Genomic DNA, 72,089 nt, shown 5'->3' with positions numbered 1-72,089 from the left:
CACAGTGGTGAACGTGCCCTTTCCCAACTACTTTGGCACGTGTTGCAGCCATGAAATTCTAAGTTATTTATTATTTGCAAAAAAGAAATGAAGTTTATGAGTTTGAACATCAAATATCTTATCTTTATAGTGCATTCAATTGAATATGGGTTGTAAAGGATTTGCAAATCCTTGTATTCCGTTTATATTTACATCTAACACAATGTCCCAACTTATATGGAAACGGGGTTTGTACAAGAAACATTTCAAAACAGGGTGGATGGAGGAAAGCCTAGGTCCAAGCACAAATGGATGGGGAAGATTCTAGAGAAGTTAAGGGGCCGGTCAGAATGGCAAGGCTAGTGAAAATGACAAAAACCCTCCAGGACCCAGCCGAAGAGGCAGGGCCAGAGGAATCGAGGGAAGGCCTCTGGGGGCCGGACTGGCTCAGCCCGACCAGGTGTAGTATATCCCAGAGATAGACGGAAGGAGGCTTGGAGGAGGGTTTGAGGTTCCTCCCACACTGGACAACTGGCTGAAATCAACTATGACTGGACAGCAGGTCGCCCTGGAGGCATGACTCCAGAGATCACAGGAGGATAGGGGCCATCAGTCTGCTGCTGTTGGGTCAATAAAGATTCACAAGGGAAGGGTGGTCCTATCTTGGGAGAAGCTACACTGCTGGACTTAGTAACAGGTCAACATACTTTCACTAAAGAAAAAGATGGTGAAGTGAAGTGAATTATATTTATATAGCGCTTTTTTCTCTAGTGACTCAAAGCGCTTTACAAAGTGAAACCCAATATCTAATTTTTACATTTAAACCAGTGTGGGTGGCACTGGAAGCAGGTGGGTAAAGTGACTTGCCCAAGGACACAATGGCAGTGACTAGGATGGTGGAAGCGGGATTCGACCCTGCAACCCTTAAGTTGGTGAGCTAGACATGCGCGACAGGCTGAGAGGTAAATAGGTCCATGAGTGGGAAGTCGTTAGCCACCACGTGGTGGGCCAGGGTAGTTGGCCAAACGCCCAAGTAAGGGTCACGGTTCAGCTCACGAGAAGAAAACGGAATGGGAGAACCATTGATTGTTTGAAGTGGTCAGGACACAATAATTATCTGACTCTAAAACCGAATCTATAGTTTAATTAGCTCATTCATGTACTCAACAGAGTCAGAAAGGTCAGAATCATCACAGAATGTGGAGGACAGAGGACTAGGACCTGCATTGGAAGTTGAACTAAGATAGAAAGGGTCATAATCAGAATCCAAAAGTATATTTTTGTGGTCACACTCAGGCTAATCCAGGTCCGCAGATCTAGAATCACACTTAAATTAGGGGGGGAAATAATGAAAAAAACAGGGTAATTAGACACCAAAGACACAAAAAGGGAGAACTAAGGAAAAGTGGGAAAACAACTGGCTGATTATCAGAAGGATGGCAGGCAGGCTGATGGCGTTTTGGGCCATGTGCTTCCTGCTGGGTCCAGCTCGAGTCTGATTGTACTTTCACAACTATCACGGTCCTGGATGTTGGGGCAAGGTGAGGTGGACCCAAATGCAGAAAAGCAAGGTGTAAGGCACAGGGAAGTGTTGCTCAAATGTTGAGTTCATTTCAATTCAGTTCAGATTCAGTTTATTTTGAACATGCATACAATACAATGTAATGCATCACACATTTCCAGTTGTTTCATTACAGCTCGTCCGAAAAGGAGTAAGAAGGAGCAGAGTTCATTTAATCCGACCCTTTTTCATACCATAGCAATTTTATCCAATGTCGTTGTTCTCTGTAACAGAGCAGTGAACAAATAAATAATAAATAAATAATATACCATAGTAAGCAAACAAAGATTACATACATAAATAATATTTGTCTCAAAAATAAAAAAAGGGTTTAAGTAGTTCATCATAATTCTTGTTCTGTGTACTTTGTGAACACTTGTAGTTTGAACGGTCTCTTAAACTGAATCATATTGTTGCTTTTTTATTTCTTTGGTCAATCCGTTCCATAATTTAATTCCACATCCGGATATACTAAAGGTTTTAAGTGTTGTACACGCACACATATGTTTTAAATTAGATTTTCCCCTTAGGTTATAAGTATTTCTCCTCTTTTGTTGAGAAGAATTGTTGTACATTCTTGGCTAGCAGCTTATTGTTTGTTTTATACATAATTTTACCTCTTCGCAAATTCACCAAATCGTTGAATTTCAATTATTGTGATTTAATAAATAACGGGTCTGTATGTTCTCTATATCCAACATTTTGTATTATTCTAATTGATCTTTTTTGTAACACAGTTAGTGAATGAAGCGGACATTTGTAGTTGTTTTCCCATATTTCTGCACAATACCTCAGATACGGTAACACAAGCAAGCAGTAGAGAATATGAAGTGAGTTTTGGTCTAGAACAGGGGTGGGCAAACCGCGGCTCTAGAGCCGCATGCGGATCTTTAGCACCACCCTAGTGGCTCTCTGGAGCTTTTTCAAAAATGTATGAAAAATGGAAAAAGATGAAGGGAAAAAATATATATATATTTTTAATATGGTTTCTTTAGGAGGACAAACATTACACAAACCACCCTAATTGTTATAAAGCACATGTCATGTCTTGTGATCATGTTTTGTTTGGTTATGTTCTGTTTTGCTTTAGACTCCAATGTTTCCCGTTTTTGCACTTCCTTGTTTGTTTTGTTTCCATGACTACCCATTAGTTTTCACCTGTCCTCATGTCACGCACCTGTCTCATGTTTTCCACTCGCACTCCTGTCACTAATCATATCTATTATTTAAAGCAAAAGTTGCCAGGAAGTCAGGCTGGAGACTTTACCTTTACTCACGCCATGCCATGCTACCTCCACTCTGCTTCATGCCATGTTTACGATTCACGCTGCTTGTTTCATAGTTCCATGCCAAGTAAGTTTTGGTTTATTGTTCATAGTTTCTGCCTTTGTGCAAGTTTTGTTTCATTGGTCAAGTTTGTTCTCCGCCATTGTGCGTGCCTTTTGTTTGCTTCTTTTTTTGTAGTTATAGTGTTAAAATAAAATATGTCATTACCTTCACGCCTTGCCCGCTCCAACTTCCCTTTGCATTCCAGAAAAAACAAGCCTCACGGTCCACGTTCTGATAGCACACTGTTTGTATTAAACATGCTTCACTGATTCAAGTATTTGGCGAGCGCCGTTTTGTCCTACTAATTTTGACGGTCGTTGAACTCACCATGGTTTGTTTACATGTACAACTTTCTCTGACTTTCTAGGACATGTTTTATGCCACATCTTTTTCTGTCTCATTTTGTCAACCAAACGTTTGATGTTGTGCGTGAATGCACAAAGGTGAGTTTTGTTGATGTTATTGACTTGTGTGGAATGCTTCTCGGGCATATTTGGTCCCTGCATGACTGCAAGCTATATGTACACATTGCATCATTGTGCCTCATTTGTAGCTATATTTGAGCTCATTTAGTTTCCTTTAAGTCCTCTTAATTCAATTTATATATCTCATGACACACTATCTGTTTGTAATATGGCTTTTAAATTTGTTTTTGCGGCTCCAGACAGATTTGTTTTTGTATTTTTGGTCCAATATGGCTATTTCGACATTTGCCGACCCCTGGTCTAGAACATTTTGCTTAATTCATTAATGACGTGGTTTACATTTTTTTACATGAGATTTCCAATTAATTTTGTCATCTATTATTACACACAAAAATTTGTTTTCTTTTACCCTTTCAGTGTCTACTCCGTCTATTTGTATTTGTGTTTGACTTTCTCTTCTACTGTTACCAAATAGCATTATATTAGTTTTACTGGGATTCAAAGATAGTCTGTTTTTGTCAAACATCTTTTTAATTTGTTCATTTCTTCTGTTAATAAAAGTCTTATTCCAATACATAAAAATTAGAAGTGTCCAAAACGTACAAAACAAAGAGTCAAGCTAAGGTCACGTTCTCAAACACCAGCTTGAAGAGTAACTGACCACATAAAGACAACAAAGTAAATACACGGACTAATTAGACAACTGAAGACACCTGGACTAGACTGAAAGGGAAAGAGTGAGCTGATTGGAGGAAACCACAACAAGACACAAGTGCAACTAATGAGACAAACGAGCACATAGGGAACAAAACACAGCACAGGAAACATTTCCTTCATGACAAATTTCCTTCACATTGGTGATAAAAAAATATCTCTTTCCACACAAATGTAGTTCACCTACTCTTAGGCACATTTTGTCAGAGTCAGGAAAAAAACGACCACAGATGACTGGCACATTACACGTTTGTTCGTTAAAGGGGAACTTTATCACAATTTCAAAAGGGTTAAAAACAATAAAAATCAGTTCCCACTGGCATGTTGTATTTTTTGAAGTTTTTTTCAAAATTTTACCGGTCTCCGAATATCCCTAAAAAAAGCTTTAAAGTGCTTGATTTTCGCTATTTGCGATGCGACTATCCATTTCCCTGTGACGTCATACAGTGCTGCCAATGTACACAAACAATGGCGAATAGCACAGCAAGATATAGCGACATTAGCTCGGATTCAGACTCGGATTTCAGCGGCTTAAGCGATTCAACAGATTACGCATGTATTGAAACGGATGGTTGGAGTATGAAAGTATTGAAGAAGAAACTAAAGCTATTGAGCAAACAGCTATTGACGCTATTCATAGCCATAGCATGGCCGAATAGCTGCGTTAGCATCGCCGGTAAAATGTGCGAACCAAACGATTAGGACTTCGCATTTTGTGACACTGGAGCAACTTAAATCCGTCGATTGGCAAGTGTTTTTTTCGCATTAAATGTGGGTGGAAGGAAACATAATATAGTTGCAAATGCATCTGCAGGTTATCTATACATCTCTGTGCCATGTCTGCTTTAGCACCGCCGGTAAATAGCATGTTAGCATCGATTAGCATGGCATGTTAGCATCGATTAGCCGGCAGTCAACATCAACAAAACTCACCTTTGTGATTTCTGTGACTTTATCGTTGCAAATGCATCTGCAGGTTATCCATACATCTCTGTGCCATGTCTGCTTTAGCACCGCCGGTAAATAGCATGTTAGCGTCGATTAGCATAGCATGTTAGCATCGATTAGCTGGCAGTCACGCCGCGACCAAATATGTCTGATTAGCACATAAGTGAACATCAACAAAACTCACTTTTGTGATTTTGTTGACTTTATCGTTGCAAATGCATCTGCAGGTTATCCATACATCTCTGTGCCATGTCTGTCATCGCCGGTAAAATGTGGAGACACTCTGGCACATTCAATGGGGGTCTGGCGGCAGACACTTTCGCATTTTCGGGCCAGTGGTGCAACTTGAATCCCTCCCTGTTAGTGTTGTTACACCCTCCGACAACACACCGACGAGGCATGATGTCTCCAAGGTTCCAAAAAATAGTCGAAAAAACGGAAAATAACAGAGCTGAGACCCAATGTTTACAATGTGTTGAAAATGAAAATGGCGGCTGTATTACCTCGGCGACGTCACATTCTGGCGTCATCGCCTCCTGAGCGATAAACAGAAAGGCGTTTGATTCGCCAAAATTCACCCATTTAGAGTTCGGAAATCGGTTAAAAAAATTCTTGGCCATTTTTCTGCACCATCAAGGTATATATTGACGCTTACATAGGTCTGGTGATAATGTTCCCCTTTAATATAGTGATATATTAGATCAGGGGTCGGGAAACTTTTTGGCTGAGAGAACCATGAAAGCCAAATATTTGAAAATGTATTTCCGTGAGAACCATATAATATTTTTTAACAATGATTACAACTAAATTCATGCATCCCTAAAAGGGTTGTACAGTATACCGGTATTAGTATAGTACCGCGATACTAATTAATAATTTTGGTTACTATACAGTCTCTGAAACGTACAGGTCCCGCACACTCCCCAGTCATGTCGTGTCATTGCTGGTTTACGAGCAGACGAGCATGTTCGGCGGCACACAATCACTGAGTACTTACAAGCAGACACAGTGTGTAGTCAGAAAAGGGAGAACAGACGCATTTTGGCTTAAAAACTAACGATAGAGGTGAAGTTATAACACTAAAACGCGCTCAGGAAGGGGTGCTTTAAGACATTTAAGACTGCTCCTTCTAAATCAATAATCCTGGTCTCCATGGCGACAAATAAAGTACATTTCTTACAAGTATCATCCCTGCAGGATGAGGAATATTTAAACATGTTTTACTACACACCGTAGTACCATGAATTGATTAACGTGGACCCCGACTTAAACAAGGTAAAAAACTTATTTGGGTGTTACCATTTAGTAGTCATTTGTACGGAATATGTACTAAACTGTGCAATCAACTAATACAAGTATCAATCAATCAATCAATCAGTAGCTCACCGGCATCAAAAGGTAAACTAACGCCATTGGTGGATCTGCACCTGGCATCCACTGCAATGATATGAAGTACATGCACGTTTCTAGTCGATACTACTATGATTACATCAATAATTTTTGGCATCACAACATCTTCTTTTGTTTTTTTTTTTAAATGTATATTATGTTTATAAATTTAGAAAATATGTCCCTGGATAAATGAGGACTTTGAATATGACCAATGTATGATCCTGTAATGACTTGGTATCGGATTGATACCCAAATTTGTGGTATCAATCAAAACTCATGTAAAGTATCAAACAGATGAAAAAATGATTAGTACATTTCAAAAGAAGTGTAGATAGAACATGTTAAAATGAGAAAATAAGCAAATATTAACAGTAAATGAAAAAATACAATAATAATACATTTTCTACCACTTGTCCTTAATAATTTAAACAAAATAATAGAATGATACCTAACAAAATATATTACTGCTTAAATCAGGAGACTAATTAATACTTGCCAACCTTGAGACCTCCGATTTCGGGAGGCTGGGGGTAGGGGGCATGGTCGGGTTGTTGGGCGGGGCGTGGTTGTGGGCGTGGTTAAGATATATATATATATATATATATATATATATATATATATATATATATATCCATCCATTTTCTACCGCTTATTCCCTTTTGGGGTCGCGGGGGGCGCTGGCGCCTATCTTAGCTACAATCGGGCGGAAGTCGCGGTACACCCTGGACAATTTGTCACCTCATCGCAGGGCCAACACAGATAGACAGACAACAGTCACACTCACATTCACACACTACGGCCAATTTAGTCTTGCCAATCAACCTATCCCCGGGTGCATGTCTTTGGAAGTGGGAGGAAGCCGGAGTACCCGGAGGGAACCCACGCATTCACGGGGAGAACATGCAAATTCCACACAGAAAGATCCCGAGTCTGGGATTGAACCCAGGACTGCAGGACCTTCGTCTTGTGAGGCAGACGCACTAACGCACTAACCCCTCTGCCCCATATATATATATATATATATATATATATATATGTATATATATATATATATATATATATATATATTGTTGCGATCCGTGTCTCGGATCTTCAAATATTATTGTTTATTTTTCCATCTTTGTTCTCATTCTCCGTCTGATCCGTTTATTTCCCGTTTAGTCCATCACCATGGTAACTTATTAATTTCAGCTGTTACTCCCGGTTCCTGCACACCTGTTCTCTGCTAATTACCTTTCCTTTATAAGCCAGCCTCTTCTGTTTATTCTTTCTGGAACTCTAATTTGCTCACATGCAACAAGTAACGTCTGGTATGTTTTTCTCGCTAGCTCATTAGCTAAGCCATTTTGTAGTCATCTTTAGCTCACATGCTAATCATCTTTGTTTTCATTTTTTGTGCCATCGTGCCAAATCTTAGTTCTTTATATTTCCTAGCTTTCACGCTAGCGTCTTTTGTTTCCCTTTTTATTAGCTCCAGTGTTTTTGTTCAGAGCTCACTTTTTGTTAATAAATTTGTTAGATCTTACCTTTGTTGTGTTCTTCGTTTGACGCATCCTGAAGGGAATCAAACCCGGTACCACGATGCCGAACCGGCGTTACAGTAGAGTCCCAGCAAAAAAGAATTCCCTCGCGGTCGAACCAAGGAAAGGAACCCTTCGACTTGGGTTTGTGGTTGGAGCTCATGGCTTGGGAGCAGGAAAGACTTTACTGTGGGTCTGAAGTCCCCTCCGAAGCCGTTCGCGCTGCCCCGAAGAGGCGGGGGGTCCAGTGGAGAGGTCCCCCGCACGGCAGTAATTATCCAGCACCACTTCATCCTTCCTACGAACACAGCAAACTTCCCCCCGACCAGGATTCACCTTCCACTACCGGTAATCCAGCTGTTTTTTTTTCCCCTGACTCTAGCAGTGACGACATTTGGGGTACGCCCACCGGTGACGCAACACCGCCCCCTGTTGTCGATATTTTTGATGAAGATTTTTATATTGTTGACTCTCATTCTCCACCAGTTCCTATTAACAATAAGAATTTTGATAAAGTACATAATCATCAGGAATTTTTTTCTTTTTATTCTACTCAGTCTCATTCAACTGTTTCTTCTATCCCACCTTATAAGCCTCATTCCCTGCCCAAGCCTAGTGTTTTTTCGCCTTCGAATTATAAACCTGCACAATTTAAAGGAGAGGAATCTGCCCGCCTCCAGACCTCCCACCACCCTCCCTTAAGGTCAGTCCCTGACCGCAGGGAACCGGTCTGGAATCCCCTTCTGGAGGAGGGGGCTATTGCCTATAATGGTGCTGCGGAGGTAGCACAAACGCTATCTGTTAAACATAAACCTCCATGTAGACCACCTTTACCGGTTCGTAAACCCGTGAAGCCACTAGCTCCTCCCAGACCACCTTTACCGGTTCTCAAAACTGTAAAACCGCAACCTCCTATGAGGCCACCATTACCTGCATGTCTGTCCAGTAAACCAATAGTTCCCTGTAGACCTCCTCCACCTGTGTTTCCCCCGGCCAAGTTTCTACGGCCGAGTAGACCTCCTCCACCGGTGTTTAGTATTGCTAGGTCATTACCTCCAGCACATCCTCCACCACCGGTGTTCAGCATTTCTCCCATCCTGGTTCTCAAACCAGCATATGACACTAACATGGTTCACACACCAGCAGTTTTTTCGGGCCTGGTTCTCACACCAGTTTTGGACTCTCGTCTGGTTCTCGCACCAGAAACTGACTCTAAGCTGGTTCTCACGCCAGCACCAACTCCAGTTCCTAAGCTGGAGCCCACTCCAGTACCAGCTCCACGCCGCCAAGCGCCGGTACCAGCTCCACGCCGCCAAGCACCGACGACGGGGCTGCAACCCACACCAGCGTCGACGACGGGGCTGGAACCCACACCAGCGTCGACGACGGGGCTGGAGCCCACACCAGCGTCGACGACGGGGCTGGAGCCCACACCAGCGTCGACGACAGGGCTGGAGCCCACACCAGCGCCGACGACGGGGCTGGAGCCAACACCAGCGCCGACAACGGGGCTGGAGCCCACATCAGCGCAGACGTTGGGGCTGGAGCCCACGCCAGCACCTCCGACGACGACTGCGGCTTCCACGCCGCCTCCGACGACGACTGCGGCTTCCACGCCGCCCACGACGACTGCGGTTTCCACGCCGCCAATGACGCCTTCTTCAGCTGCAGAAACCGCACCTGTCTCCACGATGACGAGGACGCCGTCTGCTGCGGCTGCAGCAACTGCATCATGCTTGCCTGCTGCACTCGGGCCTGCTTTGGCTGCAGTCCCCGCACCCTCGTCTGCTGCTTCCAAGCCTGCTAGGACTTCGGTGCTGAAGCGTCATCCACCACGTCGGCCACGGGTGTGGCCTTTGCGAGGTCGTCCTCCTCGCAGGACACTACGTCCTCCATGTCAGCCACTGATGTGGCCAAGCCCGGGTCGTCCGCTTCACCGGGCACCTCATCCTACAAGGCGGCCACTGAGGTGGCCTTTTCAAGGTCGCCCGCCAAAACTTTTTCGGCAGCGGCGTTCCACTCGCCGCCGCCACATGATGTGTCCTCGGTGGATTCGGGGACATGCGACCTGGCGGCCCTCCACCATGGCCTCCCTCCTCCCTCCCTTTGTCTGTGGACTTTTTTCTTGTTGTGGGGAGGGGATTCTAGTTCTTCTTTGCATTTTTTTGTTTGTTTTTGAGACATCTGGTATCTGTCTTTTGTTGGGGGGGAATACTGTTGCGATCCGTGTCTCGGATCTTCAAATATTATTGTTTATTTTTCCATCTTTGTTCTCATTCTCCGTCTGATCCGTTTATTTCCCGTTTAGTCCATCACCATGGTAACTTATTAGTTTCAGCTGTTACTCCCGGTTCCTGCACACCTGTTCTCTGCTAATTACCTTTCCTTTATAAGCCAGCCTCTTCTGTTTATTCTTTCTGGGACTCTAATTTGCTCACATGCAACAAGTAACGTCTGGTATGTTTTTCTCGCTAGCTCATTAGCTAAGCCACTTTGTTGTCATCTTTAGCTCACATGCTAATCATCTTTGTTTTCATTTTTTGTGCCATCGTGCCAAATCTTAGTTCTTTATATTTCCTAGCTTTCACGCTAGCGTCTTTTGTTTCCCTTTTTATTAGCTCCAGTGTTTTTGTTCAGAGCTCACTTTTTGTTAATAAATTTGTTAGATCTTACTTTTGTTGTGTTCTTCGTTTGACGCATCCTCGAGGGAATCGAACCCGGTACCACGATGCAGAACCGGCGTTACATATATATATATATATATATATATATATATATATATGTATGTATATGTATATGTATATGTATATATATGTATATATATATATATATATGTATGTATATGTATATGTATATGTATATATATATATATATGTATATATATATCAATCAATCAATCAATGTTTACTTATATAGCCCTAAATCACTAGTGTCTCAAAGGGCTGCACAAACCACTACGACATCCTCGGTAGGCCCACATAAGGGCAAGGAAAACTCACACCCAGTGGGACATCGGTGACAATAATGACCCAGTGGGACGTCGGTGACAATGATGACTATGAGAACATGATACTGTGATACTGATGATACTGATGACTATGAGAACATATGAGAACATGATACTGTGAAAGATCAATCCATAATGGATCCAACACAGTCGCGAGAGTCCAGTCCAAGGCGGATCCAACACAGCAGCGAGAGTCCCGTTCACAGCGGAGCCAGCAGGAAACCATCCCAAGCGGAGGCTGATCAGCAGCGCAGAGATGTCCCCAGCCGATACACAGGCGAGCAGTACATGGCCACCGGATCGGACCGGACTCCCTCCACAAAGGAGAGTGGGACATAGAAGAAAAAGAAAATAAACGGCAGATCAACTGGTCTAAAAAGGGAGTCTATTTAAAGGCTAGAGTATACAAATGAGTTTTAAGGTGAGACTTAAATGCTTCTACTGAGGTGGCATCTCGAACTGTTACCGGGAGGGCATTCCAGAGTACTGGAGCCCGAAATGAAAAAGCTCTACAGCCCGCAGACTTTTTTTGGGCTTTGGGGATCACTAATAAGCCGGAGTCCTTTGAACGCAGATTTCTTGCCGGGACATACGGTACAATACAATCGGCAAGATAGGCTGGAGCTAGACCGTGTAGTATTTTATACGTAAGTAGTAAAACCTTAAAGTCACATCTTAAGTGCACAGGAAGCCAGTGCAGGTGAGCCAGTACAGGCGTAATGTGATCAAACTTTCTTGTTCTTGTCAAAAGTCTAGCAGCCGCATTTTGTACCAACTGTAATCTTTTAATGCTAGACATGGGGAGACCCGAAAATAATACGTTACAGTAGTCGAGGCGAGACGTAACAAACGCATGGATAATGATCTCAGCGTCTTTAGTGGACAGAATGGAGCGAATTTTAGCGATATTGCGGAGATGAAAGAAGGCCGTTTTAGTAACGCTTTTAATGTGTGCCTCGAAGGAGAGAGTTGGGTCGAAGGTAATACCCAGATTCTTTACCGTGTCGCCTTGTTTAATTGTTTGGTTGTCAAATGTTAGAGTTGTATTATTAAATAGAGTTCGGTGTCTAGCAGGACCGATAATCAGCATTTCCGTTTTTTTGGCGTGGAGTTGCAAAAAGTTAGCGGACATCCATTTTTTAATTTCATTAAGACACGCCTCCAGCTGACTACAATCCGGCATGTTGGTCAGCTTTAGGGGCATGTAGAGTTGGGTGTCATCAGCATAACAGTGAAAGCTAACACCGTATTTGCGTATGATTTCACCTAGCGGCAGCATGTAGATGCTGAAGAGTGCAGGGCCAAGGACCGAACCCTGGGGAACTCCACACGTTACCTTAACGTAGTCCGAGGTCACATTGTTATGGGAGACACACTGCATCCTATCAGTAAGATAAGAGTTTAACCAAGACAGGGCTAAGTCTGACATACCAATTCGTGTTTTGATACGTTCTAATAAAATATTATGATCGACAGTATCGAAAGCAGCGCTAAGATCGAGGAGCAGCAACATAGATGACGCATCAGAATCCATCGTTAGCAATAGATCATTAGTCATTTTTGCGAGGGCTGTCTCCGTCGAGTGATTTGCCCTGAAACCGGATTGAAAGGTTTCACATAGATTGTTAGACGCTAAGTGTTCATTTAACTGCTCCGCAACAATTTTTTCGAGGATTTTTGAAATAAAGGGAAGGTGAGACACCGGTCGGTAGTTTACCATGAGGTCAGGATCGAGGTTAGGTCTTTTAAGAAGAGGATGAATAACCGCTTTTTTGAATGCTAGGGGAACAGTGCCCGAGGAAAGTGATAAGTTTATAATATTTAGCACTGATGGACCTAATAATACAAAGAGCTCCTTGATCAGTTTCCCAGGAAGAGGGTCAAGTAAACATGTTGTTTGTTTTATTCCATTTACACGTTGTAACAATTCCTCTAATGTTATTTCCTCAAAACGAGAGAAACTATTTTGGAGGGCAGTATCCGCCGTATATACAATCGTGTCAGTGTTAATAGAACCCCGTTGTAGCTGGGACGCATTGTCTTTAATCTCCTTTCTAATGACTTCAATTTTCTTACTAAAGAATTGCATAAAGTCATCAGCTGAGTGGGTGGAGCTACTGGAAGGAGTCCCTTGTTGGGTTAGCGATGCTACCGTACTAAACAAAAATTTAGGATCGTTTTTATTACGGTGGATGAGATTTGAGTAATAATTAGCTTTAGCTAAGGTAAGCATGCGTTTATAAGTTATTAAACCATCACTCCATGCTTGATGGTGCACCTCAAGTTTAGTCGTGCGCCATTTGCGTTCCAGCTTTCTGCATAATAATTTCTGAGCTCTAGTTTCTTCTGTAAACCACGGGGTGCGCTTTTTTGGAGCCTTTTTTAACTTTAGCGGTGCTATGTTATCAATGGTTTCGCGCAGGGCGACGTTAAAGTTGTTAGTGAGGTTATCAATAGAGCCCACATATTTTGGGAATGGTGCCATTACCGAGGGCAGTAGGTCAGCAAGAGTTGTCGTTGTGGCCGTATTAATGTTGCGGCTGCTATAGCAGTTATTATTATTATTAGTTTGACGCACATGCGTCTGAACCTCAAATTTTATAAGGTAATGATCGGACAATACTTTAGTATACGGGAGTATCGTAACTTTGGAAGCGGTGATACCCCTGACAAGCACTAGGTCTATGGTATTACCGTTGCGATGCGTGGGTTCATTTATTATTTGTGTGAGACCACAGCTATCAATTATAGTCTGGAGCGCTACGCACGGTGGGTCCGATGGGGTATTCATATGGATATTAAAGTCCCCCATTATGATTATATTATCGGCGTGTGTCACTAGATCAGCAACGAACTCTGAGAATTCATTGATAAAGTCCTATATATATATATATATATATATATATATATATATATATATATATATATATATATATATATATATATATATAGATGTGTATATATATATATATTTACATATACATACATATATATACATATCTATATCTATATATATATATATATATATATATATATATATATATTTATTTATATGTATATATATATATATATATATATATATATATATATATATGTATGTATATATATATATATATATGTATGTATATATATATATGTATGTATATATATATATATATATGTATGTATATATATATATGTATGTATATATATATATATATATATATACATATATAAATATATATATATATATATATATATATATATATATATATTTATATGTATATATATGTATATATATATTTATATATACATATATATATTTATATGTATATATATATATATGTATATATATGTAAATATATATATATCCATCCATCCATCCATCCATTTCTACCGCTTATTCCCTTTCGGGGTCGCGGGGGGCGCTGGCGCCTATCTCAGCTACAATCGGGCGGAAGGCAGGATACACCCTGGACAAGTTGCCACCTCATCGCAGGGCCAACACAGATAGACAGACAACATTCACACTCACATTCACACACTAGGGCCAATTTTTTTTAGTGTTGCCAATCAACCTATCCCCAGGTGCATGTCTTTGGAAGTGGGAGGAAGCCGGAGTACCCGGAGGGAACCCATGCATTCACGGGGAGAACATGCAAACTCCACACAGAAAGATCCCGAGCCTGGATTTGAACCCAGGACTGCAGGAACTTTGTATTGTGAGGCAGACGCACTAACCCCTCTGCCACCGTGAAGCCTATATATATATATATATATATATATATATATATATATATATATATATATATATATATATATATATATATATATATATATATATATATATATATTTATATATATATATATATATATATATATTTATATATATAAATAAAATAAATACTTGACTTTCAGTGTTCATTTATTTACACATTTACACACACATAACACTCATCTACTCATTGTTGAGTTAAGGGTTGAATTGTCCATCCTTGTTTTTCTAACCATATACATGTACAGTAGATGGCAGTATTGTCCTGTTTAAGAGTGTCACAACATTGCTGTTTACGCTAGACAAAAATGTGACTGCTGTTGGGAGGACATTGATGAAATTGCCTAACAATAAACCCATATAAGAAACCCATAACTCGCCCTCGATCATTCTACAGTTATAATGTCATTGGCCAGACACGCTTTTTATTTGTGGGAAAGCGGACGTGAAAACAGGCTGTCGACACGTCACTCAGGTCTGCTTGGAGCTGGAGGGGGCGTGGCCTCCAGCTCCGTCTGAATTTCGGGAGATTTTCGGGAGAAAATTTGTCCCGGGAGGTTTTCGGGAGAGGCGCTGAATTTCGGGGGTCTCCTGAAAAATCCGGGAGGGTTGGCAAGTATGGACTAATTATGAGCCTTTGTTTGTTTACTTAGTACTAAAAGAAATTTTGCCTAGTATATTCACTATTTTATTTAAGGAAAAACTTGCAATAAGAAACATATGTTTAATGTACCCAAAACATTTTTGTTAAAATAAAGCCAATAATGTAAATTTTTTCGTGGTCCCTTTTATTTAGAAAAGTATCAAAATAATTTTAGTTCCGGTTCTAAAATATTGGTATTGTTACAACACGAGCTAAAAGTACATAAAGGTAATCTACTGTCTTATAAGTAGGATATATAGGGGACGGTGTGGTGCAGTTAGGAGCGTGGCCATGCCAGCAACCTGAGGGTTCCTGGTTCAATCCCCACCTTCTACCAACCTCGTCACGTCCATTGTGTCCTTGAGCAAGACACTTCACCCTTGCTCCTGATGGGTCGTGGCTAGCGCCTTGCTTGGCAGCTCCCGCCATCAGTGTGTGAATGTGTGTGTGAATGAGTGAATGTGGAAATAGTGTCAAAGCGCTTTGAGTACCTTGAAGGTAGAAAAGCGCTATACAAGTATTGCCCATTTACCATGTATAACCCATTTATAAACCCTAATTGTTTGTATCTTTGTAAATATACATGACAGTATTAAAAAAAAAAAAAAAAAGGTAATTGTTAATTACTGGGATAAATGATATTCTGGAGTTTTAAACGGAACAACATGCACTGCACCCAACAGAAAACCGTGGATTTTGTGAACTGTTCCACCTTTAATTTAGAATGATCCCTGCTGGATTTCTATCATGACCCTGAATAATGTTGTATTAAAAAGTGATTACTAAATAAATCAAATAAAAAAAATAGGCTAACCTTGTGTTTGTGGCGTAATGGATTTCTGTTGCTGTGGACCAGCATGCTAAAAAGCCCGCTGATAGTGTCTGGCAACTTTCTTAATGAAGCTCATTATGTTCTCATTGATTTTTCATATTCCTTCTCACATGTAAATACCCCCCAGGTGCTCCTCTTACACTCTGCCCTCCCATTTCTCCCTAGTACCTGTGCTCGCTGAGGTGTTTTATCCATCCCTCAACACACACCATCAACACACACATCGACATCAACACGGAGCAGACGAGTCAAGGAGCCAAATGTTTTCCAATTAGCTAAACAAATACCTCAAGCTCACATTCCCCATGTCACACCGCGCTTCCGAAAGCACGGGCAGCCATTACCCACAATTAGAATTTAATAAGCGGAATATGCTCACTCCGCTAATGGAGACTGAGGTGAGGACGGTGGGAGAGCTAAAGAAGTGCAATTCTCAACCCTGGATTGCATCATGTTTATTAGTTGAAGTTGTTAACCTAATTCCTAATATGCTTATGTCACATGATTTAATAGCTTATACCAGACTATTAATGTGGAAATGTGTAGATATGATATGTATACATTTATCACTGATAGAAAACCTGTCTATTATTTGTCAAAGCAGACTTCGACAAACTTTATTGATCAACAAGGGAAATTGTTCCACAAAGTAGGTCAATTTCAAAGGATGGAAAGGGTAAGGAGTAGAGATGCGCGGTTTGCGGTCTCATCCGCGGAGTCCGCGCATAAACCGCGGGTCGAGCGGGTGACATGAGGAAAAAATTGATTTTAAATAGATTCGGGCGGGTGGCGGTTGAACCATACGGAAATATTTGCTATACTTAGTTCAGGGATCGGCAACATTCACCATTCAAAGAGACATTTTGACCCGTGTTATGAAGTACAGAAGACAATAGGAGCCGCAAGTATTCCCGCGAATATCTGCTGGCAGTCACCCGGATAACAAGAATAAAGGCGTGCTGTGAAGCATTTAACTTTGACGGTTTCTACAACATGTACAAACAGCTTGCTCATCTCGTAACATGTTGTATGTGGCTTCCGCAGATTCATGCACATGACTGCAAGGCATACCGGGTGACACAGTGTACACTGATGGTTGTGATATTAACACTTTTAACACTCTTACTAATATGCGCCACACTGTGAAGCCACACTAAACAAGAATGACAAACACATTTCGGGAGAACATCCTCATCCTAACAACATAAACTCAACACAACAAATACCCAGAATCCTTTGCATCTCTGACTCTTCCTGACTATATTATACACCGCTAGCACCAGACCCTGCTCCCCCACCCCACCCCCGTGCGTCGTAAGATGGGCGGGGTTGGGGGCGCTGGGATGTAAAATATAGTCAGGAATAGTCATGGATGCAAAGGATTCTGGGTAATTGTTGTGTTGCGTTTATGTTGTGTTACTGTGAGGATGTTCTCCCGAAATGTGTTTGTCATTCTTGTTTGGTGTGGCTTCACAGTGTGGTGCATATTAGTAAGAGTGTTAAAATTGTTTATATCACAACCATCAGTGTACTCTGTGTCACCCAGTATGCCTTGCAGTCGTGTACATGTATCTGAGGTAGCTACATACACCATGTTGATGAAATGGCTGGCAGATTGTACATTTTGTAGAAGGCGTCAAAGGCATGGGCGTCAAAGCACACCCTTAATCTCTTTATCTGGAAAAGCTCCAGCAATTGACCGCAAGAATGGTTGCGGCTCCCATTGTCTTCTTTACCCCGTGAAACGGGTCACAATAGATCTGTGATTGGTAAAGGTTGCCGACCTCTGATATATGACAACGTGCGGGTGGTGGGCGGTTGCGGTTTTGATAAAATGTTGGTTCGGGTGGATGGCGGGTGGATGACGACTTTAATGATGTGGTTGCGGATGATATAATTGCCTATCCGCGCATCTCTAGTAAGGACAGAAAGGACAATGCAGGTATTAAGTACCATAGTAGCAACATAGCATTTATGTAATATTTACTTATATACAGTATATAATACATACTGATATATTATTATATTACATTATATTGGGGGTGGTATAGCTCGGTTCGTAGAGTTTCAGCAACTTGAGGGTTGCAGGTTCGATCCTGCTTCCGCCATCCTAGTCACTGCCGTTGTGTCCTTGGGCAAGACACTTTACCCACCTGCTCCCAATGCCACCCACACTGGTTTAAATGTAATTTAGATATGTAAAGCGCTATATAAATATAATTCACTTCACTTCACATATTGTTGGTAACACTTTAGTATGGGGGCAGCACAGAGAAACAGGGGTAAGTGCGTGTGACTTACAATAGGTTTCGATCCTGGGCTCGGGATCTTTCTGTGTGGAGTTTGCATGTCCTCCCCGTGACTGCGTGGGTTCCCTCCGGGTACTCCGGCTTCCTTCCACCTCCAAAGACATGCACCTGGGGATAGGTTGATTGGCAACACTAAATGGTCCCTAGTGTGTGAATGTGAGTATGAATGTTATCCGTCTATCTGTGTTGGCCCTGTGATGAGGTGGCGACTTGTCCAGGGTGTACCCCGCCTTCCGCCCAAATGCAGCTGTGATAGGCTCCAGTACCCTCCGCGACCCCAAAAAGGACAAGCGGTAAAAAAAAGATGTATGGATGGAGTATAGTCTGGGGAACATATTCACCATGAGTTAGTTGCTTATTAAAGTAACAAAGACTTAATTTAGAGTTATTTGGACGCTAGGGGAACATATAACTGACAGACCACAGTACATGCGACTGCAGGACTGTGAGTCTGACGGACTGGTTGGCAACACCGGGGCCCAGCAGGGGAAAGTCCTCTCCTCCTTCCTCTTCTCCATCTACACCACCGATTTCCAGTATCAGTCAGAGTCCTGCCACCTTCAGAAGTTTTCAGATGACTCTGCGATGGTGGGGTGTATTAAAGATGATCCTTTTTGACTGTACTTGAATGTATAATAGACTGTTTTTATATTATTCACATGTGAATAATGCTGTATAATTTACTGTATTAATATTATTCACATGTAAAAACATGCCCAAGTGTTTATTGTGAGCAAATGGTGGTGCTGAATTTCCCCCAGGGATCAATAAAGTACTTTATATTAATTTCTATTCTATAAGGGTTAGGGTTAGGCTTAGAGTTACTAATAAGAAAAATTTCTGAGGTTATTGAGGGAAGACTCTTAGTTAACTGCTTACTGGTTGTATAATAAGGCCATGCAGAATAAGGCATTAATAAGTACTTAATAATGAATAATTAACAGCCAATATGTTACTAATTTGCATGCTAATAAGCAACTCATTATTGGTGAATATGTTTCCCATACTAAAGAGTTACCATACTGATATATTATATTATATTATATTTGTATATAACAGGGGTCACCAACGCGGTCCCCGCGGGCACCAGGTAGCCCGTAAGGACCAGATGAGTCGCCCGCTGGCCTGTTCTAAAAATAGCTCAAATAGCAGCACTTACCAGTGAGCTGCCTCTATTTTTTAAATTTTATTTATTTACTAGCAAACTGGTCTCGCTTTGCTGGACATTTTTAATTCTAAGAGAGAAAAAACTCAAATAGAATTTGAAAATCCAAGAAAATATTTTAAAGACTAGGTCTTCACTTGTTTAAATAAATACATTTATTTTTTTACTCTGCTTCTTATAACTTTCAGAAAGACAACTTTAGAGAGAAAAAATACATTCTTAAAAATTATTTTAGGATTTTTACACACATATACCTTATTACCTTTTAGATTCCTTCCTCTTCTTTCCTGACAATTTAAATCAATGTTCAAGTACATATATTTTTTTTTATTGTAAAGAATAAAAAATAAATTTTAATTTAATTCTTCATTTTAGCTTCTGTGTTTTCAACGAACAATATTTTTGAAATATTTCTTCAAACTCATTATGATTAAAATAATTAAACAAAAATATTCTGGCAAATCTAGAAAATCTGTTGAATCAAATTTAAATCTTATTTCAAAGTCTTTTGAATTAGGGTTAGGGTTTAAAAGTGCAGAATGAAGGAGTTCTTGAATCGAGCTTTTAGTTAATTATTATTCAACATGAATTATAAATCCATTAATCACCGTAAGTCGTGTGTAAATTTCTTCATATTAAGATTTGAATCTTTAGATAGATAGATAGTACTTTATTGATTCCTTTAAGAGAGTTCCCTCAGGAAAATTACGGGTGTCATAAGTTTCACTGAAGCGATGTGAATACAAATTATGTATCTAACACTTTGGCAGTGAACCGATTGACAAATAAAATAAAAAAGCATTTGGCGAGCGCTGACCTGTCAATAGTTAAGAAAGTTCTGAAGCCAGACAGTGATCCGGATCAGCCCCAAAATGTAATCACCTGTTCCTTATCCCATTTATGACACATGCTGAATGTTTAATCAAAATGTGTGTTACATACGGCGGGGGAAGGAGACTACACCACAGCAGGGATCAGTTCAATAGGTTTATTGATACTGATGAATACTGGGGGTGTGTATGCTACCCTACCTGAATGGCGCAAGACGATGTGTAGAATTAACAATGTAAATGTTACCAGAGTTTGTTGTATGTGCGTGTTGGATGAATCCTTCTTCAGACCGAAGGGGTAAGGCAAGTGAGAGGTCGGGGGGGCTGGAGAGAGGTGACAAGGTTCGTGTCCAAGTGGGTATTCGAGGGGGGCAGTCCAAAATCTGGTGGGAATTCGAGGCACACAGCTCGATCACGGGCAACAGGGGAACACTACAGGGAACACATAGGACGTAAGACACGGGCACAGGGAAAGCACAGAGAGAGCATGTACGCAGAGGGAAACCAGAGACGGAGAGTAAACTATGTTCCGGCACTGGATCTTCGGGTTCGCTGGTCTTTATGCTGTCTCCCCACATCAGTACCAGGTGCGCTGATTTATGATTACCTGTAGACATGCTGGCGCGTGGGCACGGTGCAGGAAGAGCGAGTAGGGGCGTGTCCCGGTGCGCTTTTAGCAGTTGACATGCGGCATTGCGCATGCGCCATGACAATGTCCCAATAACATTTTGAGTTATCAATGAAGAAATTAAAGAAACAGAGCGAAGCCTCTTATCTTGTCTCTGTGGGTGGAGGCAGGACAGATAGCAAATATACTGTAATGACCCTGAGGGTAATTGATATTTAGTTCATGCGTTACTGTACTGTTTATGTTTATTTTTGTGTTTGGTGCTTGGGGAGGTGACGTAGTTTTTTGACTTCGGTCGACAACTAACTACAGGTCACTAACATTGATTACGCAGGTAATTGAAAACACATGAAGGGAAGAAGAAACCACAACAAAAAGAATACAGGCAAATTAAAAGCTGCTTGTTTATTTTTAATCAGTTAGGAGGAGATAGTTATTTCCGTACTTAAGCTGCACATTTGAATACAAAGTGCTACAATCTTAATGCTGCCTTTTTCTCCACTTTTGATTTCGACGAAATAGCTGGTTTTTTTTTTGTTAAGAGCATTGTTTGAATATCAATTTGTCATGGATTGAATACTTAATTGTGCTAACAACGTACTTTCTTTCGTGACAAATGCTCATTAGCATCCAGACCGGTCGGGTAAGCGCAGTGAAGCATTGCCTCTGCAAGGCTGCAGTTGATAACGCGAGCAGTGATTAGGAAGCATGCCGGGCCATCTGGCTGCTCTTCATTTGTTCACCTAAGGTTGTTGACAGCATTGCAATAGTGTATCAACGATACTTGCACTACGACCGTGGTTGGTGTGTGCGCAAGACTCTAGCATATATTACAAAATTTAACAGATGTTATAACAGGGCTAATATTAGCATATGCACAGTTGAAACATTAACAAACAAAACTCTAAAACATGTTTTCTCTAATTGAAAGTGGAATTTTTGTAGGCAGAAATGAGAAAATCTTTAATGGCACAGATGGATTTATTTTTCAAGCTTTGCCTCTGGTGAGGGCGGTCGCAATTCTCTCCATTCCCTCCTTCCCTGCTTGCTCTGTGCGTCTTGTCTTTGTCTGAACTTTTTTAAAGCCTCTTTCTTTGCGCTGTCCTTTAATCTAAATATCAATTTGAATATGATCAGCTGGACTCTTGACGCAATTGACACAGTCTTTTCGACAAGAAATAGTGGTTCGGGGGAGCCTGGCTGCCCTGATGCAACCATCGCTGCAGGGTATGTGAGGGACTCCTCGAATACACGGAGGATGACGTGCCTCTCAGCCCTTTCCATCGAGGACTTCGAAGACATCTACAAATCCCGTTTCCATATGAGTTGGGAAATTGTGTAAGATGTAAATATAAACGGAATACAATGATTTGCAAATCATTTTCAACCCATTTTCAATTGAATGCACTACATAGACAGGATATTTGATGTTCAAACTCATAAACTTAATTTTTTTTGCAAATAATAATTAACTTAGAAATTCATGGCTGCAACACGTGCCAAGTAGTTGGGAAGGGACATGTTCACCACTGTGTTACATCACCTTTTCTTTTAACAACACTCAAACATTTGGGAACTGAGGAAACTAATTGTTGAAGCTTTGAAAGAGGAATTTTTTTCCCATTCTTGTTTTATGTAGATTTTCAGTCGTGGGGTCTCCGCTGTCGTAATGCACCGCACATTTTCCATGGGAGACATGCGTGGACTGCAGGCGGGCCAGGAAAGTACCTGCGCTCTTTTACTTCGAAGCCACTTTATTGTAACACATGGCTTGGCATTGTCTTGCTGAAATAAGCAGGGGCGTCCATGATAACGTTGCTTGGATGACAACATATGTTGCTCCAAAACCTTTATGGACCTTTCAGCATTAATGGTGCCTTCACAGATGTGTAAGTTACCCATGCCATGGGAACTAATACACCCCCATACCATCACAGATGCCGGCTTTTGAACTTTGCGCCTATAACAATCTGGATGGTTATTTTCCTCTTTGTTCCGGAGGACACCACGTCCACAGTTTCCAAATATAATTGGGAATGTGGACTCGTCAGACCACAGGACACTTTTTCACTTTGCATCAGTCCATCTTTTAGATGAGCTCAGGCCCAGCGAAGCGGGCGGCGTTTCTGGGTGCTGTTGATAAATGGGTTTGGCTTTGTGTAGTATAGTTTTAACTTGCGCTTACAGATGTAGCGACCAACTGTAGTTACTGACAGTGGTTTTCTGAAGTGTTCCTGAGCCCATGTGGTGATATCTTTTACACACTGAGGGATAAAAGGTTTGTAATATCATCGCTTATGTGCAGTGATTTCTCCAGATTCTCTGAACCTTTTGATGACTTTACGGACCGTATATGGTAAAATCCCTAAATTCCTTGCAATAACTCGTTGAGAAATGTTGTTCGAAAACTGTTCGACAATTTGCTTACAAAGTGGTGACCCTCACCTCATCCTTGTTTGTGAATTACTGAGCATTTCATGGAAGCTGCTTTTATACTTAATCATGGCACCCACCTGTTCCCAATTAGCCTGCACACCTGTGTGATGTTTCTTATAAGTGTTTGATGAGCATTCCCAACTTCTTTTTCCCCTGTTGCTGGCATCAAATTCTAAAGTTAATGATTATTTAAAAAAAAAAAAAAAAAAAAGTTTATCAGTTTGAATATCAAATATGTTGTCTTTGTAGCATATTCAACTGAATATGGGTTAAATAAGGATTTGCAAATCATTGTATTCCGTTTATATTTACATTTAACACAATTTCCCAACACATATGGAAACGGGGTTTGTACCTATTTGGAGCTGTGATCGCGGGGCACTTGCTGATTGGGCCGGGCATCGCTCTGGTGTATCGACAAATTCGGAAGACGATGGCAGCCACCCAAGGGGCCCAACGGCTGTTCAACGAAATGGAAGGATTGGGTCGGGCTGTGGGAACACAGACTGGAGCGATTTCTGAGTTGAATCGCAAAACGGATCTCATCTTGGAAAAGTTTGCAGAGAAGGAATAATTAATTGGAATTGAAGAAATCCAGCATGGACAAACATGGGAGATAAGTCACTATTTTTGTCTTCTCGAAGAAAAACAACTTTTTAATCTATGATTTGGACTACTTGAATGGCCTTGACACAGGAACAGGCGGTTCTGAAGAAAATCTCCAGAGGAGATAGACGCTTTTGACCTTCCTTTTTGTCAACAACACCTGTAGTCGAACTTTGATCAGCTTCAGTCATACAAAAACATTCATCATCTCTCCCAAGTTAATTGAGCATATATGCACACATGACCCCCACCCTTGAAATCAACGCCTTCACCACTGCTTAATTCCTCTGGGGCTGTGGATGACTGAGCAGCGCTATACAGCAGCAGCGAGTCTCCTCAAACCCACCTCCTCCCTCTGTTGCAAGTTGGTGTGATTTACGTACCATGTCTAGATGTGTGCCATGCTATGTGAGTTTTTTTCCTTGGACTCAGTCTGGACCCCTCAAGAGGGTCTAGCCTTAGACTGATATTTTTTTGTACTCCCCCCTCTCTTCCACAGTCACCCTTGTCTCACCTTTTTAAGGAGCGGCGTAAGTGGCTGATCCGTTGGCGGTCTCGTCTTGTCCTCCCCTGTAACGTATGTCTGCTCTTAGCGGGACTTGTACCGAAAAATCAATCTCGTTGTACTTGTGCAATGACAATAAATATCTATTCTAATCTATTCTATTCTATTCTATTCTGTTCTATAGTGCTGTGTGATATATGATATGTATTGTAATACAACATAAAAATGTCCATTGCTTATATCTTAATTTAAGATACACTACTATATTGCCAGACGTACAAACCCCGTTTCCATATGGGTTGGGAAATTGTGTTAGATGTAAATATAAACGGAATACAATGATTTGCAAATCCTTTTCAACCCATATTCAGTTGAATATACCAGTGTTTTTGAACCTCTTTAGAGCCAAGGCACATTTTTTGCTTTGAAAAAATGCAGAGGCACACCACCAGCAGAAATCCTTAAAAAACAAAACTCAGTTGACAGTAAAAAGTCGCTGTCCCAATTGTTTGATATGACTTCAAAGCATAACCAAGCATGCATCAATATAGCTCTTGTCTCAAAGTAGGTGTACTGTCACCATCTGTCACATCACACCCTGACTTATTTGGACTTTTTTGCTGTTTTCCTATGTGTAGTGTTTTAGTCCTTGTCTTTCATTCCTATTTTGGTGGCTTTTCCTGTTTTTTGGTATTTTCCTGTAGTAGTTTCATGTCTTCCTTTAAGCGATATTTCCCGCATCTACTTTGTTTTAGCAGTCAAACATATTTCTGTTGTTTTTATTCTTCTTTGTGGGGACATTGTTGATTGTAATGTTCGGATGTACATTGTGGACGCCGTCTTTGCTCCACAGTAAGTTTTTGCTGTCGTCCAGCAATTTGTTTTTATTTACTTTGTAGCCAGTTCAGTTTTAGTGTTGTTCTGCATAGCCTTCCCTAAGCTTCAATTCCTTTTCTTAGGGGCACTCAAATGTTCTTCATTTTTGGTTAAAGCATTAGACACCTTTTTACCTGCACCCTGCCTCCCGCTGTTCCCGAAATCTACAAAGCTATTAGCTATCGCCTGTCACCTACTGGTATGGAAGAGAACTACACTGTTACTCTGCCGAGTTCTAGACAGTACAGACACTCAACAACAACACATCATTTGCAGACTATAATTACTGGTTTGCAAAAAATATTTGTAACCCAAATAGGTGAAAGTAGATAATCTCCCACGGCACACCAGACTGTATCTCACGGCACACTAGTGTGCCACGGCACAGTGGTTGAAAAACACTGGTATATGCTACAAAAACAACATATTTGATGTTCAAACTGATAAACTTTTTTTTTTTTTAAATAATCATTAACTTTACAATTTGATGCCAGCAACACGGGACAAAGAAGTTGGGAAAGATGGCAATAAATACTGATAAAGTTTAGGAATGCTCATCAAACACTTATATGAAACATTACACAGGTGTGCAGGCTAATTGGGAACAGGTGGGTGCCATGATTGGGTATAAAAGCAGCTTCCATGAAATGCTCAGTAATTAAAAAACAAGGATGAGGTGAGGGTCACCACTTTGTAAGCAAATTGTCAAACAGTTTTAGAACAACATTTCTCAACGAGCTATTGCAAGGAATTTAGGGATTTTACCATCTATGGTCCGTAAAATCGTCAAAAGGTTCAGAGAATCTGGAGAAATCATTGCACGTAGGCGATGATAATACAGACCTTTTATCCCTCAAACGGTACTGCATCAAAAACCGACAATAGTGTGTAAAGGATATCACCACATGGGCTCAGGAACACTTCATAAAACCACTGTCAGTAACTACAGTTGGTCGCTACATCTGTAAGTGCAAGTTAAAACTATACTACGCAAAGCCAAACCCATTTATCAACAGCACCCAGAAACGCCGCCCGCTTCGCTGGGCCTGAGCTCATCTAAAATTGACTGATGCAAAGCGGAAAAGTGTTCTGTTGTCTGACGAGTCCACATTTCCAATTATATTTGGAAACTGTGGACGTGGTGTCCTCTGGAACAAAGAGGAAAATAACCATCCAGATTGTTATAGGCGCAAAGTTCAAAAGCCAGCATCTGTGATGGTATGGGGGTGTATTAGTGTCCAAGGTATGGGTGACTTACACATCTGTGAAGGCACCATTAATGCTGAAAAGTACATACAGGTTTTGGAGCAACATATGTTGTCATCCAAGCAACGTTATCATGGACGCCCCTGCTTATTTCAGCAAGACAATGCCAAGCCACATGTTACAACAGCGTGGCTTCATAGTAAAATAGCGCGGGTACGTTCCTGGCCTGCCTGCAGTCCAGACCTGTCTCCCATGGAAAATGTGTGGCGAGTTATGAAGCGTAAAATATGACAGCGGAGACCCCGGACTGTTGAACGACTGAAGCTTTACATGAAACCAGAATGGGAAAGAATTCCACTTTCAAAGCTTCAACAATTAGTTTCCTCAGTTCCCAAACATTTATTGTGTTTTGTTAAAAGAAAAGGTGATGTAACACAGTGGTGAACATGTCCTTTCCCAACTACTTTGGCACGTGTTGCAGCCATGAAATTCTAAGTTAATTTTTATGTGCAAAAAAAATTAAGTTTATGAATTTGAACATCAAAATATCTTGTCTTTGTAGTGCATTCAATTGAATATGGGTTGAAAAGGATTTGCAAATCTAACACATTTCCCAACTCATATGGAAACGGGGTTTGTATTAGGCCACTCATCTAAATGATCTGAATCAGGTGTCCTAATCACTTGGCCCAGCCACAGGTGTATGAAATCAAGCACTTAGGCATAGAGACTGTTTCTACAAACATTTGTGAAAAAAGGGTCCGCTCACAGGAACCCAGTGATTTCCAGCGTAGAACTGTCATAGGATGCCACCTGTGTAACAAATCCAGTCATGAAATTTCCTCGGTCCAATATATTCCAAAGTCAACTGTCGGTTTTATTTATAAGAAAATTGAAGAGTTTGGGAACAACAGCAACTCAGCCACAAAGTAAATAGACAGAGATGGGTCAAAAAGGGTCATCGATTTTCTGCACAGTCAGTTGCTAGAGAATTCCAAACTTCATGTGACCTTCCAATTAGCCCACGTACAGTACGCAAAGAGCTACATGGTACTGGTTTCAAAGGCCGAGCAGCTGCATCAAAGCCATACATAACCAAGTCCAATGCGAATAGTCGGATGCAGTGGTGTAAAGCAGTGGTCCCCCAATTTTCTCCTGATGAAAATCTCCTGATGATTGAGGGAACCCCTCATGAAACAGTTCTGTAGAGATGAAGTAGTCTTGTGATTTTTCCCACACCTACATATATATATATATATATATATATATATATATATATATATATATATATATATATATATATATATATATATGTAAATATATGTATATATATATATATATATATATATATATATATATATATATATATATACATATATATATATATATATATATATATAGAAAAGAAATACTTTAGTTTCAGTGTTCATTTATTTACACATTTACATACACATAACACTCATCTACTCATTGTTGAGTTAAGGGTTGAATTGTCCATCCTTGTTTTTCTAACCATATGCATGTACAGTATATGGCAGTATTGTCCTGTTTAAGTGTGTCACAACATTGCTGTTTGGCAGACGAACTGCTTTACGGTAGACGAAAACGGACTGCTGTTTTTGTGTTGTTTTACCGTGCTGGGAGGACATTAATGAAACTGTCTAACAATAAATCCACATAAGAAACCAAGAACTCGCCCTCGATCATTCTACAGTTATAACGTCATTCGGCAGACACGCTCTTTATACACGTCACTCAGGTCCGCATGGAGCTAGAGGGGGATGGCTTTCAGCTCCGCCTGAATTTTGGGAGATTTTCGGGAGAAATTTTGTCCCGGGAGGTTTTCGGGAGAGGCGCTGAATTTCGGGACTCTCCCGGAAAATCCGGGAGTGTTGGCAAATATTCTCCGAAGTATACGTCCCACCGGCCGAAAATGAATAATAAAGAGGGAAAAATACATATACACGTCCCACCGGAGTATAAGTCGCATTTTTGGGGGAAATTTATTTGATAAATTCCAAGACTAAGAATAGACATTTTTGGTGTTGGGGCGGCATAGCTCGGTTGGTAGAGTGGCCGTGTCAGCAACTTGAGGGTTGCAGGTTCGATTCCCACTTGTGCCATCCTAGTTACTGCTGTTGTGTCCTTGGGCAAGACACTTTACCCACCTGCTCCCAGTGCCACCCACACTGGTTTAAATGTAACTTAGATATTGGGTTTCACTATGTAAAGCGCTTTGAGTCACTTGAGAAAAGCGCTATATAAACATAATTCACTTAAGGCAATTTAAGATAAATAAACAATAGTGAACAACAGGCTGAATAAGTGTACGTTATATGACGCATAAATAACCAACTGAGAAGGTGCATAGTATGTTAACGTAACATATTATGGTAAGAGTCATTCAAATAACTATAACATATAGAACATGTTGCACGTTTACCAAACAATTTGTCACTCCTAATCAATAAATCTGATGAAATCTTCTTCCTCGATGTCGCTTCTAAACAACTCTGCCAACTCCAAAGGTATGCGGCGCTTCCTCTTGTCGTTTTCTGCTGCATATTTCACTACGTCCAGCTTGTAATCTGCAGTACGTGATTTTCTTTTTGGTCCAATTTTTGTTCAGCCCTTCTCAGTTTTTATAAGTTACCGCCAACGATGAAATGATCCATTTTAAAAGCTACGGCAGGAGCATATAGCATATAGCAGCTAGCATTCCATGACCCACAATGCACTTCTGCCATGACCCTCCCCCGCCGAATTCTTATTGGTTGACATGTGTGTGACGATTGCTGACATTTTCTGCGTCTCTTCCACGAATTACATAAATAATATTATTTGTTTTTTTACGGTAATGTGTCAATAATTTCACACATAAGTCGCTCCGGAGTATATGAAAAAAACTTCGACTTATAGTCCGAAAAATACGGTACGTCAGCCTTAAAGTTGGCATGAGACATAACACATCTCCACGTCAACGTCATTCTTAATCAATATAATTTTTTCCGTGAAAAAGGTTGTGCGACAGTTTTTTTATGTTAAATGAGGGCCCGGGTCAATCAGCAACTGAGTAAATTGTTTAGAGCATTTTTTGGAGCAAACCATGTTCAGGGGAGAAAGAAGCAGCCATGAGTTGTCTTGCCACAACTTTCGCCTCTTTTCACGCACTCAACCAAGCAAACCCTGCAGGATATCTTTATAGATAGTCTGGTCTTGTGGTAATAACTCACTTTTGCACGTCTTCTGATTATCTTCTAGGAGATGAATAATTGTGTGTCTAACTGAATATGTGAACACTAATATATAAAATATATTACCCTTTCAATTTACTTCTAAAAAGTATACCTCTTGAATGTTGAAGGTGCCAGTGTGAGCGACTAATGCACCAGGACCAAACAAGTATTATGTTCTGCTCTGATCCAGACCAAACAAAATGATTCCCATTTTCTCTTCCACCATGCTCAAACTGGCACCTTTTTGCCTGTAATCCTCCCTCTCACTTTCTGTTTTGTCTGTGCACTACAGCCCTATCAAATGAGCTGATACAAATGGTATTTTATGGGCCCTTGCAGCACAACCAGCCTGAACATGACAGGCAATCATAAAAGCCATTGTCTGCTGGGCTTGCCATTTAATCTGTTCCATTTGATTTAATGCATGCAAAAGGTGAGGCAGAAGGTGCGAGGATGAGGAGTCTGCGGGGGTGACTGCGACTCAGTTCTAGAGGATAAAAAGACTATGTTAGAGACTGAAAAGTGAAAGGTGAGACCAGCACATCCACCACAACTTGGAGGTCCTTACTTCTACTTTATAATAGTAAAATACGTCCACTGATATAGTGAATTTCTTGTGATGAAATGTTTTTTTGAAATGTTTTTGTTAGCGTGTTAGATGAGAATCAAACATGCAGGGGAGCAAACTGAGCAGGGAATGAAAATGTTCATATAATAAATGCAATATCCAATGTGTAAAGTGATTGCATGCACAGGGGAAAGCTTGAAGTGTGAAAATTCCGGGTTTTTTGGCACATGAAAAATTGCTCATTTAATAGAACAGTCATATTTACACCCAGACAGGAAACCTCTATTATGAAAATCCTTTCCGTCTTTCAGTCTAATTTAAAAACTATAAAGGGTGTGATTCTGCAAATCGTTTTGTTGACATGTCAAATTGAATGCATGATTCATGACGATTTAATCTGGCTTTTTTTTTTCTCCTTCAAATTCCTTTCATGAATGTGTTGCACACAATGATAAAAATAAATGCAGATTTTTTTTTTAAAAGTGATCCCTTTGACTGCGACACAAAGCACATTGCTATTACAAACCCCGTTTCCATATGAGTGGGGAAATTGTGTTAGATGTAGATATAAACGGAATATAATTATTTGCAAATCATTTTCAACCCATATTTACCTGAAAATGCTACAAAGACAACATATTTGATGTTCAAACTGCTAAAAAAAATTTTGGGGCAAATAATCATCAAGTTTAGAATTTGATGCCAGCAACACGTGACAAAGAAGTTGGGAAAGGTGGCTATAAATACTGATAAAGTTGAGGAATGCTCATCAAACACTTATTTGGAACATCCCACAGGTGTGCAGGCTAATTGGGAACAGGTGGGTGCCATGATTGGGTATAAAAACAGCTTCCAAAAAATGCTTAGTCTTTCACAAGAAAGGATGGGGGGAAGTACCCCCTTTGTCCACAACTGCGTGAGCTAAAAGTCAAATAGTTTAAGAACAACATTTCTCAAAATGCAATAGCAAGAAATTTAAGGATTTCAACATCTACGATCCATAATATCATCAAAAGATTGGGAGAATCTGGACAAATCACTCCACGTAAGCGGCATGGACGTAAACCAACATTGAATGACCGTGACCTTCGATCCCTCAGATGGCACTGTATCAATAAACCGACATAGGATATCACCACATGGGCTCAGGAAAACACTTCAGAAAACCACTGTCTCTAAATACAGTTCATCGCTACATCTGTCTGTGCAAGTTAAAGCTCTACTATGCAAAGCGAAAGCCATTTATCAACAACACCCAGAAACGCCGGCGGCTTCTCTGGGCCCGAGATCATCTAAGTTGGACTGATGCAAAGTGGAAAAGTGTTCTGTGGTTTGACGAGTCCACATTTCAAATTGTTTTCGGAAATATTCGACATCGTGTCATCCAGACCAAAGGGGAAGCGAACCATCCAGATTGTTATTGACGCAAAGTTCAAAAGCCAGCATCTGTGATGGTATGGGGGTGCATTTAGCGCCCAAGGCATGGGTAACTATGTGACCACTAAGGCTGCACTTTGTCTACTGATTACAAAGCAGATGTGTTTAGAGTTGCCAACAATTGTACTCAATTAAGAGTAAACAACCAAATAATTACTTGAGTTCGAGTAAGTATTGATAAAAGTATCTGATAACTAAGTAACTGCTAAGTAACTTCGGATTTATCTAGTGGGTTTTTATAAATTATCTTTGCATCACGACCGTAGTTGGTGTGTGCGGAAGAGACCCTGCTATACCATGTACTACAACATTTTTTAGTCAGTTATGATGTCAAAGCTAATTTTAGCATATGTACAACTAAATCCTAGAAAAAATAATAATAATAATGATAAAACGTATTACAGCATGTTTTTTTCATGATCTGTGGGAGGGAAGGAGGCATCCGATGATCTTCTGGGCGGTCTTTATGACCGTCTGGAGTGCCGTTCTTTCTGCGGCCGTGCAGCTGCTGAACCAGACGTGGATGCAATAGGTCAGGATGCTCTCAATGGAGCACCGGTAGAAGGACACCAGCAGTTCCTGAGAGAGGTGGTTGTTCCTGAGTATTCTCAGGAAGTGCAGTCTCTGGTGTGCCTTCTTGATGGTAGCCGTGGTGTTGGAGCTCCAGGATAGGTTATCGGCCAGGTGGACTCCCAGGAAGCGGAAGTCGGAGACCCTCTCCACGCAGTCACCGCTGATGATCAGGGGCAGGATGTCCGTTTTATTCCTCCTGAAGTCTATGACCAGCTCCTTGGTCTTGGAGGTGTTCAGGGCCAGGTTGTTGACTGTGCACCAATCCGACAGTTTATCCACCTTGTCCTGATATGCAGCCTCGTCTCCCTCCAAGATGAGCCCCACTACGGTGGTGTCATCCGAAAATTTGATGATGGAGTTGCTGGAGTGGGCAAGTGTGCAGTTGTATGTGTAGATGGAGTAGAGAAGGGGGCTCAGCACGCAACCTTGTGGAGAGCCGGTGCTGAGGTACAGGCTCGATGACATGTGGCGACCCAACTGCACCCTCTGGGTGCGGTTAGATAAGAAGTCCTTAATCCACATGCAGATGGAGTTCGATAGGCCCAGGGCTGACCGTTTGGACACCAGTCTATCAGGTATAATGGTGTTAAATGCCGAACTGTAATCCACAAAAAGCAGCCGCACATAGCTCCCCCCCATCTCCAGGTGACCCAGGGAGGAGTGTAGGGCTGTGGCGATGGCGTCCTCTGTGGACCTGTTGGCTCTGTAGGCAAACTGGTGTGGGTCGAGCTTGGGAGGGAGGACTGAGGTAATATGGGTCCGTACCAGCTTCTCGAAGCACTTCATGGCTATAGGTGTAAGTGCAACTGGACGGTAGTCATTCAGGCAGCTGATGGAGATCTTCTTCGGCAGCGGGATTATTGTCGAGGTCTTCAGGCATGATGGGATGACGGTCTGAGAGAGGGATTGGGTGAAGATCTTAGTAAATACTCCGGCCAGCTGGTCTGCACAGTCCCTCAGTACCTGTCCCGGGACCCCATCTGGGCCCGTAGCCTTCCTCGGGTTCACTGCCCTCAGCGTGCGTCCCATCTCATGCTCCTCCAGTATAAGGGTGCAGCCGCTGTGGGTGTTAGGTGGGGGTGTTGTGACGGCCACAGGTGTTTTTCTCTCAAATCGGGCGAAGAAACTGTTTAACTCCCCTACTCGTGAGGCGTCGCCGTCAGCCGAAGGGTTTCTGGGTCTGAAGTTGGTCATGTGTTGTATTCCTTTCCACACCTCCTTGGTGTTGTTGCTCTGCAGGTGGTCTTCCATTTTCCTCCTGTGCTCAGCTTTTGCGTCTCTGATACCTCTCTTCCTATTTAATTTATATTTGCATGTCTCATGACACATTATCTGTATGTAATATTGGCTGCATTTCTGATTGTGTGCGATGGTGTTCCTGACCACAGGAAATGTTACCCAGCTTGCAAAGATTGTAATAAATCCATTAGAAAACAAAAGCCTGTCCTTTCCCTTAACTTGGGCACACACATCTATACCTTTGGCAGATTTAAGACAGTAATTTCCAGGAGTTATCGAACTATCTGAGACACTAACCTAATGTGTTGCCTTCATTATAACACTTTCATAAAACGTTTAACTTTTTGCGGCTCCAGACGGCTCAGTTTTTTCTATTTTTGGTCCAATATGGGTCTTTCAACGTTTTAGGTTGTCGACCCTTGGTATAGTGTGTACTGCATAAATAAAAGACTCAGTAAACAAAGCTAATGTGATGTCCTCCAGTTATCAGTGTCAAGAAACAGAACAAAATGAAACACATACAAGCAATGGAGTGATGTTTCTCGGCAATGAAAGAGAGACCTGTCAGTGGATGCAATATTGCGTCAGAGTAACTTCATGGATTCGTATATTACTTAATGTATTTTTACATTTTTTTGTGGATTCATAATGGCCTGTGGATGACAGCACGGTAGCAGCTGTTGTGACTAACTAAGCGCACTCACCTCCAACTGACACTAAGTCTTATTAGCATGCGTGACTTTGAGGGACTTTTGAGGAGGAAATATTGTGTTCCAAACCTTTGTGTGGTGTTGCTTCTTTACTTGTGATCATTCTAGGGGTGTATTTGTATTGAACCGTTTCGGTACGGGGGTTTCGGTTCGGTTCGGAGGTGTACCGAAAGAGTTCCATACGGACATTTTAAGTAGTGCACCGCACGTTGTGTAAACAATGCACACCGAGGCACCATGAATTGATTTACGTGGACCATGACTTAAACAAGTTGAAAAACTTATTCGGGTCATACCATTTAGTGGTCAATTGTACGGAATATGTACTGTACTGTGCAATCTACTAATAAAAGTTTGAATCAATCAAAAAAACAACAACACACGGCATGCTAACAGCGACCGAGCTACCATAGATGACCGTACCTCCTCTTTTCACCGGATATGTCCTCTTTTGCCGGGCTGTCCAGGTGGAGTTTCTTAAATGCCTCAAATGTCTGGCATTTTAAGTTAGGATTGCGTGTATTTTCAATTTAAGTTCAAAACTTCAGGGTTAAGAAGGGGTTAAAAAAAAAAATTGAGTGCGCAGCAACATTCGTGACGGAGGGGCAGAGACAGAGAGAGCGAGAGAGTTATAATAAACGCGGCCAAGCTCTGCTTTCTACCCATAGATTTATCAAATTTAATTTTTTATTAACTACAGCAGGGGTGTCAAAAAAGTGCCCCGGAGGCCATTTGCGGCCCACAGCTAATGTTTTAAAGGCCCATGGCACATTCTAAAAATACTATTAAAATAAACAAAAGTCAAATAAAAAAGCTTAAAGGCTAAATGTAATTTAGAAAAAGTTGCAACGTTGACTAATAAAACAAAGCTGTTTTTTTTCTTTGAAACTGTCATTGCTCAAAACATAATATTGAATCAAAATCAATGTTATTATGAATTATTGACCTATCCAAGTTTCCGATTATTTCACATCAAATATTCCACAAAGAAAAATATTTTGGGTGGAAGATTTAGCAAATTTGTTAAATAAATAACCCAAAAAATTATATTTTGTTGTGTTCTTACTGTACCGAAAATGAACTGAACCGTGACCTCTGAACCGAGGTACGTACGGAAGCTAAATTTTTGTGTACCGTTACACCCCTAGATTATTCCCAACCTACTTGTGTCTCGTATGCGTAACAGCTGCAATTGAAGTAAATGTGAAAGTGTGTCAGCTCGAATAAAAAAAAAATACTGCTAGCCGTGTCATTTATCCCGAATATTACCGGTCCAAGTGGATCGACCTACTTAAGTACCTGTACCAAAAATACCGATACTTGGTATACAGCCTGATATAATATATAATTGATATAATTTTCAATTGGTTGTATCAGGGGTGTTCAAACCACTGCTCGCGGGTCAAATGCAGCCCGCCATGGTCATCAATTCGGCCTGCAAATCGGCACAAGTTCAACTAACAATTTGACCGTGAGCAGTGTATCCACATAATATATAAATATTCAGAGATCTTATTGCTACTATTTTTTCACCATCTGGTAGGTAATGAACGTTACCCTTAATTGTGCTGTCAAGGATAAGAAGTACACCATTTACTTAAATGACCCAATCCAAACAACCTTGCTTAGTCATGGTGCAGAAAAATAAATACAAATCTACCAGTACACAAAATTTAACAAACATGGTCACACATAACACAATCTGCTCATTGAATTTTGTGGATATTATAAAAAAAAAAACATCCAAATCCATCCATCCATCCATTTTCTACCGCTTATTCCCTTTCGGGGTCGCGGGGGGCACTGGCGCCTATCTCAGCTACAATCGGGCGGAAGGCGGGGTACACCCTGGACAAGTTGCTATCTCATCGCAGGGCCAACACAGATAGACAGACAACATTCACACTCACATTCACACACTAGGGCCAATTTAGTGTTGCCAATCAACCTATCCCCAGGTGCATGTCTTTGGAAGTGGGAGGAAGCCGGAGTACCCGGAGGGAACCCACGCATTCACGGGGAGACCATGCAAACTCCACACAGAAAGATCCCGAGCCTGGATTTGAACCCAGGACTGCAGGACCTTCGTATTGTGAGGCAGACGCACTAACCCCTCTTCCACCGTGGAGCCAAACAAACATCCAAACAACATGAAAAAATCAAAATGACGCCCATTTACTGTATATCCATTACAAAGGATGATGGTAAAAATGCAAAACACTCTTTGCACTCCTATCCATGTTTGGCGCATTTGAGCTGTTCGATATTTCGGATTAGGGCTATGGCTAATGTACCTGTGACGACATTGCTGTTTTTTGGTAGCATTTAGACAACATGCTATCTTGCATTTTGATTACTAGGATATATATTTAGGTAATACTGTAAATAGTTAATTTCAAGTAGCACATAAAAGGGACTCACAATACAGCCCTGACTCGAGGGTGTGAGGTATTTGCTAGCGGCAATTCTCATCAAGATAAGCCAGCGGATGAGTGGTTAGCTTGGAAATTGGAGTTAAATGACACAAGGACAACCCAAACCTCCTTTGGAAAAGTATATCAGCCTTTGGGGCGAAGCGAGACAGACATTTTGCACGGAGCCAGGGGTGGCATGATGTCTCCTTTTTCCTGCTTGTGGTCATGAGGGCATTGTATTTCTCTGCTTCAGTCAATCACACTGTAAAAATAAACCTAACATGGTGAATTTGAAAACTGACAACAACCTAGTAAGCTTTGATAGAGACTGAATGAACACGCAGGGGAGAAAAAGTTATCCTCCCCTCACACTTAAAGCCAAGACGTGAAGAACAATTCAGAGACAGTGTTAAAATGTAATAAATGATTCACATTACCTCAAAGCCCCCTTAAGGTGAAAAGGAAGCACAGCCTCCAACACAGAGAAATTACAAATGCATGTGTGTTGACATGACTTTGTATTCACTGTTGGAGTATATACACTTCTTCACAAAAATAAAAAGTAAAATTCAAAAGTACTTTGACGAGTACAATTTATCCAAAAAGTTATATTTTCTATCCATGAATTTACTTAAATAAGAGGAGTAGAGCATTAATACCTACCTCTGCCAGGACATCAGTGCAGTGAGTATTGCTGTGTAGAAGCGAAGAAATATGGACTATACCAAGGATGTAAAACTCATTTTAGATCGGGGGCCACATGGAGAAAAATATACTCCCAAGTGGGCCGGACTGTTAAAATCACGGCACGATAACTTAAAAATAAAGACAACTTCAGATAGTTTTCTTTGCTTAAAAATAGAACAAGCGCATTCTTAAAATTTACAAATCATAATGTTGTTATTTTTTTTGCGGTTAATGGTATTCTATATTTATTTGTTGTTATTTATAGTTTCTGAATAAATTATGTGATAATGTTCATCAGTCAACTCATTGGTGTTAAGTTTCAATCTATTAAGATAAAAAAATAATATCAACATCAAAATACAGGATGTTATTTATGTACTTTCCTCAATTTCCCGGATTGGTGCACTAAGATCTTTTTGTGTGGAGTTTGCATGTTGAATGCGTGGGTTCCCTCCGGGTACTCCGGCTTCCTCCCACTTCCAAAGACATGCACCTGGGGATAGGTTGATTGGCAACACTAAAGTGGCCCTAGTGTGTGAATGTGAGTGTGTATGTTGTCTGTCTATCTGTGTTGGCCCTGTGATGAGGTGGCGACTTGTCCAGGGTGTACGCCGCCTTCCGCCCGATTGTAGCTGAGATAGGCGCCAGCGCCCCCCGCGACCCCAAAAGGGAATAAGTGGTAGAAAATGGATGGATGGATGGATGGTGCACTAAGAACTAAGAACAGAACTTTCCTCCAGGAGGTCTCATCTTAGTCCATGTGATGTCAGATGAAACAAAAATTGAGCTGTTTAGATACAATACCCATCCATGGAGAAAAGATGAGGCCTTTAATCCCAGGAACACCATCCCTACCAATAAGCATGGTGGTGGTAGTATTATGCTCTGGGCCTGTTTTGCTGCCTAATGGAACTGGTGCTTTGCAGAGAGTGAATGGGACAATGAAAAAGGAGGATTACCTCCAAATTCTTGAGGACAACCTAAAATCATCAGCTCGGAGGTTGGGTCTTGGGCGTAGTTGGGTGTTCCAACAGGTCGATGACCCCAAACACACGTCTAAAGTGGTAAAGGAATGGCTAAATCAGGCTAGAATTAAGGTTTTAGAATGGCGTTCCCAAAGTCCTGACTTAAACATGTGGACAATGCTGAAGAAATTTATAAGACAATATTAACATTGCTGTATGTATACTATTGACCCAGCTTATTTGGTCATATGTTCAGTACACCCATAATAAATTCATAAAGGAATGAAACTTCATGAATGTTTTTTGTGACCAACAAGTGTGTGCTTTAATCACTCTATCACACAAAAAATATATATTTGTAGAAATTATTGGAAACTCAAGACAGCCATGACATTATGTTCTATACAAGCGTATGTAAACTTTTGATAGCGACTGTATATCCTTGAGCGGCTTTCACTGTCTCCAAATGACTTAACATGAAAGATTCCAACCCATATCGCTAACTGGGTAATCAACATTAGCCCGAGCTGCAGCCATGTGTTTATTAATAACTGTTGTTGTCTTCAGTGTAAGATGGGGCTGAAGGATTCTTTTAACAGTAAAGGTTGCCGACTTCTTGTTTAAGGGTTGAAAATATCAGAAACTCCAAGTGAATTGTGCTTAACAATTCCTATTTTAAACAGCTCCAGTAAGTGAAAAAATACTTAGTACGTTATGCTATGGGACAAATGGTGAGTTCATACCGTTGAAGGCCACACACATCGATTAATTTTTTGAAGTATCCTTAGAATAATATAACAATAATACAATAAGCATTCACTACTCAAATTCTTTTAAAGACCTCCATATTTTCTGTAGTCTCCTTTCTGTGAATAAAACACACTTGGTATTCATTGCTGGGAAATAAAACGAGCACATAACCATGACTGAAGAGATTATAGTTTCTTAGCTATTGTGTTATAAAGCAAACAAACATTTTCCTTGAATGTCGCAGGTTGACGGGCAGAATAAAAAACAGCTTTTCCCATTATTGCTCTTCTGAAAGCTTTATTTATGCACACATTTTGAACAGTTTGATTGTAATTATTCACTGTCTTTGAGTGATGTACCGCAAACTTGAGTCCCTTACAGGGCATATTGTAAAATAGGTGTATCATTGTTACTATTATTAACCAAAGCATTTAGGATAACAGGCTTACACAAGCACTTAGTTTTCCAGTGAGTGAGTGTCAGTGAGTCTTTGTTCAGTTTTGTTGACTTAGTCCATTGTCAGTACACGTTGCTTTAATCTCTTTTGTCTGATATTTTATATGTATCTGTCTGCTATGTTAGACATGTGTCTGTCTGGTGTCAACAATAAACAAATGAATATAAATGACAACATGTGCCAGTTTAAAGGGGAACTACACTTGTTTGCCTATCATTCACAATCATTATGAGAGACTAGAACACACCTATTTTTTTTTTGTATTTTAACGATGATAAACGCTTGGTAGATGCGGATAATGGAAGTCACCGTTGTTGCCTTCAAAGCCCTCTAAAACAATTTCAAAACCCTCCATATGTCATGTACAGAGAGGAGTAGACGGCACAGACCACAAGGGGGCGTAGTTAAACTCTATGATTTATCATATATATATATATATATATATATATATATATATATATATATATATATATATATATATATATATATATATATATATATATATATATATATATATATACATATATATATATATATATATGTATATATATATATATATATATATATATATATATATATATATATATATATATATATATATATATATATATATATATATATATATATATATATATATATACGTATATCCCCGAAACCCCCGTACAGTACAGTAGAAAATGGATGGATATACTTATATATAAAATAGCAAACAATAATAATATTAATCAACCAGGGAATGGAATGTGACAAAAATCCAAGAGTTTGTGGTGTGTAACTATGTGTGGGAATTACTTGCTGAGTGTTACCATGCGTGTTGAGCGAGCGGCAAGTCCAAAAGGGGATGGGCAGGCTCATAGATCCGTGATCCAAGCGGGAGGTCCGTGATGTTGGAGAGAGGCGTCCTGAGGTCCGTGTCCAAAGCACGGGGTGGAGGATCGAGGGAGGCAGTCAGAGAACCAGAGAGGAATGACGAGGAAGACGAGCCGCACAGCTCGTCACGCAGGAGCTGGGATTTGCTGCAGTAATGACACGACACAGGACAATGCACAATGAAACACGGAGAGGAAAACACACGAGCGCAGGATTTGCATTAAGAATGAACTGTACGCGAACAGATTATGTTCTGGCCCGGAACGCAGGTCTACACTGGCCTAAGAAGCCCAGGGAGATCATCAACTAGAGGTGCGCTGAGTGCTGATTTCTTGCAGCTGCTTTTTGCCCCCGGAGTGACGTGTGCACGAGAAGAGCTGCCGTGGCCGTGTCCCGAGGTGCGCTCCGCGGGGCTCACTAATAAATGCGCATTGGCATGCTCCTGGGCCCATGACACAATCAACATTTTATATACATGCTGCAAGTCCATGTATAATGTAGTAACATACATGTTCATAACAATATGTTATATATTCAATATACACTATATCAGTGGATCTCAAATGGGGGTACCCGTACCCCTGGGGGTACTTGAAGGTATGCCAAGGGGTACGTGAGATTTGTCAAACATATCTAAAAGTAGCAACAATATAAAAATCCTTGGTAAATATATTTCTTGAATAATACTTCAACAAAATATGAACGTAAGTTCATAAACTGTTAAAACAAATGCAACAATGCAATATTCAGTGTTGACAGCTAGATTTTTTGTGAAGAAATGTTTGGAATTAAGTTCATGAATCCAGATGGATCTCTATTCTCTATTACAATCCCCAAAGAGGGCACTTTAAGTTCATGATCACTTCTATGTGTAAATAAATAAATAAATAAATGGGTTGTACTTGTATAGCACTTTTCTACCTTCAAGGTACTCAAAGCGCTTTGACACTACTTCCACATTTACCCATTCACACACACATTCACACACTGATAGAGGGAGCTGCCATGCAAGGCGCTAACCAGCACCCATCAGGAGCAAGGGTGAAGTGTCTTGCTCAGGACACAACGGACGTGACGAGGTTGGTACTAGGTGGGGATTGAACCAGGGACCCTCGGGTTGTGCATGGCCACTCTCCCACCGCACCACGCCGTCCCTGTAGAAATCTTTATTTATAATCGAATCACTCGTTTATTTTTCAACAAGTTTTTAGTTATTCTTATATCTTTTTTTCCAAATAGTTCAAGAAAGACCACTACAAATGAGCAATATTTTGCACCGTTATACAGTTTAATAAATCAGAAACTGTTGACATAGTGCTGTATTGTACTTCGTTATCTCTTTTTTTCAACCAAAAATACTTTGCTCTGATTAGGGGGTACTTGAATTAAAAAAAATGTTCAGTTTAGTAAATCAGAAACTGTTGACATAGTGCTGTATTGTACTTCGTTATCTCTTTTTTTCAACCAAAAATACTTTGCTCTGATTAGGGGGTACTTGAATTAAAAAAATGTTCACAAGGGGTACATCACTGCAAAAAGGTTGAGAACCACTGTATATGTTGGTCACTTAAGCATTGCCGGAACTAATTCCTCTGCGCATTTAATACCGTTTCTATAGCGGCGCACTTCCGACTTTCGGCAACAAACTTAAGTTTTTTTTAAATCATGGCAGACAACAAAGACGACACACAACCTTATCTTTGTGAAGCAGAATACATGGAGGATGAACTGCTGCTTCAAAAAGCTGAGGGAAGACAAAGAGAAGATGAAACGTTAGATAAGATGGAAGCCGAGAGACTGAGGTCGACAAGACTTTGACACTGCATATGTGGAGTTTGGATCTAGGCTATTTCGACATAAATGGAGTGCTTACCCAAATCATTTTGAAACATCCCGGGCCAGTGGGACCAAACAAACAATTTTCTGTCGAACGAGTCACTATAATATTGATCATGATACACACAGCACATGACTCATGCGTGTTATTACAACTGCATATGCTGTCGATCTCGCTGTGTACAAACAAAACATGAAACGTGGGCTACTTTGCAGTTACTGTAATATGATTGTTCATGTTTTTCAGTCAGTTCAGTTTAGTGTCTTATCGCATTCCCTTGTTTTACAAACTCAAACGTTACTCAGGTGCTGATGTAGAAGCAAACTTATTTCTCGCCATAGCTAGCTCACAGCTAACAACGTAGCAAGCCGATGTGTTTGTACGCTACAAAAAAAATAATCTTCGGATTTCGCTCTTACAATAACAATGTCGCTACAGTTTGGTTATGTAACGGAACATAAATGTTACGGAACATACATTAAGTATTGGTGACGGTTTTTGAATTAGATGTTTGAGTTATTTAGATACAGAATGGATTGCTCCCATTAGCTGCTTTGCTAACAAAACCATTTTTAGTCAGAATTAAAAAAAAACAACTTTTGTCTTCTTGTCTCGTATTTAATGTGAACATTGAGCAAAATTCCAAAAAAAAAACAGTGCAGTTCGCCTTTTAGAAGCATGTTGACTAACATCAAATCAAATACAGTATACAGTCGTACCACATTTTTCGTGGTTAATGGGTTTCAGGCCTGATCGTGGTAAACCAATTTCCACAAAGTATAATTATCATTAATACATCATAGTGAGAGCATAAAAAACAGTTGACAATATTTTAAGTATTTTATGGCAAAATAAGAGCCATCGAAACATGAAATAACAACCACATACTCACCTTAAAACTTGTTTCACCCAATATATTAGCCTTGAGTGTGTTCTACTGTAGATTACAGTACACACTGTTACCCTGAAGGATCCTCCAAGAGTCATCGCTATGGCAGTCACCCTCACTTCAACACGACTACTACCCAGAAATACATTATTGGTAATTCCTGACACTCATGTACTGAAACCATGGATGCAAGTTGTTCTACCAAAACATGGTCAACTTGACGGTCACAGCTACCACCATTAGCTGTTATGTTAACATTCTGTGTTGATAGGCATTGTTGTCATTCTACATCGCTCACATTGAAGGCTCATCAAAGTCATGTGGAGCTGATGATGTTGAAGATGAAGTGCATTACCAGAGTTTGTCTTCACTTAGCATTGTCCAGACAGCTGCTGATAGTTTATAGCAGTCTTCTTAGCATCAAGTGCTGCACAGAGTCAAATGCTACTCTGGAGAGCCGGAGCCGACAGCGGGTTAGGACAGACGGCGGTCCTACCCGAGATGGCGGCCAGGAGGCGGGGCGCACTCTGAGCGATGCTGCAGCCAACCAAGTTAGGTACGTAAGCGACACACCTGTGCTCAATCTCTGCATCTGTTGCTGCAGTACAAAAGGGGCGAAGGAGGAACGATCGAGGCAGAAGTAGGAGAAGGAACACACGACCACAAACATGACGAATGAGACACAGATCACGATGAGCCCCCGCACCAGACCCAGCCACCGGACACCGAAAGGTGAGCCGCGACCAGCAGGAACAGCCCGCGCGCCAGAACCGAATGGCAAGAACATGACATGGTTATTGAAACAATAAATACAAGTCAAACCTGCTACGATGCGTCTTGTATCGAATGTCACAGCAACCCACACGGTGACGGCAGGAAGTCCGTCACAGCTACATCCTGCTGTTGTCTTTTGACATTGCTCACGTCAAAAGGTTTAATTGTTTTATTATTTTTTTTTGTATCTTTGATATTTTTTTTCCTGTTTTTTTTCTGCCGTCACAGGCTAACTAATATGGAGATGTGTTATTGAAGTACATCAAAAAGTTGTTTGACTTGAGTTTTGCAATGTGTTGTTGTTAGCTTTGTTCACTTTTAACACGGAAACACAAGTCTCGCTTGGTGAATATGTGCATTAATCGAAACACGATAAGACAAATACTAGGGTGGGGGGGGGGCTGGAGCCTATCCCAGCTGCACCAGTTACCATCTAAATGTCCTTCAATAAGCACACATGGTTGGTCTTAGGGCTGGCCGATATATCGACATACTCGATATATCGCAGGTTTGTCTATGTGCGATATAAAAAATTACTATATCGTGATATTCGCGTATACATTCTCACGCAGTTGCTTTTAGCTGCGGGCATTACACTGCATGCGTTTCCCACTCTTTGTTGTCCCTCTGTCTCATAGAGACTTAAACAAGCACACTTTACATACGTCATGTGTGCAACGTCACACGCTACCGCGGAGCAGAGATGTAGCGAAATGGTAATGTAAGCAGTGATGCTAACGGTGAGGTGCAAGTGGTAATACAAGAGAGAGAAGGTGCGAATTTGGTAACTATTATGACAAACACACTCCGTGCTTCCCTTTCTGCGGGAGCGCTCAGAAGCTCCGCTGGGAGGACAAGACACGCCCCCGCGCTCGTCAGGCTGACCGCAGCCACATTCCGCAGCAGCCGGAAGCAATCAACACCTGACACACCTGGCTTTGATGAAGGACGTCAGTATATAGACCTTCGATGCTGACTCATCGTCGTCGGAACGTAAATCTGCTAGCCGTAAGCTGCATGTCTCTGACTTCCCTCCTGATCTCGCTTGTTGCTTTTTGTTCCCTGATCCCTGTTGTCTCTCGGTCTCCCCACAGCGCTTGTGTCTCCACTGTAGCTGTTTACCTTTGCTGCTGTTTTTCCCTCCTGGACCTGGCTTGCTCTCCCCGATCCTTGACCCCGTTTGGACTTTCGGACTTCTCTCTCCTGCCTTTGACCCCTGCTCGGACCTTGGAATTCCCCTGGCTTCTTCCCTTTGGACTTTGACGCTGACCACCCAACTAACACCTCAACAAACCTAACGGTATTGACATATGGTAAATCCCACACATAGTCTTTCATGCAAACACATAGTAGCATACACACTCCATGTAATTATCAAGTACTCAATTAACCTGTTGAGCTTGACATTCCGTTGTTGTGCCATCTCCTTCCCTAGTGTTACATAACAGTAACAAATGGAGGGAGAATTAATTCCCAAGAAAAACAGCATGGGATCCACCGTCCGGCGGTGGTTTGGCTTCAGGCGGGAATATGTTCAACATTTATGCGGCAAAAGCGTTGCTACAAAAAGTAGCAGCACTCCTATTGTAGCATAATTTGAAAAGTCACTCGCAAGAGAATGAAGAGAGCTTGAAACTCTGCATGTCAACATCTCCGGCCGGTGTTATACCAACAAAATGCCGAAGCAACTATTTCCAGATCAACACAGTATGAAAAAAAGTCAACACTTTCTGTTTTAAAAATGACATGAATGTTTGTGCCACTGCTTAATTAATAACTGTTTTGTAAATACAGTTTTGGTCAATTGACTAAGTTGTGATTTCCCTCTCTGCATAAAAGATTGAAATGAGCATATATTAATGCAATATGAACAAGAATGTTTTAATGTAGACAAATAGAATCATCATACTGGTGTGATTATATGCATCAAGTGTTCATTCAAGGCTAAGGCAAAATATCGATATATATATTGTGTATCGTGACATGGCCTAAAAATATCGAGATATTTAAAAAAGGCCATATCGCCCAGCCCTAGTTGGTCTTTTTTTGTACGTCAGTCTAGTCATTTTCAAAAGGTAAACATGGTAGGCAATATCAATCAATGTTTATTTATATAGCCCTAAATCACAAGTGTCTCAAAGGGCTGCACAAGCCAGAACGACATCCTCGGTTCAGAGCCCAATAGACTACTAGGAGCCAGCAGTTACAAAAAGCTAAGCACAGAAGATTTAAATACCTTATAAATGTCCTTCAGTGAACCAAATTGTAGTCTGAAACCGCACATTTGTCAATATGAACTAGTATCAAATAAATATAGTTGTATTTTACTTACTAATACAGTCTCCAAGGCAGAAGCGTATTAGAATGTATTCATGAACAAACACGTCCGCATCATTAAATTTAGGCGCAATCCCAATGTTTCCCCTCACCCACTACCACTACACCGTCGAAATTAAGTAAAAATTGGTAGAACTTTGTAATATTTCCTAGGAATTAGGACATCATTTGCTACGTCACTGCATAGTTTACGTTCGGGCACAAAAACAAAGTTACGTTTGCATATACGTCCCACATAGATTTGTACCCTCACCAATATTTTGGTACCAAAATATATATTATTATGAATTTCCATACTTTTTGATAGTTTTCAAAATAAAGGGGACCACAAACATTTCATTATTGGTTTCATTTTAACAGAACATCTATGATAAAACTTATGATCAATTATATGTTTCTTATTGCTAATTCAAGATTAAAAAAAGGTTGGAATTAAAATTAAAAGGCACATTAAAGACACTGGCTTTTCCTATTGCACTCAAAAAGCAGTTTACAATGATTTTACATAATATATAAAGCCAGTCATAATCTAAAATTAGGTTAGAATAGAATAGAAAGCTTTACTGACGTTTTATTAAATACTTCATGATTAATGGTTGCCAATATTGAGCTGTTCTTTAAGACATATACAATAATTAGTAAACACTGCAAATAAGGCTAAAAAGATCACAGATACAACAAGTAGCAGGTAAAACACACATTGTTAAAAAAGTGGGAATTTGTCACGAAATTCAGTCAATTCACTTGCATTACTTTACGTTACGTGTGTGGTTTGGACTGCTGTAATACTTTTTAAACAAGCCAACCAGCTAAATGTGTGTCTCGTATCTGTTAACTATATTACCTGCCACACTTTAAAGTCCTTGTGCAGGTCTTAATGTTTGTTATTTAAATGTTTATCTAAATTTGAAAAGGTGGTAATGCTGTATTGACACATTTGGCGGGGCATGTAAAGCAGCGCGGCGCATCCATGTTTAAAGCGTCATCAAGAACATTTTACAACAATTTATCCGGGGTTCTAACTATCTGGTCAGGACACTATGCTTCTAGTCCGAAATTGGCGGTCGTACTTGATGGCCGCAAAAACTTCATGGCTTCACAATAGTTATGGAGTACAAAACTAAAGGTTGCGAAATCGCTCGACATACATGGCGGACAATAACTGATAGTCTGCTTCGCAGGTTCCAATTCTTTCTGTGTTTTTCATAGTACTCCCTCGTCTACGGGAGCCCGCATTTTCGCTGCCTCGCCTTCGACAAATGGACAATGTTTTTCGCTACGTAGATTGACAGCTGACCTGCACATTTGAAAGTTCTCTTGCTGTTCCTCTGACACAACACACTCATTGATAAAAATATCCCACCAAGCTGCTGTTCTTCCAGGCCTTATCCAAAACTGTCGCTCAACATTGCTAAGTTACCGTCTCAGATGTGTTGTATCCCAAATAGCTGCATTCGCGCGTTACGATACCGCTTGTTATGGAGCTGGCTGTGGCGCGTTCTTTATAGGGTCACTTCCTCTCCGAACTCATTTTGTAAACAGTCGATGAAACCATACAAAGCTAAGAGCCGGAAATTCAAGAAATACACGGCGCACTTACCTGTAAAAAAAAGAGGGAAACCCAACATTGGGCTTAGGCTAAATCATAATTTGTTTAAGGAGTTATCCGGCTTAATGTAGACAGGGCCTTACTTTAAGACTCCCTTAGTTATGTTTGAGCACCTCTGGGTTTGTGTTTCTTGGTTGCCATGAATGCTGATTATTTTCACCTGCCTCTGATTAGTGTTCGGGACGCTCACCTTCTCCCGGGCACTATGCAGCGAGCCATTTATTCCTGCCTTTCGCCACACTCAGTCTGGCTGTTTAGTTTTCTTAATGCGAAAAGTTGTTGTTGTTCCAGCGCTAAGAAGCTTCGCCATACCTTCCCACTCTCTCAGCATGCTTTTCTGTTTATTCCTGACTGATTTATGGAAAATAAATCATCTTCCTACCTGAAAGCTGCCTCTGGAGTTCTGCTTGAATCATTATAATGCCACCACGTCGTAACAGATGCGTTGTCTTTCTTTTCATGCCTACATCCTCCTCAAAGACTAGACCCCTTTGACTGTATTTCCACCTTTTCAGCCATGTTGTAGCTTTTAGCACTTGCAGATAAAGTCTACCGATGGAACTATTTGACAGTTTTTATTAGAAATGGCAATGGCGGAGGGTTTTGACGTGCAAAAAAAAAAAGATGGAGGTTTTTTTCCCCACTCCAGACTTGGCCCCCTAAGGAGCCCAGTCTGGATTGTATTTTTTTACTCATCCTTCCCCAGCGTTTACCTTTTTCCCATCTTTTATGGGGCGCCTTATGGCGACCCATCAGCATTTTTGTTCTGTAACCCTGTACACTGTTCGATTGTGTAAATTTGAACAGGTTTGTGCTGAAAACAAAGTTTCGTTGTGACAATAAAAACCTACCCTATCCTTTCCTATCCTAGCGTGCATGTACAAACCAGCCCTGCTATGAGGTGGCGACTTGTCTAGGGTGTACGGCGCCTTCTGCCTGATTGTAGCTGAGATAGGCACCAGCACCCCCCGCGACCCCAAAAGTAATAAGAGGTAGAAAATGGAAGGATGGATGGATGGATGGATGGATGTACGAACCAGTTTGCCCCACAACTAAAGGTTAGAGAAAAATAAGGAACTTACTGACTAAAACTTCAGATTTTAACTGAATAAAAAAGGCAGACCCCCGGAAATCTCTAGCATATATGGAGTTATCCGCTGACGTAACAGAGGCAAAATGTCACCTGAAGTCTCAAATTACAAACGGCTCATTTGAAACAAGTTTGGAAGAAGGCAAGATTGTTTTTACATATCTCCGCCAAAACTCTCGTGACTTATGGGAATCCCAAATAGTAAAAAAAAAACAGGTAAGAAAAGTTGGTTTCGCATCAATATTTTAGGCCACAAGCACGGAAATTGTAGTTAAAACAATAACAATAAAACCGGGATATTTGAGGTGCCATGTGGGGAGAAACAATTCCATTCTACTCTGACGCTTGCAAATACCACCGATAATGCATGCAACAGATGTTCATTCTGTCAAGCATCTGTCGGTGTGCTGATCTTACAGCAAGTATCAAGATAAGAACTACATCACATGGGAAACAGCATGATTTTCCACGGTTTAATCATTGACCCAGCATCTGTTTGAATATGAGTTACTACGGTAATTACATCATGGAATGAGCCATTATTACCCAAAGTACATTTATATTGATTATATAGAATTGATATTTCAAATCTTGGACAAGCTAGTCTACCTATATACTGCCCTTGACATTATGGAAATGATAATTACATGTATATTATTAAGAAAACCTGAATTACAAGTAATCATTTTCACTTCACTAATGGTATTCATGAAATAATGTGCTGTCCATGTTCTGTATTGCTATTACATATCAGGAAGGAACAGTTGATTAGGAGGTAATGACGACCCTGCTCGGGTGTTGTTCATCACTGTATTAAAGCGATACGTGCTTAATTTAGTACATGCTTTGTCAATAATTCAATGTGCAAATGGTCTCAAAGTTTGACTGTGCATTCCAGGAAGGATGTTAAACAAACTCTGATCCGAACGGAAACATGGCTTCCACAATAGCAGACCTCAACTCTGGAAATATCTGTGATACAATATGAACATTCCATATTACGACTATTGTGGCCAAAATATGATCATTACTATAGTAATATATACAGATACACATTCTGCCATGTTTTTTGATAAATTATTTATTTTATTCAATAAATATCATCCACTTATTCCTCTTAGCACTGTCCTTCACACTTACTGTCTTTTACCCCATTTTTGGAAAAAAAAACGTGCAGTATGTCCATCTCTAGCTATAAGATAATGCTAGAGGCTGCTGGTTGTAGGAGCAATGTGCACAGGCAAATCATATACCGTATTTCCTTGAGTAGCCGCCGGGCATGTATTATGGGCCTGCTTTGAATTACTGCCAGTTCAAACTCGCTCCCCAAATGTATTAGCGCGTACTTACTTTTATCGCCAGGTCAAAGTCATGACGTCACAAGTGACGCTTCCCCTGTCGTCATTTCCAAAATGGCGGAGGAGTTTATATTTGCTTTCCCAATGTGTAAACCAGGGGTCTTGTTCCACAGCCATACAGATCACACTGATGGTTGGAATATAAAACAAGTTGTCTTTAACACTCTTACCAATATGCGCCACACTCTGTGAACCCACACCAAACACATTTCTGGAGAACATTGGCTCTGTAACACATTATAAACCCAACATAGGAATTACCCAGAATTCCAATGCATCCAATACTCTTGGCTATATTATACACCCCGCTGGCACCAAAAAACAACAACAGCAAACACAACAATAACAACAAGAGCAACATCAGCGCATACGATATGTACAAATATGATGGTAAAAGTGATAGCAAAGAAGCAGTTAGCAAAATAAATGATACAGAAATGACAATGAACATTTTTACACTACAAATGGAGCATTAAAATACCAATAGAAATAGCGCTATTGATAATGAACATACTAATAATTTACCTCAATTATCAACAATACATATACGTAATGATAACTACAGATAAAAAAATAATACCGAAAAATGGTGGGGAAGAAAGAGAAACAACCTATATCAACTTTGAAGATTGTTATAGTAACAATGTGTTACCCAGTTTGCCCTAGGGCAGGGGTCTCAGACACGCGGCCCGCGAACTAATTGAGGCCCGCGAAACGTTATATTGCGGCCCGCACCTTGATATGACAATTTAATGTTAGTGCGGCCCGCGAGTTTTATATGAATGGCGCTCGACAGCGTCATACTTGACAACACCCCCAATTTTCCCGGGAGTCTCCCGAGTTTCAGAGCAACCATTCTCTCGACTTGCTGTCGATCTTCACCCAATCAACAATGTTCTTTAGCGCCCTCTACAACTTGTACAAATTGCATGCCAGCTTAGTCCACCCCCGCTACCACCACCCCCTCCCCCACCGTGCGTCAGTTGAGGTGGTGTATATTGTAGCCCGGAAGAGTTAGTGCTGCAGGGGGTTCTGGGTATTTGTTCTGATGTGTTTATGTTGTGTTACGGTGCGGATGTTCTCCCGAAATGTGTTTTTCATTCTTGTTTGGTGTGGGTTCAAAGTGTGGCGCATATTTGTAACAGTGATAAAGTTGTTTATACGGCCACCCTCAGTGTCACCTGTATGGCTGTTGACCAAGTATGCATGGATTCCCTTTTATGTGTCTGAAGAAGCCTCATACAACATGTGGCTGGGCCGGCACGCTGTTTATATGATGTTAAGGCGGACGCGATGACATGTTGTAGAGCAGGGGTAGGGAACCTATGGCTCGCGAGCCAGATGTGGCTCTTTTGATGACTGCATCTGGCTCTTGTATAAATCTTAGCTGACATTGCTTAATATGGTAAGTAATGAATGATTCCACTTGTAATCTCAGTGTTAAAAACAATGTTCAAAATATAAAACATTCTCATGCATTTTCAATCCATTCATCTGTTTTCTACCGCACCCGTTCAAGAATTTGCGTTGAAGGGGAACATTATCACAATTTCAAAAGGGTTAAAAACAATAAAAAACAGTTCCCAGTGGCTTGTTTTATTTTTTGATAACATTTTACACCTCTCGGAATATCCCTAAAAAAAGCTTTTAAGTTCTTGATTTTCGCTATTTGTGATGCGACTGTCCATTTCCCTGTGACGTCATACAGGGCTGCCAATACAAACAACATGGCGGTTACCACAGCAAGATATAGCGACATTAGCTCGGATTCAGACTCGGATTTCAGCGGTTTAAGCGATTCAACAGATTACGCATATATTGAAACAGATGGTCGGCGTATGGAGGCAGATAGCGAAAACAAAATTGAAGAAGAAATTGAAGCTATTGAGCGAATAGCTATCGACGCTATTCGGCCATAGCATGGATGTACCTAATGAAGTGGCCCATAGCATGGCTGCCTTATTAGCATCGCCGGTAAAATGTGCAGACCAAACGATCAGGACTTTCGCATCTTGTGACACTGGAGCAACTTAAATCCGTCGATTGGTAAGTGTTTGTTTCGCATTAAATGTGGGTATCAAGTTTCAAATGTACATACAGCTAGCGTAAATAGCATGTTAGCATCGATTAGTGTAGCATGTTAGCATTGTTTAACTGGCAGTCATGCTGCGATCAAATATGTCTGATTAGCACATAAGTCAACAACATCAACAAAACTCACCTTTGTGATTTCGTTGACTAAATCGTTGCAAATGCATCTGCAGATTATCCATACATCTCTGTGCCATGTCTGTTTTAGCATCGCCGGTCAAATGTGAAGACACTCTGGTACATTCAATGGGGGTCTGGCGGCAGATTTCTTGCCAGTGGTGCAACTTGAATCCCTCCCTGTTAGTGTTGTTACACCCTCTGACAACACACCGACGAGGCATGATGTCTCCAAGGTTCCAAAAAATAGTCGAAAAAACGGAAAATAACAGAGCTGAGACTCGGTGTTTGTAATGTTTTGAAAATGAAAATGGCGGGTGTATTACCTCGGTGACGTCACGTTCTGACGTCATCACGAAAAGACCGATAAACAGAAAGGCGTTTAATTTGCCAAAATTCACCCATTTAGAGTTCGGAAATCGGTTAAAAAAATACATGGTCTTTTTTCTGCAACATCAAGGTATATATTGACGCTTGCATAGGTTTGGTGATAATGTTCCCCTTTAATGGTAAGAAGTTATTTATTTATTCTTAGTTAGTGTGGGGCTTGCCCTCCTGGGGTTTGTCAGACCACCAAGGACCAACATGAGAGCCTGTTTCAGGGTTACAATATTGTTTTATTTGTCAATAAGTCTCTCAGTTGCTTTCCAGCAATTGTATTTTTCTCTTTCGTTTTCGCTCGCGCTCTGGCTCCAGCCCCAACCCCGTCTCTCCTCCTGGCTGCTGCTTATAACAGAGCGACAGGTGATTGGATAACAAGGCCCAGATGGGCCTTCTACGCACCTGTCGCTGATTTCGAGGCCGGTCCTGGCACACCCCAGTTCGCTTCAGGCCAGCAGGCCACGCTCCCTCCACAGGTAGCTCGAGAATAACATATACTCGAGAAATGTTGGTCTTACTTAAAAATGCACGCGTTTAGTTTTGTTCAGTGTAAAAAAAAATATTATATGGCGCTCACGGAAATACATTTTAAAATATTTGGCTTTTTGGCTACCTCAGCCAAAAAGGTTCTCGACCCCTGTTGTAGAGGATGTTAAAGGCAGTGCTATCATGGCACATCCTCAATAATGTTGGCCGGGTGAAATTTGGGAGATTGTCGGGAGGTGCACTGAAATTCGGGAGTCACCCGTAAAAATCGGGAGGGTTTGCAATTATGTTGTTAGGGCGGAAAAGCCATTCAAAGAGGGTGAATTCATTAAAAAGTGCACGTTAGATTTTTTAAAGAAATATTTTCTCACGGCCCAGCCTTAGCCAGTTTCTGCATCCAGTGGCCCCCAGGTAAATTGAGTTTGAGACCCCTGCCATAGGGCAACAACGTTAATATATGTTTGATGAAACGTGACTATGTGCATGAGTGTATGTATGTATATGTACAAACATACTTATATATGTACAGAATGTGTATATGTATATGTTTGCACAGTGAATGTATACCGTATTTCCTTGAATTGCCGCAGGGCAAAAAGTATGCGCCTGCCTTGAATCAAACTCGCTTCCCAATATTAATTAGCGCATGCTTAGTATTACCGCCTGGTCAAACTCGTGACGTCACGTGTGACACTTCCCCTGTCATCATTTTCAAAATCGAGGAGGCTGATTTCAATACCGGTAATTTGAAATCGCATAAAGGGAAGAAGGTTAAGAGCTATTCAGTAGGATTTAAGGTCCAATCTTACATCACACTCAAATTGTTACTGCATACCTTTGGTAAGTGCCGGAGTGAGAAGAGGTTTTAAAATGATTAGCGCATGCTTACTTTTACCACATGCCTTTGGTAAGCGCAGGAGTGAGAAGAGGTAAATTAATTAGCGCCACGGCGGCAATTCAAGCAAATACGGTTTGTACAGTATGTGTGTATGTATGTTTGTACCGTGAACGTGCGAGTGGATGCATTGTGTTTTTAATGTTCCCTTCTTGTTTTTATGTTTTTTTTGCTTTTTTGGACTGCACAGCAAGGGGTGGCACTTTTTTTAACTTCTGCGCTGCTTTTTGGTGCTTTTAATGAACTGTTGGTTCTGCCTCGGGCGGAGCCATTGCCATGTTTGCACCGGAGACCAGCTGCTGGCTCTCTGCCACACTGGTGTCCGCATGGAGGGACCAGAGGAGATGTGGAGGAAAAGATAACTCCGCGAAACACACACTAGGTGTAGTGAAATGACCCTCTGCATGTGACCCATCCCCTTGTTCCACCCACTGGTAGGTGAGGGGAGCAGTGAGTAGCAGCAGTGGCCGCGCTCCGGAATCATTTTGGTGATTTAACCCCCAATTCGAACCCTTGATGCGGGGTGAGGGAGGTATTTTTAATAGTATTTGGTATGACTCGGCCTGGGTTTTAGCTCAAGACCTACCGATCTCAGGGCGGACATTCTAACCACAAGGCAACTGAGCAAGTTAATGAGCATGTATTGGACAGTTTATTCTTCCTGGACGAAATCTCGCTTATTCGCGCGGACTAGACATTGGCCGGGAGCTAGTGGGCAGCCTAGGACAGAGTCTGCTCCCTTGTTTGCTTTGTTGGGTCTGTTTATGTCTCTGATTGCCCTCCCCCTATGCAGACGATGGCGTTGAGAAGTGCAGAGGCCGCCCCAGTGTATGTGGGTGTTGAAATCGTGTTTCTGTTTCGCTTTTTTGTTTATATATGCATATTGAAATTGTTTGTGCGCAATATACATTATTAATTTATCATTTTGGGGGAGTTGTGTTGGGTTTTACTCTTGTTGCTGTATATTGAAATGGTGGCGGTGGCTGCATCAGCTATGTGCTATTCATGGTATTTATGTCCCTTGTGTTTTTTAATGTTTCCCTCTGTGTTGTTTACCTTATTTTTTGTGGACCTTTTTGTATCAGCAACTACATAATTTCCCCATTGCGGGATAAATAAAGTCTTTCCGAGCCTCTGTTTTAGTTGGCTCTTACGGGTTCACTGTGACATTCGCTACGCCAACTAATAGTGAGGACGCTCATTGCTCAAATTATGCTGGCAATTTAGAGCATCACAAAAAGCTTAGACAGCTTGTATCTGAAATATTTGTCAGTGTAAGGTAGGGTTGTACGGTATACTGGTATTAGTATACAAACCCCGTTTCCATTTGAGTTGGGAAATTGTGTTAGATGTAATTATAAACGGAATTCAATGATTTGCAAATCCATTTCAACCCATATTCAATTGAATGCACTACAAAGACAAGAAATTTGATGTTCAAACTAATAAACTTATTTTTTTTTTCAAATAATAATTAACTTGGAATTTCATGGCTGCAACACATGCCAAAGTAGTTGGGAAAGGGCATGTTCACCACTGTGTTACATCACCTTTTCTTTTAACAACACTCAATAAACATTTGGGAACTGAGGAAACTAATTGTTGAAACTTTGATATTGGAATTCTTTCCCATTCTTGTTTTATGTATAACTTCAGTCGTTCAACCGTCCGGGGTCTCCGCTGTCGTATTTTACGCTTCATAATGTGCCACACATTTTCCATGGGAGACAGGTCTGGACTGCAGGCATACCAGGAAAGTACACACACTCTTTTTTTATGAAGCCACGCTGTTGTAACACATGCTGAATGTGGCTTGTCATTGTCTTGTTGAAAAGACGGCGCTTAGATGACAGCATTTGTTGTTCCAAAACCTGTATGTATCTTTCAGCATTAATGGTGCCTTCACAGATGTGTAAGTTAGCCATGCCTTGGGAACTAATGCACCCCCATTCCATCACACATGCTGGCTTTTGAACTTTGCGTCGATAACAGTCTGGATGATTCACTTCCCCTTTGGTCCGGATAACACGATGTCGAATATTTCCAAAAACAATTTGAAATGTGGACTCGTCAGACTACATAACACTTTTCCACTTTGCATCGGTCCATCTTGGATGATCTCGGGCCCGGAGAAGCTGGCGGCGGGTCTGGATGTTGTTGATAAATGGCATTCGCTTTGCATAGTAGAGCTTCAACTTTCACTTACAGATGTAGCAACAAACTGTATTTAGTGACAGTGGTTTTCTGAAGTGTTCCTGAGCCCATGTGGTGATATCCTTTAGAGATTGATGACTGTTTTTTGATACAGTGCCGTCTGAGGGATCGAAGGTCACGGTCATTCAATGTTGGTTTCCGGCCATGCCGCTTACGTGAAGTGATTTCTCCAGATTCTCTGAACCTTTTGATGATATTATGGACCGTAGATGTTGAAATCCCTACATTTCTTGCAATTGCACTTTGAGAAACGTTGTTCTTCAACTGTTTGACTATTTGCTCACGCAGTTGTGGACCAAGGGGTGTACTTCGCCCCATCCTTTCTTGTAAAAGACTGAGCATTTTTTGGGAAGCTGTTTTTATACCCAATTATGGCACCCACCTGTTCCCAATTAGCCTGCACACCTGTGGGATATTCCAAATAAGTGTTTGATGAGCATTCCTCTACTTTATCAGTATTTATTGCCACCTTTCCCAACTTCTTTGTCATGTGTTGCTGGCATCAAATTCTAAAGATAATGATTATTTGCAAAACAAAAACAATGTTTATCAGTTTGAACATCAATTATGTTGTCTTGGTAGCATATTCAACTGAATATGGGTTGAAAATGATTTGCAAATCATTGTATTCCGTTTATATTTACATTTAACACAATTTCTCAACTCATATGGAAACGGGGTTTGTAGTACCACGGTACTAATGAATCATTTTTGGTACAAAACCCCTTCTGAAAAGTACCGCAAACAAACAAACAAATGCCATGGGTGGATCCACACCTGAAATCCACTGTAATGATACCAAGTACAGTAGAGTATCTTGTCGATACTACTATGATTATGTCGATATTTTGGGGCATCAAATCTTCGCTTGTTTTTTTTAAATGTATATTATGTTTATAAACTCAGGAAGTATGTCCCTGCACACATGTTGACTTTGAATATGACCAATGTATGATCCTGTAACTACTTGGTATCAGATTGAAACCCAAATTTATGGTATCATCCAAAACTTATGAAAACTATCAAACAACAGAATAATAAGTGATTATTACATTTTAACAGAAGTGTAGATAGAACATGTTATAAGATGATAGATAGATGGGTTGTACTTGTATAGCGCTTTTCTACCTTCAAGGTGCTCAAAGCGCTTTGACACTTAATTTAACAATGTTGAATTCCACAATTACCCATTCACACACACACATTCACACACTGATGGAGGGAGCTGCCATGCAAGGCGCTAACCAGCACCCATCAGGACACAACGGACGCGACGAGGTTGGTACTAGGTGGGGATTGAACCAGGGACCCTTGGGTTGCGCACGGCCACTCTCCCACTGCGCCACGCCGTCCCTGTCATTTCTAATTAATTTTCTACCGCTTGTTACTCTCGGTGCCTCTTAACCGCTCAGGCAAATCATATTGTCTAAAGATGCATTTTCAGATCGATAACGTGACATCATTGCGCTCGCCTGACACTGCGGCACGGTAAGTGCACGCTCTCTCAATCAATTAGTGCAAGAGGTATTTATATATATATATATATATATATATATATATATATATATATATATATATATATATATATATATATATATATATATATGTATATATATATATCTACACTATGTATACACATATACACTCAGACATTCAGCCTAGCCCTCGGCCAAATTGTTTTAACCCAATGCGGTTTGGGGACCCCTGCTCTAGAGTCCTTTCTTGTGTTTCTTTATCTAAAGATTGAATTCTTGGTTATGATTTTTTTTCTCTATTTGACTTGTACAAAGTGAATGTGGAAAGGGTAGGCATAATAAGGTTATCTTACTTAGTAGCAATTAGGATATGATAATGCATGAATAACACAATAAACTCCATCATTTCCCTGGTATGCATGTTTGTATCCTAAGAGAAAGTAAGCAAATATTAATAGTAAATGAACAAGTAGATTAATAATACATTTTCTACCACTTGTCCTTAATAATTTTGACAAATTAATAGAAGGATAAATGACACCATATGTTACTGCATATGTCAGCAGACTAAATTAGGAGCCTTTGTTTGCTGACTTATTACTAAAAGAAAAGTTGTGTAGTATGTTTACAATTATATTTAAGTACAAAAACTTGCAATAAGAAACATGCTTTAATGTACTGCAAGAATTGGTTAAAATAAAGCTAATAATGCCATTTTTTGTGATCCCCTTTATTTAGAAAAGTACCAAAAAGTATCAAAATACATTTTGGTACCCGTACCGGTACCAAAATATTGGTATCGGGACAACACCAGTGTAAGGTCAATTACAGCAGCAAATATGTGCTAAGGGTCACACGGACTTGATGTTTGCTAATACCATATTTTTCAGACTGTAAGTCCCATTTTTTTTCATAGTTTGGCCGGGGGTGCGACTTATACTCAGGAGAGACTTATGTGTGAAATTATTAACATATTACCATAAAATATCAAATAATATTATTTAGCTCATTCACGTAAGAGAATAGACGTATAAGATTTCATGGAATTTAGCAATTAGGAGTGACAGATTGTTTGGTAAACGTATAGCATGTTCTATATGTTATAGTTATTTGAATGACTCTTACCATAATATGTTACATTGACATACCAGGCACCTTCTCAGTTGGTTATTTATGCATCATATAACGTACACTTATTCAGCCTGTTGTTCACTATTCTTTATTTATTTTAAATTGCCTTTGAAATGTCTATTCTTATAGGGACGGCGTGGCGCAGTGGGAGAGTGGCCGTGCGCAACCCGAGGGTCCCTGGTTCAAATCCCACCTAGTACCAACCTCGTCACGTCCATTGTGTCCTGAGCAAGACACTTCACCCTTGCTCCTGATGGGTGCTGGTTAACACCTTGCATGGCAGCTCCCTCCATCAGTATGTGAATGTGTGTGTGAATGGGTAAATGTGGAAGTATTGTCAAAGCGCTTTGAGTACCTTGAAGGTAGAAAAGCGCTATACAAGTACAACCCATTTATTCTTGGTGTTGGATTTTATCAAATACATTTCCCCCAAAAATGCGACTTATACTCCAGTCCGACTTATATATGTTTTTTTTCCTTGTTTATTGTGTATTTTCGGCAGGTGCAACTTATACTCCGGAGCGACTTATACTCCGAAAAATAACAGTATAAAAAAATAATATCCCAATCATTTCATTACAAAACCCTCAGACGCAATTACTGACTTCTCCAGAGAGCAGAACGTTCGCCGGAACATTTGAAGCGTTAAGACACCTTTCTCTTCCAGACTAAACCAACTACGGGATAATCAAACGAGACAATACAAGCCTGTTTGTGCAAACTATACACGCCTGTATTCACAGAACATGCATTTGCATTTACATTTGTGTTTGTCATTGGGTGTATGAATCTATTTATATGTAGATGCAGTTGGAGTGCCCATTGAATGTGACCTTGCTATGTTTCCGGTAGTGATGTGACGGTAATCCCTGCAAACGTGCCACCCGGCTCCGAGTCCCGGTCAGTCGAGAGGGACTCGGCGACATTGCTACGCCAGCAGAGGAAACTTAAATCAAGAAGACACGCTCCAGGAACACCCTGAACCGTCACCAAATTGTTCCTGACAGTATCAAATGCATCCCAACGGGTGTTTAATGGTGGTACATTTCCATGACCTTCTACTCTATGGCACCGAGTGTAAAGCGGGGGCGAAGCGAGCTGACAGAGCGGAAAAGACGGTAGGAGTCAAAGCAAAAAAGCAGTGCTTTTAATGAAAAATGTCTTACTGTTATTTCCAATCTAAATTTATAACACTGCCTTCTGGTCTACACAACATGTAACGGTGATGCTTTTGTGAAAATTTTACTTTACACACCATCTTCAAGACCTGCTGAAAACATTTGAGAAGCGAGTTTTATAGCAATTCCTCCAACATCTTCTGTCAGCCATGTTGCAGTTTTAGTGGTAGTACACTTCCGTTCCCACAAATAGAATTTCGAACTATAAAACTAACAGTGTTGCTGAACACAAGATAATAGTGACTGTGCATGTGAGCTGTGTGCTTGGTATTTTTATCTATTCATCTATGTTCTTATGTAGGTGTGGGAAAAATCACAAGACTACTTCATCTCTACAGAACTGTTTCATGAGGGGTTCCCTCAATCATCAGGAGATTTTTTTTTTTTTTTTCCTGATGATTGAGGGAACCCCTCATGAAACAGTTATGTAGAGATGAAGTAGTCTTGTGAATCTTCCCACACCTACATATTGCGCTCTACCACGGTATCGAGCACTATTTTCTGGATAATCCAATCAAGACACATCTATGTTCTTATGTTTTTATGTGTTATTATGAATTTGCACTAGTTTTTGCTTACAATTTCATTGTACAATGACAATAAAGATCTATCATATTCTATATAGAGTTATATTGCATATTTCTGATGGTCACAGCATTCAAAAATAGTTTACGACCTGTTAAATAATAATAATAAAAATAATAATAGATTTTATTTGTAAAAAAGCACTTTACGTTGAGCTAACAACATGAAAGTGCCACAGTGTAAAAAAAAATAGTATTGATAATAATAAAAAGATTAAAAAAATATATACAATATAAAACTAGAACCAGCCCAATAGCTAGAACCAGAATGCATATCTACGAAAAGGCTTTTTTTAAAAGATGGGTTTTTAAGCCTTTTTTAAAAGCATCCACAGTCTGAGGTGCCCTCAGGTGGTCAGGGAGAGCGCTCCACAGACTGGGAGCAGCAGAGCAGAAAGCCCGGTCTCCCATAGTTTGTAGCTTTGTCCTTGGAGGTTGGAGGATGTTAGCCTGTTTGGAGCGGAGGTGTCGTGTGGAGGATTTGGGAGTGAGCAGTTCTTTGAGGTAGACGGCGGCATTTCCATGGAGGCACTGGTGAGTTAGTAGGTAGATTTTGTATTCAATCCTGAGTGGAACAGGAAACCAGTGAAGGGATTTGAGAGTTGGTGTGATGTGGTCACATTTCCGCACTCTCATCAGGATATGTTTTTAAACATAGTAAGAGCTCTTTGAAGAAGAACTGCACTTTTTTTGATGAATTTTGCCTGTCGTTCACAATCATTATAAAAGATATTACGACGGATGGATTTTTTTAATGCATTCTAACTTGTAAATAAAAGTTCGCTTACAGCGGAGCCAATTGGAGGTCCTCTATTTCTCCCATAAAATTCAATAAATAACCGTTCAGAAACCGCCAATAATACTGTATTTACATTTTGTGACATAGATATCAACCAAGTATTTGTGATATTGTTATTATAAGCGCTAACGCAGACAAACTATTTATGGCGGCGCCTTGATCACTTCCGTAAGTCCTTAGTAGGGTTGTACGGTAAACTGGTGTTAGTATAGTACCACGATACTAATGAATCGAATTTGGTACTATACTGCCTCTGAAAAGTCTGGTCCGCTTCACCTAAACTCAAATATATAAACATACCAGCAGTCAGTATCCTAATGAAAGCAGACATTGTACAGTAATCGATGTATTATTATGTTTGTTGGTTCTCATGAAGTCTGCAGTGAGTAACAATCAGCGTTGAAAATTAAAAAAAAGCAAACGTGATGCGTTTTTGAAATGAATGCTCCGTGTATGCTTAAAATGATCAATGTATGTATTAAATGCTATTAAAAATGTGCCCGTTCCTACAGTACATATATACTTACATCATGTATATAAAACCTCAATGGAGGTGTTTGGATGTTTTTTGAGGGGTTTTAGATGCGGAATCGTGTGGCTCCCATAGACTCCATTATAAGCAAACTTTTGACCGCATCCATAGTCATGTCTTTAAAGACCTACTAAAATGTGATTTTCTTATTCAAACGAGGATAGCAGGTCCATTCTACGTGTCATACTTAATCATTTCGCGATATTGCCATATTTTTGCTGAAAGGATTTAGTAGAGAACATCGATGATAAAGTTTGCAGCTTTTGGTCGCTAATAAAAAAAGGCTTGCCTGTACCGGAAGTAGCAGACGATGTGCACGTGGCGTCACTGGTTGTAGAACTCCTCACATCCTCAAATTGTTTACAATCATAGCCACCAGCTGCTAGAGCGATTCGGACTGAGAAAGCGACAATTTCCCCATTAATTTGAGCGAGGATGAAAGATTTGTGGATGAGGATAGTGATAGTGACGGACTAGAAGAAAAAAAAAAGACTAGGGCAGTGGGAGCAATTCATATGTTATTAGACACATTTACTAGGATAATTTTGGAAAATCCCTTATCTGCTTATTGTGTTACTAGTGTTTTAGTGAGATTATATAGTCATACCTGAAAGTCGGAGGAGTGTGGTGACCCCCAGTGTCTCTGAGGGAAGCCATGGAGGAGCCAAGAAAGTCGCAGCTGCCTCTTTGACAGCTGCAGGAGGAACGACACAAGCTCCGCTCATGTTTACGGTAAGAGCCGACTTATTACCACAATTCTCTCACTGAAACCTGCCGGTTGACATGTGGTAGAGAAACATGTTCGCTTGACCGCTCTGTTCCATATTAAAGCTTCACAACAAACAAAGAAACACCGGCTATGTTTGTGTTGCTACAGCCGGCTGCAATACACCGCTTTCCACCAACATCTTTCTTCTTTGTAGTCTCCATTATTAATTGAACAACTTGCAAAAGATTCAGCAACACAGATGTAAACATTTAAAAAGTGACTTATGGTTGTATTATATTGATCAACTAATTTTTATTTAGAGTTCTGTGCGGGTGGAATAGAGGCGCTCCCATTGGCTCCCTTGTAGGATTGTACGGGATACCGATATTAGTATAGTATCGCAATACTAATGAAACACATTTGGTACTATTCCGCCTGTGAAAAGTACCGGTACGCCCTCCGCGCCGCTGTCGTCGTCACGTTGTGTCATTGATGGTTTACAAGCAGACGAGCATTTTTCGCAGTGCACACACACAGAGTACTTACAAGCAGACACAGTGTGTAGACAGAAAAGAGAGAACCGACACATTTTGGCTTAAAAAACGAAAGACAAAGGTCAAGTTATAACACTGAAACTCCCTCAGGAAGAGATGCTTTAAGACATGGCTAAAAAGCGAGCGGCCAAAGTCCAGCCCCTGTCGGCAGTGTTTTAGCTACTTCTAAATCACTAATACTCAACTCCATTGCGACAAATAAAGTATGTTTCTTACAAGTATCATCCCTGCAGGTCAAGGTATAGCTAAACATGTTTCACTACACATCGTGGCTCACCAGCATCAAAATGTAAACGCCATTGTTGGATCTATACCGAACATCTACTGTAATGATACCAAGTACTGTGATTACTTCGATATCTTTTGGCATCACAACATCTTTTTTCGTTTTTTTTTTAAATAATATTATGTTTATAAACTCAGGAAATATGTCCCTGGACACATGAGGACTTTGAATATGACCAATGTATGATCCTGTAATGACTTGGTATCGGATTGATACCCAAATTTGTGGTATCATCCAAAACTTATGTCAAGTATCCAAACAACAAAAGAGTAAATGCTTATTACATTTTAACAGAAGTGTAGATAGAACATGTTAAAAGAGAAAGTAAGCAGATATTAACATTAAATGAACAAGTAGATTAATAACTCATTTTCTACAACTTTTCCTTAATAATTTTGACAAAATAATAGAATGGAAAATGACACAATATGTTACTGCATATGTCAGCAACTAAATTAGGAGCCTTTGTTTGTTTACTTACTACTAAAAGACAAATTGTCTTGTATGTTCACTATTTTATTTAAGGACAAACGTGCAATAAGAAACATATGTTTAATTCACCGTAATATTCTTTGTTAAAATAAAGCCAATAATGCGATTTTTTTGTTTTATTTAGAAAAGTACCGAAAAGTATCGAAATAATTGTTGTACTGGTAAAAAAATATTGTTATCGGGACAACACTACTCCATTGTTAGAATTAAAATCACTGGGGTTTTGCTGATGTTTGGAATGCATAAAAAAAGAAAAACAGTTATTGTCGAACATAGTGGTTGTGAATGATAGGCAACAAAAAAAATTATTGTTCAGATCCCCGATAATAATTGTTTTACGTCTTGTGATCATGCTGATGCTGTGGCAGGAAAATGCACAAGGGTTGGAATTGGGGGTTAAATCACCAAAAACGATTCTCGGGCGCGGCACCGCTGCTGCCCACTGCTCCCCTCACCTCCCAGGAGGTGATCAAGGGTGATGGGTCAAATGCAGAGAATAATTTTGCCACACCTAGTGTGTGTGTGACAATCATTGGTACTTTAACTCCAACTTATTTCAGCAAAAGTGGCTGGCTGGCTAACTTTTCAAAACCTGATTAAATCTTGTCGACGGTAAAACCAGAGAAATGAGGATGATGTTAGCATGAGCTTTATTATTTTGGTTTAGGGGGTCCCTGCCCCCAGCCTGGCTCTGACTTGTTTCATCGCTGGTTAATATGTCAATATCGGTGCATCAGTGTCACCAAAGACACAAAGGTCAGCCTTGATGTATTTATGTTGTCTTTCACAGCCCTCTTGCATGTTTGAGTTTACACACAAGTGTTGCTTTCGAAGTGTGTTTGACGGCGAGGGGAGACGACGCCAATGCGTCATAGTCAAATTAAGAAACGGCCAATTCATCGGGTCATCGCGTTGAAGTGAAAACGACATATGAGCTGACATATGAAGCATGGTTCAGCATTAGCCTACAGCCGACATAAACCCCTGACCTTCATTTAATTTGTACTTTATGTGTGAATAAGCAGGTAAATGTCATCGCGGCAATAAAAAGGTCAGACTTTTAATTCCAGGGCAGATCAACCGGGATTTTTATGTCGGCTGTAAATTAGGACGGAACTAAATACTTCGGTTAGATATTTCACCGTCCTTGATATTTTGCTTGTTGTCTGAGGTCGGAAACAGATGATCCACTGCTTTCAGATTTTTTTGCAAATACAGTCGACAAGATTTTTTTTGTAAATTAATTAACGGCGTGGTGAAGTTAGGATATTGGCCATGCCAGCAACCTGAGGGTTCCTGGTTCGATCCCCACCTTCTACCAACCTCGTCACGTCCAATGTGTCCTTGAGCAAGAACTTCACCCTTGCTCCTGATGGGTCGTTAGATGGGTTAGGGCAGGGGTCAGCAACCCAAAATGTTGAAATAGCCATATTGGATCAAAAATACAAAAAAAAAACTGTCTGGAGCCGCAAAAAATGAAAAGCTGTCTATAAGTGTTATACTGAAGGCAACACATGACGTAAGTGACTATATTAGCCTACTATCAAAATGACTGTGTTGCAGGCTGACACAAATCTTCGTTGACAGAAATGTTGAAATAAAATATTTATTCTACTAATTTTTACAACATTGGAAAACATTAGTAAAACAGTAGCTTCCTAATGGGTGAGATAAGGTTTAGATATTACTGGCTTAGAATAGCCAATGGTCCAAGTTAAAGAATATGTCTTCTTCGAATGGATTTATAACAATCTATGCAAGCTGAAATGCAGGCAATATTACATATAGATAATATGTCATTAGAAATGCAGATAAAAATTAAATAGACAGAGGACATAGGAAATTAAATGAGCTCCAACATACATACAAGTGAGGCATAATGATGCAATATGTACATAAAGCTATCCTAAATTACATGTTAGCATTGATTAGCTTGAAGTCATGCACTGACCACATATGCCTGATTAGCACTCCACACAACTCAATAACATCAACAGAGCTCACATTTGTGCATTCACACACAGCATACATAGTTTGGTGGACAAAATGAGACAAAGAAAGAGTGGCGTGAAACAAGAAAGTTGTACATGTAAAAAAACTCTGGTGAGTTCAAGGACTGCCAAAATGAGTTAGACAAAATGGCACTCGCTAAATACTCTCATCAGAAAAGCATGTTTAATATAAATAGCGGGATTGTCCTCCTAGGGAAACCCTATTAAAACAAAAATAGATTTTTCCCCCATCTTTTTCTATTTTCATACATTTTTGAAAAGCTCCAGGGAGCCACTAAGGAGGCGCTAAAGACATGCGACCCCAGCTCACACCATCAGTGTGTGAATGTGTGTGTGAATGGGTGAATGTGGAAATAGTGTCAAAGCGCTTTGAGTACCTTGAAGGTAGAAAAGTGCTATACAAATATAACCCGTTTACCATATATTTAAAAATTGTATTGTTTGTCATTTTTTATGTGAAAACAGTGGAGCACCAATGACTTCTACAAGTTCCTCTTCCAACACTTTGTTATATAGGGCAGTGATTCTTAAACTCTGCTCCATCTAGTGCTGAGGTTCTTAACCTGGGTTCGATCGAATCCTAGGGGTTCGGTGAGTCGGCCTCAGGGTTTCGGCGGAGCCTCCGCCACGGAGGTAAACACACATCCGACTTATCGTGTAAATAAAAACTTCTCCCTATCGGCGTGTCATGAATACCCCCAAACAATGTTTCCTTGTTGTGATTGATCGATTGAAACTTTTACTAGCAGATTGCAAAGGAAGAGAATACATTATATGAAACAGTACAGTTTACGCAGTACAGTACATATTCCGTACAATTGACCACTCAATGGTAACACCCGAATAAGTTTTTCAACTTGTTTAAGTCGGGGTCCACGTTAATCAATTCATGGTGAAGTGTGTAAGGTGTGTAATGTGTTGTGAATTCATGCACTGTGTTGGTGTTGTTCTTTAAACAAGGTGATGTTCATGCACGGTTCATTTTGTGCTCCAGTAAAAAAACATATGACTCTTTCTTGAATTTGAAAAAAATAAAACATTTCATTTTTCACTAAAGAAGGGTTTGGTGAATGCGCATGTGAAACTGGTGGGGTTCTCTACCTCCAACAAGGTTAAGAACCACTGATCTAGTGGTACGCCAAAGAATCACTTAATTAAATATTCAAACACAGTGTACCTGCACAAACTGGGTGCAATGTTACAGTGGCCAAAACAAAAATATATACTTTTTTTTTTTTTTTTTAAACCTCTGTCTTGTTTTTAATTAATATTTAGGCCTACTATGCTACTGTATTCTCATTTTGGTCACAATGGTGGTACCTCCTCAGAAAGGGTTTTCATAGCTCAGTTGTTACTGCAGAGCGGCTGTGCCTGAAACTTGAAGGTTCTGGGTTCGATCCCTGCTTCTGCCTTCCGAGTCGCTGCTGTTGTGTCCTTGGGCAAGACCCTTCACCTGCCTGCTCCCAATGCCACCCACACTGGTTTAAATGTAACTTAGATAATGTGTTTCACTTTGTAAAGCGCTTTCAGTCACTAGAGAAAAGCGCTATATAAATATGCTTTACTTCACTACTTGGTGAATAGAATTTGAAAACCACTGTTAAAGGCAGAGTATGCAAAGTGTAAAATAAAGTATAAAATAAAATGAAAACAACTATGAAAAAAAAAGTTCATTGAAAAATTGGACAACAATGTTAGCATTTTGGCAAGCACAGAAATTGCGTGCGTCTTTCTCTATTTCAATCAGCAGTGATTTAATCTCAATCAAATGCAGATAATGCAATACAAGATAGTTATAATCAAGTGGTTATGGTTGGGTATTGTTTACATATTGTCAGTACTTGTAAGTATTTTCGACTTTTAAGGTTCATGCATTCAACACAATTTGAGCAGCTGTACAGATACACAATTGTGGCGATGTTTGAGAGTTAATCCTACATGCAAGACTTTTGTTGTACTTTTTAAATGAATTGATTAAAAAATCATTACCCTCTTTCTCTTTAAACTCCTACATTAAATCGTTTTGTCAAAACATGTTGACTTCTGTAGCAAAACGCTTGAAATAGTTTATTTCCGCTAACACATGCACACGTGGGTCACTTCATTCCCACATTAGTTAGTTAGCAAAATAACTTTTGTTAAAACTTTAGTTAAAAAAACTAAAGTTAAGGTCTGATTTTGATACATTTTTTTATGAAATGTTAGAAATGGGACAAGTACAAAGATTACATATCGGGCCTGATACGGATCACTCTTTGGATTCAGTACTTTATACTATTATAAGATTGGGCCTGGCAGAGGTATTTGCTTTCCTCATCCTTTTGTAGTTTCCTGTTTTTTTCTTCAGGTATTTGTATAGACAAGTGTGGAAAAAGCGACAAATCGAGTCTAGGGATGGAAAAGGGGCATTCCAAGTTCAGTTAGTTATCTACCGATTACTCAGAAACTAACTAACATTACTCCGAATTCCTCCCACCTCCAAAGACATGCACCTGGGGATAGGTTGATTGGCACCACTAAAAATTGGCCCTAGTGTGTGAATGTGAGTGTGAATGTTGTCTGTCTATTTGTGTTGACCTCGCGATGAGGTGGCGACTTGTCCAGGGTGTACCCCGCCTTCTGCCTGAATGCAGCTGAGATAGGCTCCAGCAACCTCCTGCGACCCGTGAGAAAATGGATGGATGGACTGCCAGATATACACGGGGATGCAGTGGTTAGCGCTCGTGCCATACTGCAAGAAGATCCAGGGTCAATTTTCAGGCTCGGGGTTTTTTTCTGGGGAGTTCGTATGTTTTCTCCGTGATTGTGTGGGTTCTGTGCGGGTACTCTGGCTTCCTCCCACCTCCAAAAACATGCACCTTGGGATAGGTTGATTGTCTATCTGTGATGAGGTGGCCACTTGTCCAAGGTGTACACTGTATACAGCCCGAGTGCTCCCCAAGTGGTATAAAATGAATGGATGACTTTCAGATTCGTTTTTACGAGCATAAATACATGAGGAAAACTGTTGATTCAATGTTGGTCATCTGTAGGCTGTTCAACTTGTGAGCATTTTGATTAAATTGTTAATACTCTTCAACAAGAAAGTCAAAGTTGATTGTTTTCCTCTACGTAGTGAATGACCTAAAACTGATTAAAGGCCTACTGAAATGAGATTTTCTTATTCAAACGGGGATAGCAGCTCCATTCTATGTGTCATACTTGATAATTTTGCGATATTGCCATATTTTTGCTGAAAGGATTTAGTAGAGAACATCCACGATAAAGTTCGCAACTTTCGGTGCTAAGAGAAAAGCCCTGCCTCTACCGGAAGTCGCAGAGACGTCACATGTTTGATGGCTCCTCACATATTCACATTGATTTTAATGGGAGCCTCCAACAAAAAGTGCTATTCGGATCGAGAAAACGACTATTTCCCCATTAATTTGAGCGAGGATGAAAGATTTGTGTTTGAGGATATTGATAGCGATGGACTAGAAAAAAAAAAACACGATTGCATTGGGACGGATTCCGATGTTTTTAGACACATTTACTGGGTTAATTCTGGGAAATCCCTTATATTTCTATTGTGTTGCTAGTGTTTTAGTGAGTTAAATAGTACCTAATAGTTGGAAGGGTGTCTCCACGGGTGTCTTGACAAGCTCAGCTTTTCTCCGGTAAGAACTGACTTTTTAACCACAATTTTCTCACCGAAACCTGCTGGTTGACATGTAGTCGGGATCCATAGGAAAGTTTCACCTCCGTTAATTTTAAACAAGGAATCACCGTGTGTTTGTGTGGCCAAAGGCTAAAGCTTCCCAACTCCATCTTTCTACTGTGACTTCTCCAATATTAATTTAACAAATTGCAAAAGATTCAGCAACACAGATGGCCAAAATACTGTGTAATTATGCCGTTAAAGCAGACGACATTTAGCTGTGTGTGTGCTCAGCGCTCATACTTCCAAAAACCTGTGACGTCTTGCGTACACGTCATCATTACACGACGTTTCCAAGACGAAACTCCCGGGAAATTTGAATTTGTAATTTAGTAAACTAAAAAGGCCGTATTGGCATGTGTTGCAATGTTAATATTTCATCATTGATAAATAAACTATCAGACTGCGTGGTGGGTAGTAGTGGGGTTCAGTAGGCCTTTAAGGCATGTATCGAAACAGTATACTGCTTCCTTTTTTTCTTCCAATAATGCAGTTTTATAGCAGTGAGAAAGTAAGCCAGAGCACTGACAGAGTGCCTATCATATGCCAGCATCAGCTGCCAGTGTTGCGGAAACAAGGATTCTTGCCCGAGAAATGAAATATGGATTTCTAATTTCAGATGAGGGTCAAAGTCGCATTCATTTGAAGGCACGGAAGCACAATCGCACCATTAACTGAGAAATGTATATTAGCCCAGGGTTGAAATGGATGAGGAGGCCCTGACAATCGGGCAGATTCTGTGCTTATAATGACTATCTAGTGATCATCATTTCTTCTCCTGTCAGTATAAGCTTTCATTAAAGTTGTTTGAAAAAAAACGCAGCACATTCTCCTTGGTGATTGGTACTCAGCAAATGGGATCTTCGGTAGGCACAATGACAAATTACTGAGGCAGACAAAACAGTGACATGCTGTAAAACACAAAAACGCACATTTCGACAACAGTTGATCACTGTTACTACAAAACATTGGCACTATACTGCTGTGGGAAAGAGCTAAGAAGGGAATGTAATGTAAATAGATACAAAAATTAAATCAATTACTAAATCAATTGGAATCAAAATATAAAGCATGAGCAATAGCAGTGTTGATGTTAAAGTTCAGACAGCTGAATAATAGTGAGTACAATGCAGACCTCAACTTCAGCCAAACTGTTAAAGGGGAACATTATCACAATTTCAAAAGGGTTAAAAACAATGAAAATCAGTTCCCAGTGGCTTGTTGTATTTTTTGATTTTTTTTTCAAAATTTTACCGGTCCCCGAATATCCCTAAAAAAAGCTTTAAAGTGCTTGATTTTTGCTATTTGCGATGCGACTATCCATTTCCCTGTGACGTCATACAGTGCTGCCAATGTAAACAAACAATTGCGAATACCACAGCAAGATATAGCGACATTACCTCGGATTCAGACTCGGATTTCAGCGGCTTAAGCGATTCAACAGATTACGCATGTATTGAAATGGATGGTTTCGAGTATGAAAGTATTGAAGAAGAAACTGAAGCTATTGAGCAAATAGCTATTGACGCTATTCATAGCCATAGCAAGGCCGAATAGCTGCGTTAGCATCGCTGGTAAAATGTGCGGACTAAACGATCAGGACTTCCGCATCTTGTGACACTGGAGCAACTTAAATCCGTCGATTGGTAAGTGTTTTTTTCGCATTAAATGTGGGCGGAAGGAAACGTAATATAGTTGCAAATGCATCTGCAGGTTATCCATACATCTCTGTGCCATTTCTGCTTTAGCACCGCCGGTAAATAGCATGCTATCATCGATTGGCATAGCATGTTAGCTTCGATTAGCTGGCAGTCAACATCAACAAAACTCACCTTTGTGATTTTGTTGACTATAGTTGCAAATGCATCTGCAGGTTATCCATACATCTCTGTGCCATGTCTGCTTTAGCACCGCCGGTAAATAGCATGTTAGCGTCGATTAGCGTAGCATTTTAGCATCGATTAGCTGGCAGTCACGCCGCAACCAAATAT

The sequence above is a fragment of the Nerophis ophidion genome, linkage group LG01, assembly GCF_033978795.1.
Source record: "Nerophis ophidion isolate RoL-2023_Sa linkage group LG01, RoL_Noph_v1.0, whole genome shotgun sequence".
NCBI classification, from domain to species: domain Eukaryota; kingdom Metazoa; phylum Chordata; class Actinopteri; order Syngnathiformes; family Syngnathidae; genus Nerophis; species Nerophis ophidion.
Note: the sequence above shows the minus strand (reverse complement) of the source record.